Source organism: Lucilia sericata, unplaced genomic scaffold (genome assembly GCF_015586225.1).
Source record: "Lucilia sericata isolate MDLA Ls3-8-SP2 unplaced genomic scaffold, ASM1558622v1 Contig000932F_arrow, whole genome shotgun sequence".
Lineage (NCBI taxonomy): Eukaryota > Metazoa > Arthropoda > Insecta > Diptera > Calliphoridae > Lucilia > Lucilia sericata.
Window position 1 is genome coordinate 106,030 of NW_023994919.1, and position 72,089 is coordinate 178,118.

At 30.5% G+C, this 72,089-nt stretch overlaps 5 protein-coding genes across 9 annotated transcripts in view; 4 read left to right on the forward strand and 1 right to left on the reverse strand.

Moving 5' to 3' along the window:
• Nucleotides 1–13,046, forward strand: part of LOC119609127 (leucine-rich repeat protein SHOC-2) — a 17,982-nt gene extending 4,936 nt beyond the window's left edge. The window contains exons 2-4 of the mRNA XM_037963830.1: nt 9,854–10,868; nt 11,372–11,570; nt 11,639–13,046. Coding sequence (XP_037819758.1) covers nt 9,854–10,868; nt 11,372–11,570; nt 11,639–12,492 — 2,068 coding nt within the window. The 3' untranslated portion in view covers nt 12,493–13,046. The remainder of the gene's footprint in view (nt 1–9,853; nt 10,869–11,371; nt 11,571–11,638) is intronic.
• A 3,358-nt stretch (nt 13,047–16,404) lies between these two features.
• LOC119609125 (epsin-1) lies at nt 16,405–38,394 on the forward strand. Of its 5 annotated transcripts, XM_037963823.1 has the most exons (10): nt 16,405–17,380; nt 26,377–26,551; nt 29,762–29,850; nt 29,919–30,586; nt 30,647–31,319; nt 32,237–32,342; nt 32,411–32,661; nt 32,730–32,828; nt 33,283–34,113; nt 38,111–38,394. In XM_037963823.1, coding segments are annotated over exons 2-10 (2,781 nt in total). In that variant the 5' UTR covers nt 16,405–17,380; nt 26,377–26,550; the 3' UTR covers nt 38,174–38,394. The 5 variants fall into 5 exon arrangements, with proteins under 5 accessions (XP_037819751.1, XP_037819752.1, XP_037819754.1 ...); XM_037963824.1 differs by lacking the exon at nt 26,377–26,551; XM_037963826.1 differs by lacking the exon at nt 33,283–34,113 and having other exon boundaries at nt 16,406–17,380.
• A 3,682-nt stretch (nt 38,395–42,076) lies between these two features.
• On the reverse strand, nt 42,077–43,774 carry LOC119609129. The gene is made up of 4 exons (XM_037963832.1): nt 43,637–43,774; nt 43,458–43,523; nt 43,209–43,382; nt 42,077–42,265 (listed from the first exon to the last, which is right to left on the reverse strand). The coding sequence occupies exons 1-4, from the start codon at nt 43,638–43,640 to the stop codon at nt 42,165–42,167; spliced, it is 345 nt and encodes a 114-aa protein (XP_037819760.1). The 5' UTR covers nt 43,641–43,774; the 3' UTR covers nt 42,077–42,164.
• A 16,094-nt stretch (nt 43,775–59,868) lies between these two features.
• Nucleotides 59,869–60,739, forward strand: LOC119609130 (pupal cuticle protein C1B-like). The gene has a single exon (XM_037963833.1). The coding sequence runs from the start codon at nt 59,980–59,982 to the stop codon at nt 60,625–60,627; it is 648 nt and encodes a 215-aa protein (XP_037819761.1). The 5' UTR covers nt 59,869–59,979; the 3' UTR covers nt 60,628–60,739.
• Nucleotides 60,740–64,587: 3,848 nt separating this feature from the next.
• On the forward strand, nt 64,588–65,485 carry LOC119609128. Its single transcript, XM_037963831.1, has 4 exons — nt 64,588–64,773; nt 64,873–64,944; nt 65,003–65,176; nt 65,273–65,485. Exons 1-4 carry the CDS (start codon nt 64,770–64,772, stop codon nt 65,371–65,373), a joined length of 351 nt encoding a protein of 116 aa, XP_037819759.1. The 5' UTR covers nt 64,588–64,769; the 3' UTR covers nt 65,374–65,485.
• The last annotated feature ends 6,604 nt before the right edge of the window (nt 65,486–72,089 follow it).

Consider the following 72,089-nt stretch of genomic DNA (forward strand, 5'->3'; position numbering starts at 1 on the left):
TTCTTTATGGGTTAAATATTAGGTGCTATTTCAGCTTTTATTTGAGATGAATCAAAGCAATTTATAGGTTTCTTAGCCAGACAATTTTAAAGCAAAAATACAACATAAATCAAAGTTTTCAAATTTTTTTCTATCTAATTTGAAAACATAAAAATGTTTAATGCTTCATAAATAAAAATAGTAATCAAAACAAAATATCAACTCAAAACAAAATAAAATAAACTGTTTTTCAGAACAAAATATTCTCATCGTAATTGATTTTGCGGCACTTGTTTTATTTGCATATATTACTAAATAAATGTTTGTATGAATGATAATTTCAAAATTTCTTATCAATCTTTCGTGGGATACGAAGTCTACGTAAAGAAATTATAAAAAGAAAAACATTTGATTTATTTAAATGAAATGCAAATAAATGAATTTATATATTATATGTATTTATTTATATTTTAAGTAACGACTTTGAATATTGAAATTTTATTTTAAACTCTAGTAATGACCACATGTTCGGTTTCCGTAAATGTGATGAAAAACCAAATAAAACTGCCTTAATTTAGTTAATACCAAATTTATGTGGTATTGGATATTTCTTAATGAATGTATATTGAAATTTAATTTGAGACAAAATACATTTTCTATCAATATTTCTATAACTAATCTAATATTCATTTGTACTTACTTACATACTTACATGATATATTTATTAATAGTAATTCAATATTTCATTTCTTTTTTATCAGTACAGGACATAAACAAACAAATAATTCAATTGAATAATTGTTTATAAGTAATGCTGATATTGAAACACATGTGAATAACTCTTTAGTACATTGAATTTTATAAAAAAAAATATATATAATAAAAAACAAAATGAAAAGAAATATTCCACAGTATATTTGTTTTTTCTTTCATCGTCATTAAGTCTTGTATTCGAAAAGGCGATTTGCCGATATAACAATGTTTATATGCATAAATGCCTACGAACTCGTACTTGCAAAAAATGTTTAAACCCAGCAAAATGTTTTCGTTTTAAAAATGAGCGACTTAATAATTTCATAAAAATGGAAAGAAAATTAATAAAGTCAAAACCCAAGATCAGGTTACTCCAAAAAGTCGCCTTTTGTAGGTATTCATTCAATTTTTAGAGGTCTCGGATTTTGAGTTCACATCTCCGTTACTTACACACCGATTTTGTTAATTTTAAATAGGAAACTTCTTGCATGCATATCTGACAGAATTGTTGAAAACTTGGGTCGCGAAAATTGATTTCACGAAACATACAGGCAGACAGATAGACGGACATAGCTTAATCGATTCCGCTATTTATAAGAACTTCGGAATATATGTATATACTTTATAAGGTAAGAAAATTATATTATAAAAATTAAAAACGGATACATACATAATATGTATGTATCCGTTTTTAATTTTATGTATATCTCACAAGATGAAGGTCCTTTTTGAGACACGAAGCTCTAATTCCTATACATTGGCTTCAATACAGAGGTATCATATCTAATGCACCAAGGACTTCCGATTAGAAAAGCAGCACGTAAAGTTAAATGCTCTGATTCTTTTGTACGCAGTGCCAAAGCTAAAACTGTGTTGCAGTTGTATAATATTCAAAACGGCCCAGATCAATTCGGTTATATATTAGAAGCAAAAAAGGGACCGAATAAATTTAGATCAAATTTTACAAAAAATACACTTTATGTTTGATGAATGATACAACTTATGTAGTGGAAGACTTTTCACACCTCCGGGTCAAGATTTTTAAGCGGCTGATGGACGAAGTATGTTCAACAATGACACCGAACAAAAAACAAGTAAAATTCCCCAAGATATTTCTTTCGCGGCAAGCCATTTACAGGGGGTTTACCTATTTTTAAACAGCTTAGAGTGTGTTCATATTCTGGACCGATTTGGCATCATGCCACTATGCAAAAAGGCTCTAAAGTTGTAATGTAGCAATAAAAACATTTTTATACCACGAGAGGCAAGGAAAGTAACCCTTAAATGGAAGGATTTCCGGAAAAAGTTGATAAATTTATAAATACCATGATAAAGTCGCCTTTAGAAGGTGATTTAAATGCTCATACAAGCATTAAAAATAAAAACCTTTATAAGGATTGGTCAATAATTGACCCACTCCCCACATAACCCCTACTCATATTAATATCAATACAAACGTAATGAATATATAGTAAATAACCAACTACTACAGGGAGTTCAACGTACTTGCTGCTTGGGTATAAATGGCGCCATGAGCACTACGTCAACCAAGGCTCTAGAAACGTTGCTATATATTCCACGCATTGTAACCTATGTACAAGATATGAGGCATTACTTGCAGACGAACGGTTCATAACTGTACCAAAAGAGGTTATAGGGCACGTCATCAACGTATACTGGACACATTGAAAGGCTATACACAATCGCACGTTCGCATACCGGACACATAATATGTCGGGAACTTTGAGACACTTATCCCAGATAGAATATCGTGGTCAAGTAGAACAATATAGCACATATCCGTAGGTATCGACGGACGTATCAAAATTGGGAAACAAGGCGGGGGAAACAGGCAGGGGTTCCATGAGGTAGTTAACCTAATGAACCATTCGACGCAACGAGGGTTGTTTTTAAAATATGGATGAGAGAATCCCAAAAGGCCTCATGGAATAATGAATATCCTATGAGATGATCCCAACGAGAGCAGGACGAAAAGCCTTCTCAATATGAGCAAGTCTAAGGTAGTATGATGTTACGTATTCTGAGTGGACTCACATTACGGGCACAGCTACACAAAATTGGACGTACGAATTCAGAGGAATGTAAAGCATGTATAGAGGATTGTGAAACTCTGGAGCACTTTCTTAGCCATTGTCAGTCTTTTGTACAACATTTATATTAACAGACAGAGGAATAGGCGGAAGGATAAGAAGCTATTTGTAATAATGTCTTAATAATAGCCATAAAAAGTACCAAAAGGTAATTCTCAAATAATTATAATTTATCAATACCATCCGTTGTCAAAGTATATGCATACGTGCGACAACAATATGTAATGTTGACAACATTGCAACAATTGTCTAAATGTTAACAAACGTGGTAAGCTCACTATTGACAAAAAATCCGTTACCAATAGTGAGCTTACCACGTTTGCTAACATTTAGACAACGGATGTGTATAAAATTTAGATTTCGATAAGGAATTGTTGCAATGTTGACAAGGTTGCGTTGTCAACATTACATAGTGTTGTCGCACGTATATATACTTTGACAACGGATGTTACTGAAAAATTATAAACTCTTTGGTGTCAATTTGGTACCAGGCGTGTATATTTCCTTTTCCCTCTATGTAGAAATTTGCTTCTGCGTCTTTTCGTCCGATTTTCAAATACAGAATACCTATTGATTTCGTTTTGAAAATTCTCATCTTCAAAACATTATCCGTTTGCGTATTGAAATATATTTTTTAAGTAATTCTTATCATACAAAATTTGTTTATGTTTAATTTTAACGACTTGACGCCACAATATTAAATTATAATATGTATATTCAAAATTATAATCTAGTCATAAAACCGAACGTAAAATAAAACATTGTATTTTACTCTGGCGCCAAAATACGTTTATGTTGCGGTTATCACAATTTCTGATTTCTAAATAAGAGGAAAATTATACTAAAAATAACTACAACTTTCAAAATGTATGGAGTATGAAAATAAACGTAAATTTATTTTCTACGAAATTATAATTAAATTTCTATTGTATTTAAAATATTTGTATAATCATATTAATATTTAAATAATTAGTTGCGATTTCAAAAAAATGTTTAATTCCTAGAATTTATTTTATACGTATGTATTATAATAAAGAGTTCAACAGAAATCATTTTAAAATAATAAATAAAAGAAGTAAATCGTTTTAAAAATCAACTATTGTGATTATTAAGAAAATGTAAAACTTCTGAGAATCAATTTATCTATGCATGACATTAAAATAGTTTCCATGGTCAATTTTTTTTTAATAAATGTGTAAAGATGAATTGAGAACTATAATAAATTTAATTTAAAAACAAAGCTTAAAAAAATTACCACATAAATTTTCACTGGGAATCCCTAAAGCAATTCATTGCACCGGAAATATTAGGTGGGAATTACCAAAATTTTAAAGTTTAAAAAAGATGAACTTAATCCGATAAACTTGAGTCCCGGGGAACAGCCATTTTAAGAATCTTATGTAGGAATACCTCTCAATCAATATTTTTTTGAAAGGGACCTCTGTTCCCTACTAGCTATTGAAAATCTGGATTGTTGTTGTTGTTTATGTGTCGGAGAGTCGAATCGAAATGCAGAATACCGAAGTTGCCAAACGGAGAAAATTTCCATTCGAATTGAAATGCAGAATTGGGGTGAATAACTTCTAATCATCTGGTTGACCCAAATTTATATAGATTGGGTTATTCGGGCCAAATGTTCTCTTAGTAATAGAGTACGAAGACAGTTTTGCTCAATTATGGAACGAACTATGTAGAACAAATTATTTATATCCAGCTTTGTTGGAATACAAAATGATTTAAATATTTTATAATCAATTATTTCTTGGTCCTAAAAAAGGATTTAGTAACAATTTTCCAAAAAAAATTATTTCAATAATGTCTAATTGTAGTTTGAGTACGAACGGCCGTACATCTGAACCGATTTATATTTTCATTCTATCCAAAAACCCATAACTTCCTTCCCACTATAGTGATAAAATATAACATATCTTATTATAAGATCCTGTTGTCAAACATTTCTTCTTCTTTTTTTTTCACTTCCAATCGAATCGTTTTTCTATTTAATTAAACATGTGTCTAAAAATGTACAAATAACTAATTTTAAACCAATGCCTATAAGAAAATGTTTAAAAATAGAATTAGAAATAATAATAACTTACTATAAATGGAAATGCTGCAGGAATTTTCCAAAGACTAACTAAATTCTAACACGTCTATGTCAGTGAGTGACGATAAAAGAAAACATCACATTGATTTATTGGCACACTTGAAATTCGTTAAACGCGGCTATTTATATGTAAAATGTATAAAAAATAATCAGCTAGAGGAGACAAAATATTTATTTATTTATTTGAATCAAACATTTCTAGAGGTTCAACCTGAAGAGAAAACCAATTAAGAATGTATAGTGGGGCACGGCCGACTATATGATACCCAGCACTTGTGAATTGTATGTTAAAAATGGGTCAATGTTAAAAATGGACCTTATATATGTTGGTAGAGGGACTTACGTTTATATTCAAGTCATTTTTGCAGGAAATCATCGTGATACTAGTGTTTACAAGTGAATTATTGACCTTCAAGGCATTTTCTGAATTTTCTATGGGGTCTAGAGTGCTAAGGCTCTAACATTAAGACTTATACATACATAATTAAGTTGTGCCGATTTTTGTAGAGATACTAGAACATTTAACATAATTATGAGCTCAAGAGCAATTTTCGGAAGGTACGATTATATGGGGATTGGTTAGATGGATTTCAAATATTTTCAATAGGATTCGTCTCCTTGGGCCATGAGAACAAGATTTACATGGACTCACAGACACAAACGCATAACACCCTCCACACTATAGTAATGTAGGGTATAAAAACGAAAGCCATAAGGATCTCATAGCTTAGAATTACAGGATAATTAAAAACAAATATCAGACTTACCCAATCGGATATCACAGACAGAAATTATTCAAAAATTGTGAGACATTGATGCTGCTATACCAGGCCGCTCGGAGATTATTCGTTACAAAAGAACTAATACATTTTCTATTTATATTAAGAGAACTTGAAAAAAATAAATGGTAAACCGTTTAAGGCAACGAGAACGGATTTAAAAGCAAAGCTGATAAATCCAATCAGCCAATGCTGACCTAAACGAAGCGAGAAAGAGAACTCTCTTCAATGAGAGAAAATCAGAAATTACTTTAACAATGACTCTGCCATTGCCAAGCTTTTGTCGAAATCAGATCTAATTGCTTTTGAGAGCGATGTTACTTCGGATATAACATACCTAAATTTGATAAGTTGGGGTTGAGTTCTGAATCATCGAACGATAATTAAACTTTAAAGGTGATTCACTCACTAAAGAAATTACATGTAAAGAATTGCACAAATAGTCCGGTAGGGGCCTTCATGGTGATAGCGTCCTCCACTTCAACCTAAACTAGCTTTTTAGGTACTTAAGCCTAAGATCTAACGTCCCTTCAGTAAGTTCTTAATTGAGTACAAGAAACATAAATCTTCATGATATGATGTTAATATCATTCTCTTACCCCCTTAGGTCCTAAAGTTTAGGATCCAACATTCCTTCAAAAAACAAAACTATCCTGATATTGATTCATTAAAATCTAAAATCTCTATCGTTAAAATAGTCTCAGGAGCATTACGTTAGAGATTGATGTTAAATAAAAAAAATGATATAAAATAACTCATAAAATGATCAACTTTATTCATGTAATTTTGTGGCGCCTGGTCAATAAACAATTAAAAGGCGTCTGGTGTACACAATTTTAACAAGGATGCTTGCTAAATTATTTGTGGATAGATACAAAAAAAAAATAACATACTGCCACTTAATATTGCTACTGGTTGTTACAACATGTCACTTTTCACCATCAATATACATTATTCATATGGGAAACCAGACGACAATATAAATCTCTAGAATGTGTTAAAATCATCTATAATGGGATAAACATCACTTGTTCACTGCGTTCATAGTAATGAGGAAGATGATGACTATGATCGTGTTAAAAGAAATGAAAGAAACAAAAGAGAAACAAATGCCTAGAATGTGTCTGCAACAACTTGTTATTAAATTGATGTTGGTTGTGGAATAATTGAATAGACTGGTGCTGCCTGCCCGTTCTTCCTATGTAGTAGTAATAGTTGTAGAATTTGTTATAGTCTGCAGAAACTTGACGTCCTTTAGATGGTGTTCTTGACATTTTTTTTCTTGTAAAACATTCCTTGAATGCCGTTAAAGTTATTTTTAGATTTGCACTTGGGTTTAAAAAACCCCTTTAGGCAGTTGTCTAGCATGGAATTCCTGGTGCATTTTTTTCTTTCTTAATATGCTTCCTTTTAGTTTTATAGCTCTAAACATGATGTAATAAATTAAGCACCCAACAAGGAAAAATACAGCATTTTATCATATTTTGTTTTAATAAAAATCTAGCATTTATTATGAACTTGATCACTAAATACTTTTTACTCATACATTTACTCTTTATCACTCATTCTTGTTGTGCATGATGATGATGATGAGTATCTATAATATAACCAAACACTTGTTGGATTGATCGATCTACGAGTATATGCAAAATAATATTGTTTATGTGTGCGTAAAGTATATGTACGATGTGTATCAACACAACATTTATATCAACAACAGATACGAAATTTAATTGTCGCACGACCCAATTGGCCTCCTGATCATTGATTGAATGTAATAATAAAATTCAATTAAATTACTTCGTCATATTTTGTAGTATTCCACACAAACAATGACCCCAAACACCACCGATGATGGTAAATGCCATATTTGTTGCTGTATTTATTTTGTATTTCTGTTTCATTCGAATTTTACACTGTTCTACAAGTTGTTACCAATGCTGAATGCAATGGTAATGGTTATATATATCGGAACAAGGATGAATTACATCATTATCCAGTGGTTCTGCCATGAATAGTGATTGTTTCAATCATTGGAAACCGAACTGAACTGGTTGAGGAAACATTTTTTCTTAGACCAGTGCTTAGGGAATGTCAATTACTTTTTCAAGCGGTTACAAGGAGTAGTGTTTATGGATATTTGATTTAAATCTTCTTACATCGAAAGTGGCAGGAAGTATGTTCCATATACGAACACTAGAGCCGAAAAGTATGGAAGAGTATGTCTTCCATACAAGTTCGCTAATTTCAGAGGAACATATACTATTATACAAGTTCCCTATTTTCAGTGAAATTATTTCCATTGTAATATCTATAGAAAAGTGAAATATACCCCACGTCGCAACAGTGCTCTAGGGAATCAATAGAATTGAATTCCCTATGGTCTCCGATAAGTACCTTTGTCCTCTCCTGTACGCGGTTGAGTAGCTCCAAAATTGACTTTCAAGCGTCGGCCCATACATAAGATTTGTCGGTCATATACATAAGTAATACAAATAGTGAGGAGATCAAATGGAGTGAAATATGTTTTACACCGTTTTAAAAAACCGAGACAATGTTTCTTTCAACACTTAAAAAATATGCTTAATTCCTTCATGTCCATAACATCGCGAGTTCTTGATCCATTATTACTTACGCCGCCCATAAATATAGATGAATCAACATTATCTGGCATGAGTTTATGTGTTAGAAAACAACGTTGAGTCTTGCGGGCATTAAAATCTACTATATTAAGACTACTACCCCATTCAGAGATTGTTATCAAGTTCGTGGCTGAGCGGTCCATTCATATTATGCCTCATTGCCTCAATCTCTGAATGCCTTGGCCTATAATTCGTTTGGTGAGGTATCAACACTCGTATAGAAGTCGAAGTGCTTTACGTGAACACCTGCCGTGTTGGCCTTACTTCACGGTGGTGAGCTGATTAGATGACTCGCCACCGCCCCTTTGTGCTTCTTATACGCCGGTGTCAATTTTCGTACATGGTTCTGCCAGTCCATGTACAAGCACTTTGGTCAAGTGCACGAGCTATCTAATCTCTGGCCCATTGCTTAACGGGTCAACCACGCAGATGAGATGGCCTCTTATGAGTCAGCAACAGCATCTACAGGCGTATTCGATAGATCGAAACACGAATCCATCAAATAAGCCGAGGACTTGTTCTTAATCGCAGAGAAAACACTGTGGAAAATCTGCTATGAACAGAGTAAACTCTGAACATACCCGGACAAGGAAGGAAAATTCAATGGTATCACTTGTATAAGATATCTTTCATACCTCGCCATTCAACCCAGCAAACTTGTCATTCATTCGACACAATATCCGATACACTCACTCTAGGCATACGGGTAGGTAAGATCCGCATAACCCTATATCCATCCCGTATCATATTCATTTAACACTAACTTACTCCAACTCTTAGTCACACAGACATTCCTCTGCGGGATATCTGTTGTCTCGGCAAAAGCACCGAACTTATCCCGAAATATAGACTTTACCATCAGTCTTTTAACCGACATTCTCTTCCCGCGAGTTTGGGTTTAACTCATAGCCACCAAGAGCACCCCGAACGGTCCTCTCCAATAACCAGGACAAGACAAAGCCGAAACTCTGCCCTGCGGGCTATCAGTTCCCATGGTACCAGATATTGTGGTGCTCTGGTTCGACCACATCTTCAAGTTGAATAGCATTACAATGGTCATCCTTAGATGATCTTACATAAAATCTTTTTTAAAATTTCGATCTATACATAGTTTGTAATAATGAAATAGTTTGTAATAATGAAATAAGTTTTGGTCTGATTAGTATACTCCTATTGTAGTAATGTGCAAAATAAAGAAAAATATGTCTAAAATATGCACGTCTTTCTGCAATTTATTTATAACTTTATATTAATTTAGCATCTTTCAATCCATATTTTACCAGACAATATAATAATTTTCTGACGAAGCTTTTTTTTTTTTCTTTTTATTGTCTTTTTTGAAATGATATTGACGAAATATTTAGCAAGTATTAAAAATATTATATTTCTATTTCGTTTAAATAAATGCATATAAAAATACTTTTTTCTAAAAAAAAACATACATGCACTAATTTATTCTCTATTTATTTAATTTAATTTTAGATCTGTGCCAGAATTACCATTTCGAGGGTTATCAAATGTTGAGTATTTAGGTCTCGGTGACAACGAACTTGAAGAAATTCCAAAGCACATGCTTAATCATATGCCAGTTGTTAAGACGCTCGATATAGGAAGATGTCGCATACGATCTGCGCTGCAAGATGATTTCAAGGGCACACAAATGCTAACTAATCTCTTTATGCCGACAAACAATTTGACGCGTCTTGATCGTGCTACATTTCCGCCCGGTTTAGTTACTCTACATTTGGGTCGCAACAATATAGAAAATCTAAATGGCACTCTGAGACATCTTAACAAACTGGAATCTTTGTTTATTAATAAAAATCGTATAACCACTTTGGAAGATGAATTGCCCGAATCAAATTTGCTGAAATTGATAATGGCCCAAAATAATATGTTGGTACATTTACCTGAACGTATGAGACAAATGGATAAATTGGAGACATTGCATGTACAGCACAATCATCTTGTATCATTGGATCGAGTGTTAAAGAATGCCAAGAATTTAAATGAATTTTATGTCTTTAACAATCGCATCGAATCATTGGCACGCGATGAATTCCAAATGGCAACAAAATTGGAAGAGTTATATATAGCCAGCAATAATATTAAATCGTTAAATGGTTCATTGCTGCCATTGCAAAGACTTTGTAAGGCGAATTTTTCATTTAATTTAATTGATGAATTCTCTATGGACGAAATTCGGGGTCTAAGGAGTTTAAAACAATTGGATTTATCAAATAATCGCATACGCAAGTTATCTGGCCGCCAAGAGAATAATATCGATAAGAATTCATATTTGGTAGAATTATATTTGGATTTCAATGAGTTAACATCTTTAGATGGAGCACTTATGGGCTTAAATAGTTTGCGCATTCTGGGTTTAACACACAATCAGATTGAACGTATTCTGCCAGAGGACTTTATCGGTTTGGAAAAATTGGAAATCCTAGAATTATCGCATAATAAGCTGTTGACCTTAAGGGAAATGCAAACGGTGAGTAACCAAAGTTAAATACTTAAATATCGGTTGAATTCTGGTTTAGTTCTGGTTCGGTTCTAGTTCAGTTCTAGTTCAGTTCTAGTTCAGTTCTAGTTCAGTTCTAGTTCAGTTCTAGTTCAGTTCTAGTTCAGTTCTAGTTCAGTTCTAGTTCAGTTCTAGTTCAGTTCTAGTTCAGTTCTAGTTCAGTTCTAGTTCAGTTCTAGTTCAGTTCTAGTTCAGTTCTAGTTCAGTTCTAGTTCAGTTCTAGTTCAGTTCTAGTTCAGTTCTAGTTCAGTTCTAGTTCAGTTCTAGTTCAGTTGTAGTTCAGTTCTAGTTCAGTTCTAGTTCAGTTCTAGTTCAGTTCTAGTTCAGTTTTAGTTCAGTTCTAGTTCTAGTTCAGTTCTAGTTTAGTTCTAGTTCAGTTCTAGTTCAGTTCTAGTTTTAGTCTTAGTTCACACGAATTTATTGACATTTGTTTAGTCACAATACTTATTCAACTTCTTTCTAAATTTTTGCAGACAGTGCTTCCCAGTTTGAAGATTCTTAAAGTTGACTACAACAATTTAACCATACTCGATAAAGATTTCCATGGTTTGCCTGTTTTGTGTCAAGCTCATATGACCCATAATCAAATAATAAGCATTTCGCATGAATTGGTTGCTAAAACTAATTGTATGAATCATAATGTACCCGGTAAATTGGAATTGTACTTGGAAGGTAATAAAACTACACAATTTTAATGTAAACAAATTGAAATTCATTAAATTTTCTCTTAATTTCCATAGATAATCCCTTCCACTGTAAAATGCTTTTGGATGAATATTGCCCTTTAATGGCCAATACCGAAAAACGTATACGTTTGCGTACGAAATGTTTTGAGGCCTATGAGGATGTATGCAAAAATCGTCAATTTGTGTTAATGGTACCCACTAATGATCTGACTCAACAAGTAATACCGGTAATATTACCCTCTACGGATCTATTGAAGAAAGCAGATAATTTATTGCCACCATTGTTTGCTCCGTTGGGCGGTCAGGGAAATATTAAGCCTTTGATTCTAGCACCAGCTATACAAATTTTGGAGCCTACAACAACCACTACTACGACCACCACAACGACGACTACAACTACAGAACCCCCGACTACAACTACCACTGTAGCACCTACTACGGCCTCCATTCAACTAAATGATATGATTGAAAATGTTAACGAAACCACTAACAACGAAACGTTTAGTGTAAGCAATGAAACAGAATTAACAACTTTAATGCCACGCCTAAACACTACTCAAGAAACTCTAAGCATTCAATTGCCCAAAACCGAATTAAACGATCAATCCACTACTACAACCCAAAAACCTTCAATTTTGGTTTTAAACATGGATGATTCGCCACCTTCTGTTATGCCACCCGATGCAAAAAATAATAATGTGCCTAAAACGGAATATTCTACTATGGAGTATATACCAAACATTGGGAATCATGCTAATCACGAATTAGTACCACCTCCCGATGTTCTCATCGACGATGACTCCAAGTCAAATTCAATACACGAGGAGTATCATACAAAAGTCATCACCGACTATGATAATGCTCCCCAAAATCTACTACAACCGGATGAACCGCCTGAAAATCCTTAAAAATTATATAAATTATTCTCTTTTATTAATTAATTTTCAATTTAGGTCTACATTCAAATTGGCTTGAGCCCCCTCTGTGTAACGGAAGAATGTTTAAAGAAAGTATCTTTTGTATTTGTTTACACAGAACGTAAAGAAAGTGTCAAATTAAATCAAGTTATTAAATACGATATCAATACCTATGTATACCAGATATAATTTAGATTATTATTACGAATATAACGATATTTAAATATGAGAAGAAGAAGAATTGAGAGAACCTTAATTTGTATGTGGTTTTTTGTTTTTAAGTTATTTTTAGTAGATTTTTTTTTACAAATATATTTTTTTTGTTCTGTATAGTTTTGTAAGATTAACTTTTATTATTTTTTGAGTTGTATTTTTTCGATATACCTACTATTATTATCACTACTACTTCTACTAAATACTATTGTTGCCAGAAAAGGTAAATTATACATCATAATATTTGTAACTAAGATTTTAGTATTTGTTTTTTGGATATATAATTGTATGTACTCGTAATATGTATGAAGATAATAAATAGTTATTTAATTCAAAATATTGAACGACTTTAAAATTGTATTTTTATATAGTTTTTATTAAAATATGTATGTATGTGTTGTTGTTGTTGTTGTAACTGTTCGACTGTGGCCGATAGTTCATTCCTGGGGAAAAAACTTTCGGTTGATACAGCTGTCGCTGGGTTGACAATCTTTGGCCGAGTATGACTCGGGTCGTTCCGGAGCGAAGATCCAATTGTCGTGGGAACGGTATGTTCAGTTGTATGTATGGGTGTATATCGCTGGTTTACTTTAATTGGTTCTGAAGTAGCTCATTTCATGTTTTCTTATTTCACATACCCAAAACTCTAGTACGCCCTATGTTGGTTTTAAGAACATTTTCCAGTATACCTATATCATCATATAGAAACTTCGACCGTTTAAAATAAAGTGAACTTTTAACGGTCTTCCACTAGTTAATGTTAACGGTGTTCACCAGGACCGTGACCCTAGGTTACAGTCTAAACAGCGTTCATCAATATATCAAAATTGTGTAGGACATGTATATACTCCGGAGTAAAGACCAGTCTATAGTCCAGACAAGAGACAAGTATATAGTTCGGAATAAAGACCAGTATATAGTCCAGACTAGAGACTAGCGTGTCTGTAGTTCAGACAAGAGTCAAACCTTTAGTTCAGAATATAATCCAGACTAGAGACTAGAGATATGTAATACACTCTCTGTATATCTGACCAGCGACTATGTTCAAGACTATACACTTGTTTATGTTCCAGAAAAGAGGACTACAGTATATACTCGAGACTTTTCTATATTCCATTCTAGAGACTAGTCTATATTCACGACAAGAAGCTATTATAGAGAGTAGTTTTTTCTATTGGTAACAATTATACATTGTTACGAGGCACTTTTCTAAACTCCCTTTTCTAAAAACTCCTCATATAATCCTTATGGAAAAATAATTTAGTGTCAATGAATCATTAAAAAATTATGATAAAATTCGACAAAAATGATGTGGTTCAGAAATTAATCACTCTTTTAAATTCTTTAGAGCTGGGCCCATATTTAACCAAAATCCTCATTAAAGGCACTATTCCAATAAATTAAATGCAATTCAACATTAATCTAATAATTAAAAAGCTATATATAGGATATCTTCATAAGCTTTCTCTTAATTTTATACACATGCTTTGATAGTTACAAAATTGAAGACTCAAAAATACTGCTCATTCTCCCACCTTAAAGACATCCAATCGGATCAGAATCACTTTCTGATTCGATTAAGATATCTCCGTCTGTCCGTTTGTGTGTCCATGTGAATCTTGTGGTCGCAATTTTCAATATAATTTGTTGATATTTAGCGCATACACTTTTCTTGATCTAAAGATGAAAACTTTCGAAATTTTCGTAATGATCGGGCCTCATTTGATTCTAGATTCCACCCACCTTAAAGCATATCTTAAGAAAATTATGAAGGTCAATAATTAACTTACCTACCAATGAGTTAAATACATTTGTAATGCTACTTCAACTATCATGCACGTTGGAATCAATTAACTTTTCTCACTTTTGTGCAAATATTTCTATAAATTGGTAATCACTTATTTCCTAAATACAATTATGTTTTTATATTCACTTTTAATAGCTTTCCCACAAAGATCTCTCTTATCACAAAGTAACTTTTTATTAAAACTATTTGTTATAAACTTGTTAATAAATTATAACAAATGATTATTTAATTTAATGAGATATATAACACTTTTAATTTTTTGTATTAAAATCAGTTTTTCGTTGTCATAAATATAAGAAATATAACTGTAAAGAATAACAGACATGTCAAATATGCAATCAAAAGTTTCGGCATTGCCAGACAAAAAATATTACATTTTTAGTCTGGCAATGAAGACAATGAAAGTCAGTGAAATACACATGTAAAAATTACTTTGTTAAAAATATAGATAATTAGTGTATATTAGGGTTCTATAAATCGACTTTCGAATAATCGAACAATCGACTTTTTGACGAAAAAAGTCGAAAAGTCGAAGTCGACTATTTTGTTCCAAAAAAGTCGATAACTCGACTATCGTCTATGAAAAAAGTCGAAAAGTCGACTTTGTAAATAAAAGTCGAAAAAGTCGATAATTCGAAAAAAGTCGAAGAAAGTCGAAGAAAGTCGAAAAAAGTCGAAAAGTCGAAAAAAAGTCGAAAAGTCGGAAAAAGTCGAAAAGTCGAAAATTTTAAAAAAGTGGAAAAGAGGTCAAAAACTCTAAAATAGTCGGAAAAACTCGAAAAAAGTAAAAAATAGTCGAAAATAAGTCGAAAATAGTCAAAAAGTCGTAAAAAATCGAAAAGTCGGAAAAAGTCGAAAAGTTGAAAAAAGTCGAAAAAAGTCGAAAAGTCGAAAAAAGTCGAAAAGTCGAAAAAAGTCGGAAAAAGTCGAAAAGTCGGAAAAAGTCGACCATTTATAAAATACTAAAAGTCGAAAAGTCTAAAAGTCGACTTTTAAATAAATGAAAAAGGTCGAAAAGTCGAAAAATCGACTTTTCATAAAATGGAAAAAGTCGAAAGGTCGAAAAGTCGACTTTTAACTAAATGCAAAAAGTCGACTTTTCGTTTCAACTATAGAACCCTAGTGTATATCAAATATGATCGCTTAAAGCACGTACAATAGAGTGTTCTGAGGGACAGCTTTTTTAAGAATTTCATATGGGAATAGTTTTCAATAGATGGGCATTAATGTATTCAACATGAGAAAAACAAAAAATATTTTTTTGGAATGGTGCTCTACTCTACTACAAGCTGCAATGGCTAACGTGCATCTTGTAATTGTATGCATGTTTTTATATCCTACACCACTATATTTCGCGTTTGTGCTGCTGTTTGTAACACCTAAAAATATTGGTTCTTCTACCAATCAGACTCAGAATTGCTTTCTGAGTCTATTAAGCTATCCGTCCGATACATTTTTAAGATACTCACTGGCATAGGGAATCATATGGACGTCCATGCCCAACTATACTTTCATACTTATTTTTTTCCATATATAAAGTGTGTGATATTGGCATAAACTTTATATAGAGGCGTTACGAGCAAAACATATTTCTCTCTCTTTCGCACAAAATGCTTACAATGATTTTTTGGTTACATTTTATATGCCTCTACCACCAGACAATTTCAAAATCAAACAAAAGCTAACTTTTTTATATATCAAAGGAGAAATCTGTGAAAACTTTGTACCAATATCGTTGCTAGTGTAAAAACACTTTAACGCACAAACCCACAACGCATATGGCAACACTAATTTCATTGTACAAATATTTGGCAACTTTCCACACAATTTTTCTCTTCCCTTTTTCTATATTCGCTTTTCATACTATTTTTCTTGTTGCCTATTATATTTTATTATTGACATTCGTACTGCATAGAAGTGCAAATTCGCTGCGCCACGGAAAAAAAATATTTTTATTTTTTAAAATTTTATAACCAATACAAAAATCAAAACCAATAAATTTTTAAATACATCGTGGAATTTTTTACTCAAAGCTAAATTTTAACAAAATCATAAGTAATTTTTAAACCGACAAAAAGAGAAATTGTAATAAAGAAAATTTTTTGTAAAACGTCATTCATCATACAGTGCTGTGTCATCAAGTAAAAAGAATAAAAAAAAAATTATTGCAGCCATAAATTACGAAAAAAGTGAAAAAATATATTTTTTTAGAAATTTTATTTGAATAACGAAAAAGTAAAGAAACAAAATTCAAATTGTTAAAAAAAAAATTGGAAAACTAAATACGAGTTAATACTGCGTGGGGTGTGAAAGTAATAAATTGTAAATTGGAGCAGAATTGAAGGCAGAAGAACAACATATTGTGGAAGAGAAGACTACACCTATTTTCAGCATTTCTTCTACATCTAATATTTTTTGTTCGTTCATTATATTTTTCAAAGCAGTCAGTCTATCAGTCAGCCAGCGTACTACTCAGTCATCGTTTCTTTTTTTATGTTTTCCTAAATCTAACTGCTTTGGCTGCTAGTTACCATATCCAAAACACTTTACTATTTGTGTTATTTTAGTGGTGTTTTTTTTTAATAAACGACTCTACTACGGTCTTTTAATTTAGTTTTTTTTTTGTGGTACAATTGTGGTGTCTCGTGACGTTTGTTCGTTCGTTTTAGCAGTGTTGCACATTCCCAGTTAGATTTTATTAGATTGGGTTCACTAACTCTACTCGCCAAATAGCAAGAAATACAACAAAACTAATAACAACATCTGCAACATTCACCAACTAAAATATTACTAAAACAATATAATTCCATTTACATTTTTATTTGTTAAAATTTTTTTATTTGCTGTTTGTTAATTCAGGTGAGTTGAATTACAAATGTATTTTCTTAACAAAATAAAATTCTTTATTTTTTTTTTCTCTATTCATTTATTATTGTAATTTTCTTATTTATTTTGGTGTTAATTTATGTATACGAACTTTCGTCTTGTTTTTTTCGTCTTCCCTTTTTGTCTCCTGTTTCTTCTTGTTTTGTACTTATATCAGGTATGGAAAATGCAGTGCTATTGTAGTTTCAGGACTTTTTGACATTTCTGAATATTGCAATAACTTACAAGAAATATTTTTTCTATATTAAAAACCTTTCTATGAACTAGATTTGTCAATAAAAAAAAATCCATAGACTAGTCAATAGTATAATCCATACACTAGTCTATAGGCTACTTAACTGAATAGTAAGTAAACTAGGCTATAAACAAGTAAATTGATTAGCATGTGATATATATAACAGTCTTCACAATTGACTAATTAATAAACCAGTGAATAGACTAGTCAATAGACTTGTTTATATACTAGCCTTTATGCTAATCAATATTAAATAGACTAGCTTTGCACTAGTGTAGTATTATTTCTAACTGTCAGTTATCCATGCCTGATTTACAATAGTATTTTTTATATATTTTCTCCACTTTGTTTATTTGTGTGTTTGTTTTTTTACATTCGTTCGTTGAAAACCGGAAATTTTATAATTGTACGATTTACAATTTTTTCTTTTATTTTGATTGTTTTTAATTTTTTTTGCTTTCTTTGTGCCACAAAATAGAAAGTAGTAGTATTTATTTAGAAATTATTACTAAAAATAATAATAAAACTATATGTATGGTTTTAGTTTTTTTTGCTTAATAATTTTCCTATTATTTTTTACACTAGACTGTTAAGAAGTTTAGGTTTGAGTTTGCTAAATATACAGTTAGGAAAAAGTAATTAGCACAGAACTGAATTTCTAGATTTCTTTTGTGGAATATACCTATGAAAATCTCAGGCAAACTTAAAATTTCGTTAATTTTTATGGCCTACAACACTATAGTGTCAAGGATTACCAGTTGACCTAATGGTGATTCAATTAGTCCTTAACCCTGTGATCGGACTGAAAGATTTTTTTGTTGGTCTAGTTGTAAAAAAACTCTAGAATAATATAATACATCGAATCATTTCATTTAAATCCTATTTCGATAAACGTTATTTCACCTCTGTTACAGAAGGAGGCCTCTTTATGATGCGCTTTGGTAAATCTTACCTATAAGCATCATTACTAGACACCCATACAAGAACAATAGGTCTTGAATATAGTTACTACTGTAACTGACATTTACCAAGATACAAGAGTCTGAAATTGCTATAACTCTCTGCTCCCAGCATTATCTGATATGGTTGTTCTAATGAAACACATACCATTATAGGCACCAGTTGCAGCAGTTGATATTCGTCTAACCACCAGGGCATTTCAATGAGTTTAGCAATTAAATGGACTCAAGTGAACTGTTCACGGGGTGTCTGCCTTTGAGCTAACCAAGCATTTATCTTTGTAACATCCTAAAATATTGGTTCTTAAGCCTACTTTAAGCATTCCAATCGATTCAGATCATGTCTGTTCATCTGTGTACTTGACCGTTTATCTAAAGTCAGCTCGTATTGATACTGATTTTGTTTAAAATAGGTCAATGATTTCAAATAAACCTTCGTTACAAAAATTTGTGAAAAAAAAATGTCAAAAATTTAAAAAGATTGATAATAATTAAATTATTATCAAATATTGATATCTGGGAAAAATTAATTTCAATTCAATCTTAATTTTAAACTAAACCACCCTGATTTTGCATAAAAATTAATAAACAATTTTATTAAAATTACCTAAATACAAAACTTTGCTTGAATTTTTTAACTGTCAATTACTGTACGTTATTAAAATAGTACTTTCATTGACCAATTACCTACTGTATAAAGCTAAAGATAATGATTTGCATTAAGCTTTATATAAAAAACTTTCTCATAAATTTAGCATTCATATTAGAACATACAAAGGATGATGAATCATCTTTCCACAGTTAGCAAACATATAGTTTGCAAAAGGGGATTTCCTTTATTCTATCGAATTTGAATAATCTCAATAAATTTGTATTTATGTATATGTTTGTTTTTAAAAAGAAAACAAAACTACAAAATTATTATACAATTTTATTTTTAACTTTGTTATCTAGTAAAATTTGTTTATATACTTTTATCTGTTTATTGTTAATTTAAATGTTTCACTTGAACAGTAAAGTACATTCTCCAAAACGCTTTGTTTTTTATGATATTGAAATATGTTTTTTTTTTTCTACATCTAAATTTTAAATTATTTTATTGTGTTTTTTGATCATTGAAAAACGACCAATATAAATGAAACAAAAGAAAAAGTCATAAATTAATAAATTAAGTTTTTTTTATGAATATTTTTAAAGTGCAATGACTTTATGACAGACACAAGAAGTTTTAGGTTTAAATTACTTAAACATAAATTCACTAATGATGAGTTAAATCTTAAAATATTAAAGTAAATGGGGTTAAAAACAAGTCAAGAAATTTGATTACAACAAATATATTCCGAAACTATTGTATAATTCAGCTGGAAAAACATTTCAAAAACTCTAATTAAAGACTATTTTATAATTTGAAATATTTTTTCTAAAATTCTCCATTGTGTAATCATATTTACTTTAATATCTTTTATAAAGACTACTAAATATTTTCGTATTAAATTTGTTTATCCTCTAAAAGTCATAATACAAATATTACTAAAGTTATTTTCTTTAGAAATATGATAACAATAATAACTGTTAATTAGCACATCTAACAATATTTTCTTAACGACCGCATGCCCTTTGCTGTCTCTGTTGTGACAAAGTTCTTTTAAATATTTGAATTCAAAACGTTAAAATGTTTGCCTTGAGACACTAACTGGTCATTGATCTTGAATTTTTACAAAATTTTTTTTTTCAAAATAAACACTTTCTTTTGCGTTTATTTTTTCATTTTACCTCAAATTTGTGTCTCTCTTTCAGTTATTATTATTTTTTATTCGTTATGTTCTGTTTTTATTTACAGTTTATATCAAGCTTTTTATTTTTTTCCAGTTTACTTCTTGATAAGATAAATAAAAGCGCTTCAACTGTATAGCTTTTTAAATGAGATTTGTATTTTACTTTTGAAATTGAGTCATACATACATTCGAAACTGTAGTTTCTCGAAATATACATACAAATCATGAGTAATTTGTCTAGGTTTCAATGGCAATAATGTTTTTATAACATTAATATTTTCGTTTTTATAGTTTTTAAATTAATAATTTTGCTGTGGTTTTGAGAAATAATTTAAATGTTATCATTTTTAATATAATTTTATAGAACTTTTTAATTGAAGGTAAATTTAAATCAATTATTGTTTTAATATATATTTCTATTTTAATAGAACTGAACTAGAACTGAACTAGAACTGAACTGGAACTGAACTAGAACTGAACTAGAACTGAACTAGAACTGAACTAGAACTAACTAGAACTGAACTAGAACTGAACTAGAACTAGAACTGAACTAGAACTGAACTAGAACTAGAACTGAACTAGAACTGAACTAGAACTGAACTAGAACTGAACTAACTGAACTAGAACTGAACTAGAACTGAACTAGAACTGAACTAGAACTGAACTAGAACTGAACTAGAACTGAACTAGAACTGAACTAGAACTGAACTAGAACTGAACTAGAACTGAACTAGAATGAACTGAACTGAACAGAACTGAACTAGAACTGAACTAGAACTGAACTAGAACTGAACTAGAACTGAACTAGAACTGAACTAGAACTGAACTAGAACTGAACTAGAACTGAACTAGAACTGAAGCTAGAACTGAACTAAGAACTGAACTAGAACTGAACTAGAACTGAACTAGAACTGAACTAGAACTGAACTAGAACTGAACTAGAACTGAACTAGAACTGAACTAGGAACTGAACTAGAACTGAACTAGAACTGATACTAGAACTGAACTAGAACTGAACTAGAACTGAACTAGAACTGAACTACTGAACTAGAAACTAGAACTAGAACTAGAACTGAACTAGAAACTGAACTAGAACTGAACTAGAACTGAACTAGAACTGAACTAGAACTGAACTAGAACTGAACTAGAACTGAACTAGAACTGAACTAGAACTGAACTAGAACTGAACTAGAACTGAACTAGAACTGAACTAGAACTGAACTAGAACTGAACTAGAAACTGAACTAGAACTGAACTAGAACCTGAACTAGAACTGAACTAGAACTGAACTAGAACTGAACTAGAACTGAACTAGAACTGAACTAGATCTGAACTAGAACTGAACTAGAACTGAACTAGAACTGAACTAAAACTGAACTAGAACTGAACTAGAAACTGAACTAGAACTGAACTAGAACTGAACTAGAACTGAACTAGAACTGACTAGAACTGAACTAGAACTGAACTAGAACTGAACTAGAACTGAACTAGAACTGAACTAGAGCTGAACAAGATCTTGGAATATATTCTGTGCATTTCCATATTTACTGGACAAATACACAACTGAACTAGAACTGAACTAGAACTGAACTAGAACTGTACTAGAGCTGAACAAGATCTTGGAATATATTCTGTGCATTTCCATATTTACTGGACAAATACACAATTGAATTGAAAAATTAACGTAAGATTTTTTGGTCGAAGTTTTGGTTTAAAGCCCCGTTTTCGGTTGTACTCTAAAACATTTTCTCTTATTTTTTAATCTCAAAAATTTAAAAGAAAAATTAGATTAGATATGTAAATATATAAAGATAAATAAGATATTGATAAGATATATTATAATCTGAAAAACTGAGATAATTTAATTATCTTAATATCAACTTTTTTGGCTAGTGGTATTGCTTTTTTTATTTTCTTTTAGTTATTAAAACTTTAGTAATTTTCATTTAAATTTTATTGTGTCTAGATGTTAATTTGTTTAATAACAGTTTTATTAATTTTTTTATTTAAAAATTTGTCTGTTTTTTTTGTGCTACTTATTCACTCTATTAACTTAAATAACCCCCTTATTTTCGACCTTGATATCAATCTATAAAATACTTAAGTAAATAGTACATGTAGACAAATAATAATTGATAAAAGCATTTTAATTTTTTTCTATTTTTGTTTTTGCCATTATCTCGACATTATGATAATGAAGAGTGATTAAAAAAAAGCTTTTAATACCTTTTATTTTTATAATTATTTCTTTTAAATTATTAAATTTACAAAAATTGATGCAATATCAACAAACATAATACACTGTTTACAATTGTATATGAAAAATTACTAACTAAAAATTGTATTAAATTATTTAGTTGAAATTTATAAACTATAGTTACCCAGCAAAAAATCTGAAATTTTTGGTAATAGCCAGTAGTTATTTCATACATTACTTGGTAATGAGTGTTCATTATCATCCACATTATTTCATTTAGCTGAATAGGTTATTACTGGTAAAGAACAAAACAATTTGGATTTGTTATGGCTCAATTGTCTAGGTCGTTTATTTAACAAACAGGGGGTTCGTGGTTCGAGCCCTGCTGGATACTGTTTATTTTTTTCAAAATGACATTCATTTATATATTTTTGTAAAATGCCGTTCTCAAAATTACAAAAAGCAACATGTTAATAGAGCATCGAGTAAGCGGCTGGAGTGAGAAACATAGAAAACAACTGAATGCCTGGGTTCAAATCCCGGCCGAGAATTTTTTTATTTTTTGTTTTCTACATACAAAGTCGGCCCAAAATAACTAGCTATCACATAACATATTTGTAGGTTTATTTGTAACTAGTTATTTCGCAAAGTTTTTGTAATCAAATTAGTAACCATTTATTAATTTGTTTAAGGTAGGTACATATTATTTGAACCTCGTCGAACAAAAATAATTAGTTATTCACCCCAAAAGTAATTAGTTTCCACGTGATTCCAATATTACTTTCTAGATTACTAGGTAATGAAAATTTTTGCTGGGTAGAAATAAAATTATTTTGAAAATTTTTGAAATTATAGTCCAACTTTTAGAAATACAAGTGGAAATGTTGTACATAAATAGTTTTGTGTGTGCGTACATAACAAGTATATAACTTTGTATATAAAATAAAAACTTACATTCTGAACACGTGACTTTAGTACGATTATAAACATTATTGAAATTCATTTGCAAATGAACTCGGGACGTGTACAATAAAATAATTTATAATTATTTTATTAAATTTCTAAAGGCAAACATGTCGTTGTTGTGCTTCAATGAGTAGAATTTATAATAAATAATATTATAAAGAAATATTAATTGAAATGTTTGGTTTCATTTTACAATAGGTGTATAATGTTTGTTGAGTCATTTGAAACATTTTATAGTATCATAAGTTTTGGATATTTACAGAAATGTTTGTAGATTTTAAATGATCTAGAACTGAACCAGAAATAAACTAAACCAGAATAAGAACTAAACTATCCTGACATGTTTCTATAGTGTAGGGCTAACATAAAGTCGTCGATATTAATAAAAATAATTGCTCAATGTTTTTCTTACCTTTTACACGATTAACTACCTATTGTTTGTCTGCTTAGTTATCGACAACATATTGGTTTTTATTTTGTTTGTTTAAATTTGTATGGTTTCATTTAAATTGTATATTGATTTAATTCTTTCTTATTATTTTTCTTTATTTTCACTTTCCAGACATTTTTTTGCTTTATTGCAAATTTAATTATTTCCGCTTTTGTTTATATATTGGTTATTTTAATTTAATTGTGTTTTTTTTTGGCATTTGCTTTTGGCCTGCAATGAACTTGTATCTTATATATTTGTTCATTTAAAGACTCTGCTTTGTATTCAAAAACATTTTTAAATAATGTATTGTTTTTCAAGTAACAATGACCTTAAGCAAACTCTTTCGCATATATACATACTAATAATGTATAGATTTTGTTGCATTTCGAAATAATTATTGTATCGTTTAGTGAATGAAGAGAGAAAAAAATATTTGTGAAAATATTTTGCAACTTGACCCTTTTGTATATTTAGATGAGTGCTGCTCTCTCGTCACGTTTCAAGGAGCAAATGCACTCACAATAAATATTTCAAATATGTGTTTAAAATCTTTGGTAAATGTGGAAAGGTTTTCATTGTAAACAAGTTACAAAATTTGTGTACATATTTATAAATATTTTGGTTGGATGAATATAATTAAAAAGCCAATCAAGTGAAATAAAAAGAGTTTATTGCAACAATTTGATAAACCATATAGGGAAATTTTGGAAAAATTTATTAAAATGTTTCAAAAAGGTTTAAAAATTTGTAAATTTTTATGTATAATAAAATAATGATGATATCATTAGTTCTAGTTCAGTTAGTTCAGTCCTAGTTCAGTCCTAGTTAGTTCCTAGTTGTCAGTTCTAGTTCAGTTCTAGTTCAGTTCTAGTTCGTTCTAGTTCAGTCTAGTTCAGTTTCTAGTTCAGTTCTAGTTCAGTTCTAGTTCAGTTCTAGTTCAGTTCTCAGTTCAAGTATCTAGTTCAGTTCTAGTTCAGTTCTAGTTCAGTTCTAGTTCAGTTCTAGTTCAGTTCTAGTTCAGTTCTAGTTCAGTTCTAGTTCAGTTCTAGTTCAGTTCTAGTTCAGTTCTAGTTCAGTTCTAGTTCAGTTCTAGTTCAGTTCTAGTTCAGTTCTAGTTCAGTTCTAGTTCAGTTCTAGTTCAGTTCTGTCAGTTCTAGTTCAGTTCTAGTTTCAGTTCTAGTTCAGTTCTAGTTCAGTTCTAGTTCAGTTCTAGTTTCAGTTCTAGTTCAGTTCTAGTTCAGTTCTAGTTCAGTTCTAGTTCAGTTCTAGTTTCAGTTCTAGTTCAGTTCTAGTTCAGTTCTAGTTCAGTTCTAGTTCAGTTCTAGTTCAGTTCTAGTTCAGTTCTAGTTCAGTTCTCGTTCAGTTCAGTTCTAGTTCAGTTCTAGTTCAGTTCTAGTTCAGTTCTAGTTCAGTTCTAGTTCAGTTCTAGTTCAGTTCTAGTTCAGTTCTAGTTCAGTTCTAGTTCAGTTCTAGTTCAGTTCTAGTTCAGTTCTAGTTCAGTTCTAGTTCAGTTCTAGTTCAGTTCTAGTTCAGTTCTAGTTCAGTTCTAGTTCAGTTCTAGTTCAGTTCTAGTTCAGTTCTAGTTCAGTTCTAGTTCAGTTCTAGTTCAGTTCTAGTTCAGTTCTAGTTCAGTTCTAGTTCAGTTCTAGTTCAGTTCTAGTTCAGTTCTAGTTCAGTTCTAGTTCAGTTCTAGTTCAGTTCTAGTTCAGTTCTAGTTCAGTTCTAGTTCAGTTCTAGTTCAGTTCTAGTTCAGTTCTAGTTCAGTTCTAGTTCAGTTCTAGTTCAGTTCTAGTTCAGTTCTAGTTCAGTTCTAGTTCAGTTCTAGTTCAGTTCTAGTTCAGTTCTAGTTCAGTTCTAGTTCAGTTCTAGTTCAGTTCTAGTTCAGTTCTAGTTCAGTTCTAGTTCAGTTCTAGTTCAGTTCTAGTTCAGTTCTAGTTCAGTTCTAGTTCAGTTCTAGTTCAGTTCTAGTTCAGTTCTAGTTCAGTTCTAGTTCAGTTCTAGTTCAGTTCTGGATCAGTTCTAGTTCAGTTCTAGTTCAGTCCTTTTCTTTTTTAGAATTGTTGCCTTGACAATTATTGATTCTTGTATTCGACATATAAATTTGCATGTAGATAATTCCTATTTTTTAATGTTTGTTAAAACCCCTGAGATTATTTAAACAAAACCATTTTGTCTCAACAATTTCACAATTATTATTTTATATAGAACACACTTAAATACTTTTAATTTTTCTCCCAATTTTTTTATCTCTAGAATTGTTTTATTTTATTACGATTTTATTAAAACCTAATTATTTCATTATCATATAATTTTCACCTTTATATTAAATCATATTAAATAATACAAAAATGCTTTAAATTATTTACATATATTTCAATTTTTTTAATCTTGTTGTATCTCTTAGCTTGCTTTGGAGCACTAAACAAAATAAACTTAAATAAAACGCCAAAATAAAATAAAGTTTAAACAAACAAATAATAAATCACTTTAAACTTAATTTGCAAATAATAATAATACGTATAAAAAAAAAAAGAAAACAAATCAAACAAAGCCTTAAATACAAAACAAGGTTCGGAAAAGTAAGTTCTAATGAAATTGAGTGTGTGTTTGTGTTTTAATTTTTCACCAAAGATAACTGAACTTGTGGTTACTTTTTTGTTTACTATTTTTATTTTCACCTTAGAATGAAAAACATAAATAAAAACAGAAAAAGCTTCAAATACGATTCTAATTTTTTGAAATAACTTTTCGTACAAAAAACACTTCAACACTCCATCAATCCCACTCCACAACTCCCTCTACCACAAAAAAATCTCAAATATATTTTTATTAAACAAAATTTATAACTAAAATAAACACTTATTTTTTTGTTATTAATTTCAGACACTTGTTATAATTGTTTTTTTTTCTTTATAATAGCTGTTCGGTTAATTTCTTTATACTGTTTTGTATTTTTCCAAAAATATATATTTAATTTTTCTTAAATTTGTTTTTCAAAGATTTCTTTTTTGTTGTTTTTATCTTAATATTTCATTCATAAGTATTTCAGTTTTATTTAAAAGATGCTTTATTGTTAGTGTAATTACTATCTTTTCTATTAACTGTTTGGTTTTTAGACCAAATTGAAACATTTCTAATTATTTGGTTGTTATACTAATTAATCATTTCAACATTATTTTGTACAGTGGAGAACATAATAAGGGCAATCAAAATTATTAGCTTATGTTAGCAGAGTATAGATAGATAGATAATAGATAGATAGATAGATAGATAGATATAGATAGATAGATAGATAGATAGATAGATAGATAGATATCATAGATAGATAGATAGCTAGATAGATCGATCGATGCTCGATGATCGATAGATACTCGATCGATCGCTAGATAGATCTCGCTCGCTCGCTCGCTCGCTCGCTCGCTCGCTCGCTCGCTCGCTCGATCGCTCGCTCGCTCGCTCGCGCTAGCTCGCTCGCTCGCTCGTCGCTCGCTCGCTCGCTCGCTCGCTCGCTCGTCCTGCTCGCTCGCTCGCTCGCTCGCTCCTCCTCGCTCGCTCTCGCTCGCTCGCTCGCTCGCTCGCTCGCTCGCTCGCTCTCGCTCTCTCGCTCGCTCGCTCGCTCGCTCTCGCTCGCTCGCTCGCTCTCTCGCTCGCTCGTCGCTCGCTCGCTCGCTCGCTCGCTCGCTCGCTCGCTCCCTCTCTCCTCGCTCGCTCGCTCGCTCGCTCGCTCGCTCGCTCGCTCGCTCGCTCGCTCGCTCGCTCGCTCGCTCGCTCCTCGCTCGCTCGCTCGCTCGCTCGCTCGCTGCTCGCTCGCTCTCTCGCTCGCTCGGTCCTCTCTCGCTCGCTAGCTCGCTCGCTCGCTCGCTCGCTCGCTCGCTCGCTCGCTCGCTCGCTCGCTCGCTCTCTCTTCTCTGCGTCGCTCGCTCGGCTCGCTCGCTCGCTCGCTCCTCGCTCGCTCGATCGCTTCGCTCGCTCGCTCGCTCGCTCGCTCGCTTCGCTCCTCGCTCCTCGCTCGCTTCGCTCCTCCTCGCTCGCTTCTCGCTCGCTCGCTCGCTCGCTACGCGCTCGCTCGCTCCGCTCGCTCGCTCGCTCGCTCGCGCGCTCCCGGTCTGTCGCTCGCTCGCTCGCTCGCTCGGCTCGGCTCCGCTCGCTCTCGACTCGCTCGCTCGCTCGCTCGCTCGCTCGCTCGCTCGTCGCTCGGCTCGCTCCGCTCGCTCGGCGCTCGCTCGCTCGCTGCATCGCTCGCTCCTAGCTCGCTCGCTCGCTCGCTCCTCGCTCCTCTCGCGCTACGCTCGCTCGCTCTCTCGCTCGCTCGCTCGCTCGCCTCGACTCGCTCGCTCGCTCGCTCGCTCGCTCGCTCGCTCCTCGCCTCTCTCGCTCGCTCGCTCGCGCGCTGCTCGCGCGCTCGCTCGCTCGCTCGCTCGCTCGCTCGCTCGCTCGCTCGCTCGCTCGCTCGCTCGCTCGCTCGCTCGCTCGCTCGCTCGCTCGCTCTCGCTCTCTCGCTCTCTCGCTCTCGCTCGCTCTCGCTCGCTCGCTCTCGCTCGCTCGCTCGCTCGCTCTCGATCGCTCGTCGCTCGCTCGATAGCTCTCTCGCTCGCTGGATGGATCTCTCCCGATTGCCGCCACAGTACTTGGTTTTTTTTTGGGCTTTTGGGTGTCATATCTGGATGTGAAGCTCGCATTCTTTTAACTAAATAAATTTCCTATTTGTTGCCAAAATATATAAATTTCGAATAACGCACAAATAAAACTATGTTAAAGTCTTTAGAACGACGCATATTTCGTAGTACGCAGAGTTGAAAAAGAAACAAATTAAAATTGTCGAAATAATATTAGCTCAAAACTTTTTTTGTTGTCCACAAATTTATTTTTCATTTTACAACACACAATCAATTAAATATTAAATACACTTTAGCACACAACAAGAAGAACAACACGAAAAAAGAAACAAACCACCTTAAATGTTCTCCACTGTACACACACCAACTTAAATATTCTACTTTATTTTTAGCTGATATAAAAGTTATGTTTTAATTGAAATAATAGTAATAATAAAAGGAAAACAAAGAAACTAACGAAACAGTTTAATTTTCCATTTAAATCTTTATTTTCGTGTAACTTTTTCTAGGATTGGTTGTTATTATATTTAGGCACTATATTCAATAAGTGTTAACTCAAAAAAGCTAAGTAAAGTGTAAAATTTGTTTAAATTTGCATAATGTTGCACTTCTTGAGTTAGATTCAAAATGTAGATTCAAATTAAGATATCGAAAATGCATTGAGGTATCATTTGCCATTAAAAGTTAATTTTAGTCTAAGTTTGAGTTAGCACTTTTTGAATATAGGGTATCGTTATTTTATTTTTGCAATTATGAAATAGTTTCTTTTATTCTTCTTCTACGGTACACACAGAATGTGCAAATACAAATGACGTAAACATACACGAAAGACAAGTAAAAGTCTTCAGTGTCAGATTAGAAACTTGTAAGGCTTGTGTTGCTCCTCTTCTTCCTGTGTAAGCTTTCCAATATTCTACCAACTGTCTGTTGCCGCTAGACTTAGATACTTCTGAATAATAATTCTCTAATGTGGTTATAGTTTTTTTAGACATTTGCTAGGCGAGTACTATAACACAGCTGAATAATATTATTTTTTACTTTTAACTGTAAAAAAACATAACTTTTATAAAAGTTTTTATAACGAAATAAAAAATGTAAAAGATTATTTTTTTATTATTTTGTTAATTAAAGTAATTAATTTAAAATGTTTATTTTTTCTAATTTACTTTAAAGTGCGAAAACATAAAGACGATATGCAAGTCAATGTGGCAGGTTTACGTCGCAATATTAAAAATTTAGCCCACAATTACTCTGATGCCCAGGTAATTATTTCGAATATGAGTATTAAAAATTTCTTTTAATTACCTTATCTTTTCTTTTCTTCATAAAGGTTAAAGTACGTGAGGCTACTTCAAATGATCCATGGGGTCCCTCAGCCACTATAATGGCAGAAATTGCCGAACTAACCAACAATGTGGTGGCCTTTTCCGAAATAATGCAAATGATTTGGAAAAGGCTTAATGATCATGGCAAAAATTGGCGTCATGTCTATAAGGCTCTCATACTGCTGGAATATCTAATTAAAACTGGCAATGAAAAAGTGTCTCAACAGTGCAAAGAAAATATATTTGCTATACAAACACTACGTGAATTTACGTATTTTGAGGAGGGCAAAGATCAAGGTACTCATGTTAGGGAAAAGGCTAAACAATTGGTTAATCTTCTGAAGGACGATGAACGCCTGAAGAATGAACGTGTTAAAGCCTTAAAGGCTAAGGAACGTTTTGCTCAATATCCAAGTGGTTTTGGTAGTGATGGCTATATTGATGGTCCTTTGCAACGTGATTTACGTGATATGCCACCCGGTTGGCAGGAGGAGCCAGCCAAACCTGTATCCGAGCTGGAAATGGTACGTCCTCAAACTGCGGGCGAAGAAGAATTACAACTACAATTGGCCATGGCCATGTCACGTGAGGAAGCTGAACAGGAAGAGGCTAAACGCCGCAGTGATGATGTTCGCCTACAATTGGCTTTGAGTCAAAGCGAACAAGATTTTAAGTAAGTTGTTTATTAAATCCCCAAGGTCCTACTCAAACTAATTAATTATCAAAATTCTAGGGTGCAAAAACAACACGACGAAGAGCCACAATCACATTTATTGGATCTTTTGGATATACAACTGGGAGCCACCAGCATTTCCAGTCCACCTTTAGGTTTAGCCGCTGGCGGCTTAACCAACAACCCTTCAGATCCTTGGGGCACACCAGCACGAGCGGCTAGTCAAATGTCTGATCCTTGGACTGGTACAGCTTCACCACCGGTTGATCCCTGGCAACCAACTGCAGCATCACGTTCCACTCCTTTGGCACAAATGGGAGCCGTAGGCGGTTTAGGCGCTCTCACGATGGCTACCAATGGCACTAATGGCGGTGAGGCTTGGGGTGGTTTGCGTACACAATCTCCATCTGTTACATCGGGTTCCTCCGCCGAAGGCTGGCTACAAACTAATGGTAATACTCAAAATTCCACAAATTTAGCGGGCGCTGTTGGAGGTGCTGGCGCAACAGCGATCGATCCTTGGCTTTCAAAACAATCAGTTAGTGCACTGGCAGCGCCTGTCTCTAATGCAGCACCCTTAGATCCATGGTTAACAGAAAATGCTAAACCAACTACTGCAGCTGCTGTTCCTCCAACAACTAAACCATTGATTGATGATCCTTGGGCACCAAAGACATTAACAGCTAGCAATGATGATCCCTGGAAGAATATCGAGAATACAACAGTAGCTAAGGTGAGTTTAAGGAGATTTGAAAAAGAAAATTTTCGATCATTTCTTTTTTTTTTTAAGAAATTTTAGAAAATTTAAGATAAATTTACTTTTTATAGAAAATTTTTCGAAATTTTTCAATTTTTTCTAAAAAAATTTCGAATAATTTCTCTTTTAGAGGGAATTTTTGAAAATTTCACTTTCTATAGAAAATTTTCGAAAAATTTCACTTTTTATTGGAAATTTTTTTTGAAAATTTCACTTTTTATTGGAAAATTTTTCGAAAATTTTCACTTTTTATATAAAATTTTCGCTTTTTATAGTTTTTTTTTGAAAAATTTATATTTTTTTCTAAAATTTCACATTTTATTGGAAATTTTTTTTGAAATATTTTTCGAAATTTTTCAATTTTTCTAAAAAATTTCGAATAATTTCACTTTTAGAGGGAATTTTCGAAAATTTCACTTTCTATAGAAAATTTTCGAAAAATTTCACTTTTTATTGGAAATTTTTTTTGAAAATTTCACTTTTTATTGGAAAATTTTTCGAAAATTTTCACTTTTTATAGTTTTTTTTTGAAAAATTTATATTTTTTTTTTCGAAAATTTCACATTTTATTGGAATTTTTTTTTGAAATATTTTTGAAAATTTTCACTTTTAATACAAAAATTTTCGAAAAATTTTACTTTTTATGAAAAAATTTAGAAAAATTTTACTTTTTAAATTTTTATAGAAAATTTTAATTTTCTCTTATTCATAGAAAATGTTCACTTTTTATAGAAAATTTTTTAAATTTCTATTTTTATAGAAAATTTTTTAAATTTCTATTTTTATAGAAAATTTTTTAAATTTCTATTTTTTCATATAAAATTTATCTTCTAATAGAAATCTCATTTATTTCAATATTATTAATCTTTCACATATTTCTAAAATTTTTCCAGAAACCTTCACCTGATATGGACGAATTTGATATAATAACGAATCGTAATAAGACTGGTGATTTATTAACAACAAATGATTCCACAACAAATATCAGTAATAATAATGGTAAGGTCTTATTTTATACTAAAATTTTCTAACATTTTATTAAAATTTTCAAAAAATTTTCCTTGCAGCACTTCTACTTGATGATTTAGATCCTCTATCGTCAACGACTACCACAACAAATTCGACTGGAGCAACAGCTAAGAAACCGCTTAAAGATCCACAATCATTTTTGGGTGAAAATTCGGGTTTGGTTAATTTAGATAATTTAATAAAGCCTGCCGTACCACAAACTACAGCAGCAAATGCCGCAGCTTATAATCCATTTAGTGATACAGTTATACCACCAAAAACAAATCTATTCCAACAACAGCAACCAGCAGTATGTTTTAATAAATAAAAATCTTTTTAAATTATTACAATATTTTATTTATTGTTTTCTCTTTTTAGGTGCCGTCCATAAATCAATTAAAACAACAAAGTTTTCAAATGACCATCAATCAAGATCCTTGGGCACCTGTTAATAATACAAATGTAGCAGCTTCTCAGGTAAGCTTTAGTTTTTAACATTCAACTAAGTTAACACAACAAAATGTAATAGGGAAATGGTCAACTTAAATAAGAACTATAACAGTTATGAACAGGATTGTTTTATAATGTTGTTTAGGCAATTGTCTGTTATACTATTTTATTTATTTCTTATTTTCTTTATTTTTTTTCGTATACTATATACATTTCTTATTTCTTTTAAAACTTATTTATTTGTTATTTTATAATGATTTATTTTTTAATTTATTTTCCCCCTTTTTTACAAAACTCTACAAAACTTATTGCGAAACATTACTCTGCCTTTCTCTCTCTCTCTCTATCTTTCAATCTCTATAAATTTCTACATAATAATTCATTTTTCCTCTATGCATTTTATTATTTATTTAATTTTATTATGCATGTTGTTTTATTTTATTTTGTGGTCTGTTTTGTCTACATATGAAATGTTAAAAAGTTCTTAAACTTGAATACCTCTACTGCTCCTGCTCCTCCTCCTCCCGTACCTCTAAGACCTACTACTTTAAATCTCAATCTAAGCAATAGTTTTTTAAGTCAACCACCAACCTTTAGTGGTTACAATTTCCCAAATAATCCCACTTATGCCACGACAATGAAACATTCAAAAAGTGATAATGATGCTTTTAATACAATTTTTCAAATTGACAACGAGGATATTACGTCAAAGGTTCCCAAAAATTCTCTATATAATTTTACAACATCTCATACCATGGACAATTTACGTAGCGATTCTTTCAATGATGACAATAGTTTTTTTGAGGCTATTGATGCGTTTAATACACAAAATACCAAAACTATATCCTATCCCTCTTTATATCCTCATGTGGAAATTGTTAATAACAATCAAATGAATACCAAATCACCACCTTCTTCTCCCCTACAACAACAAGATTTATTATCGCCTTCATTGGACTCATTCGCTCCATATGCACCCTTAACTCCCTTAACTCCTCAAGAAACACAATTCGATATCAATAATATTTACAATAACAACTACAACAATAATCAATACAACAACCAAACCAACAACAATAACAATTCATCAAACATGACATCATGGTCTTCGAATTTAGGCAATGCGAACGCAGCCACCAAATCTTCTGGTCCCAACTATAGTCATGCCCTATCGGCATCCTTGGCTTCCACTCCTGGAGTAACTATAATGCCATTGAATAACAAATCAAGTTCAGCTTCAAATCTATTCAATTATGGTTTTTATGATTCCAATAATGAATTCAATACTACTACTAATCAGTGCCAATTGGAAGTGAGTACAACTCTACTACTACAACTATTACTTGCAACATTTTATAGTTTGTTGTTATTCTTTTGTTTTCTAATTATTTTAATTCTTATTCTTTTTTCCTTTTTTCCACTATATTTTTCTTCTTTGTTTTTATTGTTGTTGAGTTAATGTTTGCTAGTGAAATTTGTTATTTTTTTATATAAGTTGTTATTTGTTTTTTTTCTTATTCTTTTCTTTGTATTTAAATTTGTAATTGATTTATTATTGCTAATTTGTTTTTAAACAAATATATGTTTTAAAATTGCAAAACAAATTTGTTTGTGAACTTTATCAATTAGATAAGTGTTTATTACCAAAAATTATTGTGACGTTAGTTCTGTGTAGATTTAAAAAGGTGCAGTGAGTGCCACCAAAGTTGTTAATTTGCTCTAATTGACTTGCCCAATTTTCATGTGTTTTATTGTCGATACTTTAGCAAACATTTTACAATTTGTAAAAATTCTGATTAAAAACTTATCTTTGGATTGATCTTCCCCCTTATTGGGATTAATTAGTGAGAATATTGAGACTATTATCAAACAAGGGGCATCGTAACGAAATGATTTGGACAAATTGATAAAACAACCCAGCATGCGTTCTATGTTATAGATTTATTATTATTTAGCCGATTAATCAGCTGTTTAGGTTTAGATTACAAAGTGTTATACACCATAAGGTCCATTGTGATTCCCTTCAAAGAGTGAACTTTCTTCATAACGCATCGTAACAAAATGAAAGTGATTTGGACAAATTGTTAAACTCCCAGCATGCGATCCATTTTATAGATTTACTGCTCCTATTTAAGATTCATAGTTAGTAATCCTTATTTAGCCGATTAACCAGCTGTTTAGGCTTAGCTTAAGAAGGGTTGAAAACGGTGCATATCCACTCGGAGACCATAAGGTCCATTGTGATTCCCTTCAGAGAGTTAAGATTCAAAAACAGAGAAACAAAAAGCACCACAAGAAAACCGTAAAGAAAGAAGAAGACAGTTAAAAAAGGATAGATATAAAGCCCAGTCGAAGAAGTGATTAATGCCCTTGGCAAAATCCTATAAACGGCGAGGGTCAAGACCCGCAATATCCCACATTTCATCATGGAATCTGCTCCCCAGCCATTTCAGCCTGAGATTCTGTATCCTAGGACAGTAGCAAATTATGTGTTCGATCGACACTATTTCCTCCTCATCCTCGCATACCCTACAATAGTCCGGTGTATTGCTGTCCCACTTATTGACAAAGGCCCTAAATGAGCAATGCCCTGTTAGCATCCCTATCTGAAGTCATTGACTGCGTCTATCTAGTCTAATAAGTATTTTGGTAGTGCCCATACCAAGTTTTGGCCATAGGGCCTTTGATACTTCGCAATTCAATTCACTAATCAAGGACTGGATTATGATGTCACGGATTCTTTCGAATACCAGCCTATAATAGTAACAAATGCGATGTTTTACTGTCCTTTCTCTGTCATCTATGTATATCAAGGTTTGAACCTATTCTAGCCAGTTCGTCCGCAACCTCATTACCATGCACATTACAGTGCCCCGGTACCCAACAGGGAGTCTGAAGCACCGTTTTATGTTGATATCAGCGATATAGACACCGGCACCCGTGTCGGTATCCATCTTGAACCCATTAGTGAAAACTGCACACCCACCAAACAGTCTATCGGATACAAGCCAATCATCCCTAGTCGGAAGTTCTATCAACTGACCCCAGATCGATATGATTCCGTATTAGTTCCGTCGCTTTCTAGATCGCTAGGATCTCTGCTTGGAAGACACTACATTCGTCAGGGAGTCTGAAGAACCGTTTTATGTTGATATCAGCGATATAGACACCGGCACCCGTTTCGGTATCCATCTTAGACCCGTCAGTGAAAACTATACACCCACCAAACAATATATCGGATACAAGGCAATCATCCCTAGTCGAAAATTCGATCAGATGTGTTTCCCCGAATTCTAGAGTCGTAATATCATAATCCGTAATTCCTCGAAGGGAATTACCCTGATCAAGTAGACCTGCTTCGTACAGAATTTTTGTATGGTCGTCAAGCGAAGGTTTGACTAACGAAGTCTCGTAGAGTCTTAGCAGATTCCTAGCCACCACTCCCGCTAGAAAATGTTCTATGGGTGACAGGTATATGGAATGATGTCCAAGGCCGCTTGTGGAGTGCTTGTAATGGCACTCATAATGCCAATAGAGGCACACCTTTGAGCTTTATTGATCATTTTTCTATAACCGTACTTTCTCAAGGCCTCCCAACCAGACAATGCAAAACCATAAGTTAGAAAAGGTCTAACAACCGATGTGTAAATCCAATTTACCATATCTGGTTGCAGACCCCAATTCTTTTTGCATGTGTAATAGGCAGTTGTTAATTCTTCAGAATTACAGTTATAAAGGAAGACTTTTTTTAAATAACTGAATGATTTATTGTCCTTATTTTGAAAAATTCCCATTTTTGTAGCATATTTTAGAAAAAATCCCTTTTTAAAAGAAATTATTGCAAAATTGCATTTTTGTAGGAACTTTCCGAAAAATTTCTGTTTTTTATTAAATTCTGAAAAATTCCTTTTTAGGAAATTTCCGAAAAATTCCCTTTTTCATAGGAAATTTTCGAAAAAATTACTTTTTAAAGGATATTTTCGAAAATATTCCCTTCTCTATAAGAAATTTTCGAAAAATTCCCTTCTCTATAAGAAATTTTCGCAAAATTCCCTTTTTTATAGGAAATTTTCGCAAAATTCCTTTTTCTATAGCAAGTTTTCGCAAAATGCCCTTTTCTATAGGAAATTTTCGCAAAATTCCTTTTTCTATAGGAAATTTTCTCAAAATCTCTTTTTGTGTTCTTTAAAAAAGGAATTTTTCGAAAATTTCCTACAGAAAAGGAAATTTTCCCAAAATTCCCTTTTTAAAGGAAATTTTCCCAAAATTCTCTTTTTAAAGGAAATTTTCGAAAAAAATCCTTTCTGTAGGAAATTTTCGAAAAATTCCTTTTTCAAAGAAAATTTTCAAAAAATTCCCTTTAAAAGGAAATTTTCGAAAAATTCCTTTAAAAGGAAATTTTTGAATTCCCTTTTTACGTGAAATTTTGAAATTCTCTTTATATAGGAATAGTTATGAAAATATTTCTTTTTTATGGGAAATTTAAAAAAAAAATTCCCTTTTATTAGAATTTGTTCCCGCTTTTAAAGGAAGACTTTTGTAAAATTATGTTTTAATAGGAAATTTTTTATAAAATTACCTTTTATTATGAAATTTGTTTTAAAAATTCTTTTGTGTAGGAAATTTTATGGGAAATTATTAAAAAAAAATTTCGTTATGGTAAATTTTAAAAGCAAAATTTTGAAAAAATTCTCCGTATTTAGAAAACGTTCGAAAAATTTTCTTTTTAAGATTATTTTTCGAATTGTATTGCTAAGTGAATTTATATATTTGTAAAGTGATTGGTTTTAAATTTTCCAAAATTGTTTGCTTGTATGTAAAGTGATATTGATAAGTTTTTATTGTTAATGACGCCAAAACAAAATAAATTTTAATTAAAACAAAAATTATGCCATATTTAATACAACTAATGCTGACCTTTATGAATGTAATGCTAATAATATTTAATATTCAATTGCAATTTTATATCTTGTAGCCAACAATGGAAGCTTGGACGCTTAAATAAACTGGGTAAAAATAATAAAAAAATCTTAACTATTAACTATAACTCTACTAGTTTGTATATATTCTGCTCTTAATATGATTTTTTTTTTCTAACCTAATACTAACCAAAATGTAGTTTAGTAGAACTAAAAGACTTAGTAGATATAATTAGTATTTTTGTAAATGATTGGTGTAGATATATTTTATTCTATTTCTCTACAAAATTTGTCACCAAATTTGCATGCTATAAACATATTTTTTATTTCTTTTTTTAATTTAAAAATTTGTTTATTTAATTTTCATTTTTTAATTAATTTTCTTTACAGAACAACAATAACATGCCTTGGATGAAACCGGAAGCAACAGCATCGAATCCATTTTTGTCATAAACAAAATAACAAAAAAAGCGTTAAATTCAAAAATATTTATATAATTTTGTTTATTATTTTTTTATATAAATTAAGTCGATAAATTATATATAATTTTTCCTAGTTGAACAAATTAATTACAAAAACAACAAGAAATCAATATGTTTTAAATTTTTTGGAAAATAATTTATACACACTTATACACACACATAAATGCCTATAAATAAATTATTAAAAAAAAACGAGAAAAGATAAAAAAGAAACACAAAAAATTAATTCAATAATATTTTTTATGTAAATGTAGATTAAAACAAGGATGATGATGATGATGATGATAAAAAAACGATTATAAATTAATTCATTTTTTTAATCTTTAAGTATTATAATTGTAATAAATATGAGAAAAAAATGCTTTCAAAAAAGTAAATTTGAAATACAAATTATTTAAAAGGGAGTCTGGCATAATCAATTAATTGTGATAGCGGATCCTATTAAAGGTTAACCCAATGGACTCTGAACTGTAATAGGACTGAAAAGGCTGTATATTTAACTTTCTCTCTTGTAACACAAAACTAAATGTATAATTTTCATGACCTTATTTAGGTCAGTTTTACAAAGTTTACATTTTAAATAAGTTTTTCTTCTATAAGTAAAACCTGGAAAAGTTATTCCCTTCTGGCCAATTTAAATTATCTCATTTTATGTTTTGCTGAACCCAAGAAGAGTCACTCTAACATTTTCATCAGCTTGATGATGTTTGTGTTGTGCATTTGATATTTTTCTTTTAATTTAAAATACCAAATAGGTGCTGAAATAATCCATATACTCACTCGTACTCACAGCAACTCTAACACCATAGAGCCTTTAGAAAAAAAAAAATAGAAAGAAAAAATATATCGGCACGATTATGCTAATTATTTCGTTTCATTTTTCCTTTTTTTTATATATATGTATGAACGATGTATGTGATTTTTTTTTCTTTTAATTTGTTATGAATGGTTTGTCAGCAGAGAAAGTGTTCACATATCCATGCATTCACTCATGCTTTGGCAAAGTAAGTTTTTCCTTTTGCCAAAAAGGAAAAAAAAAAACATAAAATACGAAAATGTTAAAGAAACATGAAGAAAAACGGCGGCCCGCCCACACTTCAAATTTACGGTATGAATTTTGTTAGAGGATATCAAACAGACAGCTAAGCCAAGCAGGCTTGTTTAAACAATTTTATAATTTGCACAAAACGATAAACAATTGAAGCAACATCAACATGAAAATGTCTTTAAAACAATAGCAAATTGTTATAAAGTGCAGTAAGTAAAATATTTATGTGATTATGTATATCTACATACACTTAAGCCTAGTAATGCCAGACATAATTACCTTTGACATGCTTGTTAGCAAAGATCCAGAAGAACTGATGTATTCGTCATTAGGCTTTTAAAAGGTAGGCATCAAACTTGTTCGGATTTATATATTGACAAATTTCGATAAAAGCTCTTTTTATTGACAAATTTCGATAAAAGCTCTATTCTAGAAAATCTTAGATAAAAGCTTTTTTTGTAGAAAATATTCGTTAAATGTTCTTTTTCATAGAAAACTTTCGACAAAAGCTCTTTTTAGAGAAAATTTACGATAAAAGCTCTTTTTCATAGAAAACATATGACAAAAGCTCATTTTATAGAAAATATTCAATAAAAGCTCTTTTTTATAGAAAATATTCAATAAAAGCTCTTTTTTATAGAAAATATTTTATAACCCCTTTTTTTATAGAACATTTTCGATAAAGCTTTTTTTATAGAAAATTTTCTATATAAGCTCTTTTTTATAAAGAAAAATTTTGATAAAGCTTTTTATAGAAAATATTCTATTTTATATATCTTTATATAGAAAATATTCTATAAAAGCTTTTTATATAGAAAATATTCCATAAAAGCTCTTTTTATTGAATTTTTTCGATAAAAGCTCATTTTTATACAAACTTTACGATAAAGCCTTTTTATGTACAATTTTCGATAAAGAGAACAATTTTGATAAAGCTCTTCATAGAAAATTTTTGACAAAAGCTCTTTTTTACAAATAAATTTTCAAAAAAAAAAAACACTTTTTCTATAGATACATTTTCGATAGAAGCTCTTTTTATATAAACAAATTTTGAAGAAAGCTCTTTTTATAGAAAAATTTCCATTAAAATTCTTTTTTTGGAAAATATTCGATAAAAGCTCTTTTTTATAGAAAATTTTCGATAGAAACCTTTTTTATATAAATTTTTCTATAAAAGTACTTTTTTATAAAGAACATTTTTAATAAAGCTCTATATAGAAAATTCTAATTAAAAGTACTTTATATAGAAAATATTCTAAAAAAAGCTTTTTTTTATAGAAATAATCTATAAAAGCTCTTTTTATAAAAAATATTCGATAAAAGCCTTTTTTATAGAAAATATTCAATAAAAGCTCTTTTTACAGAAATATTTGATAAAAGCTCTTTTTATAGGGAAAAATTTTGATAAAGCTCTTTATAGAAAATGTTTTATAAAAGCTCTTTTTATAGAAAATATTCGATGAAAGCTCTTTTTTATAGAAAATTTAAAGCCTTTTTTATATAAACTATTTAATAAAGCTCTATATAGAAAATTCTAATTAAAAGCTCTTTATATAGAAAATATTCTAAAAAAGCTCTTTGGTATAGAAGTAATCTATAAAAGCTCTTTTATAGAAAATATTTGATAAAAGGTCTTTTTATAGAAATAATCTATAAAAGCTCTTTTTATAGAAAATTTAAAGCCTTTTTTATATACAATATTCGAAAAAAGCTCATTTTTATAGGGGACAATTTTGATAAAACTCTTTATAGAAAATGTTCGATAAAATCTCTTAATAGAAAATATTCGATAAAAGCTCTTTTTTTATTGAAAATTAGAGCCTTTTTTATATATAATTTTCGATAAAAGCTCATTTTAATAGGGAACAATTTTGATAACGCTACAAAATTTTTACAAAAGTTCTTTTTGTGGCAAATATTCGATAAAAGCTCTTTTTATAGAAAATTTTAATTAAAAGCTTTTTACATAGAAAGAAATATGTAAAAGTTCTTTTTATAGAAAATATTCTATAAAAACTTATAAAAATTTTTTTTCGATAAATCCTTATTTTTTAAAGAAAATTTTCGATAAAAGCACTTTTTTTATAGAAAATTTTCGATTAAAGCTGTTTTTTATATATAAATTTTCGATAGAAGCTCTTTTTTTGAAGAAAACTTTTTTTATAGAAAATTTTCGATAAAAGCTTTTTATTGAAAAGTATTTGATAAAAGCTCTTTGTATGGAATCCTTCGTTCATGATAGTAGCTTCTCATAGATTGCATTTTATTTAGAAAATGTTGAACTTTTTGAAAAGAAAATCAAACATGACATTCTAGGGATAGATGTGGGTAAGTATACAGTTTCCAAAAGTACCTGAAACATGTATCAATTGTATGTAAGGATGTGTTTTTTTATTGTTTGTAGTTGCATATATAATATTGCATAATTGAAAGATTGTCTTGCTGTTGTGTTTTTCATCAAACACCTTAACCGTTTTTTATTGTTGTCTGCAGGTTATCAGGAATATTCAATTAAGATATACATACATAAATAACGTTTATTTTGTAAATATTTAAAAATACACAATTACATATACTACAGGTATGTCAGCTAATAAATATTGAAATCATATTATGATTTAATATGTTTCATAATATTATTTGGAAAAAAGTCTAATATTAAACATATACATAAAAAGAAAGGAAATGACATTTTCCCTTATCCAATTTAAACTACAAATTAAACAAAATTTTGGGTATAAAATTATCATATGTTAGCGTACGACGTCATCGTGGGTGCTACTACTTACCATTAACTTTAGACTAATTCTATGAAAACAATTTAAATTAAAATACAAAACTGGTTTTAAACTTTATTAACAAATAATAAGCAAGTCTATAGCGGATTTTATTTTGTTTCTTAAACGTTTATAACTTAAGCACGTACACATTTTGGTCTCTTGGTAGAACGATCGCTTTCGCACTTTTCAAAAGCGCTGCACTTGACATTACCGCAATAAGAACCACTGGAACCAGCTGTAACACGAGAAATACAAAGTACTCATTAAATTTTATTTTATAAAAAAATGTTGTATATCAATTTTGTAAAATTTTCCATTATATTTAGAGAAAAAGTTTTGAAAGAGCTTTCATTGAAGTTTTACTTATAAATTATCAATGAAAGCTCTTTTTATTGTTTATTCTTTATAAAAGGTATTTTTATACAACATTATCGATAAAAGCTCTTCTTATCGATAATAGAACACTTTCGATGGAAAAAAATATTCAAAAAAAGCTTTTTTAAATTTTGGATAAAAGCTCTTTTTTTCGATAAAAGCTATATATAAAATATTTGATAAAAGATATTTTTATAGAAAATATTCTATAAAAGCTCTTTTCATGCAAAAGTTTTCAATAAAAAATTTCCATGATAGACAAAAGCTTTTTTCAAAAATATTCGAAAACTTTCTCTTTTCATGCAAAAGTTTTCAACAAAAGATTTCCAATGATAGAAAAAAGCTTTTTTCGAAAATATTCGAAAACTTTCTTTTTATGCAAAAATTTTCAGTTGAAGCTCTTTTTAAAGGAAATTTCCAATAATATATAATTTACAATAAATACTCTTCATAGAAAACTTTTGATAAAAGCTATTTTTATAGAATATCTTTACAAAGAAATTCAATACAGCTTTCTTTATAGAATATTAGCAATAAAAGCTCCTTTTATAGAAAATTGTCTGTTAAAACTTTTTCTTTATAGAAAAATTTCGATAAAAGCTATTATAGAATATATCAAATAAAATTTTGTTTATTAAACTTTTTTGATAAAAGCTCTTTTTATGGAAAATTTTCCTTGAAAGCTCTTTTTACTGGAATATATATAGAAAATGTTCGATAAAAGCTCTCTTTATATGAATTAATTTTTATGTGCAGAAAATTTTCAAATAAAAGCTTACTAAAAGCTTTCATTTAATACTTACAATTTTTACTGAAAGGAGAAGTATCACGACTGCCAGCATTAGACAAAAGATTAGGTTGGACACATGAGCGTCCATTGCATAAATTAGAACAACATTTACCACCTATGGCACTACATTCGCTGTCATGTAAACATTTCGGAGTACATGTTTGAACTTTAGTCGATGAAGGACAATCTAAACAGAAGAAAAAAAAAAACAAAATTATGTAAAAAATTTATTTAAAAAATCACAACACTAAAATTTATTTACCACCAGCTGCCAAGGTCAACGCAATCAGGCTTAAGGCGCACAATGTAATAAAAATTGTTTTATTTGCTAAAATCAAATCAAGGTAAAAAATAGTTTTTTGTTTTATTAATTTTCAAACATGCAGACACTTTAAATTATATTTAAATAAAAAATTACAAACATAAACAAGAAATACCAACCCATTTTGTTTAAACAATGTAAAAAATAATACAAATTTGTTATTAGTATTTAACGGGCACGTTTTGTTGTTTACACTTTGAGAATTGAGCTCAGACTGAATACAGAATTTATTCACTTTTAACAAGTGAACCCTGATGTTTTTGAGTTTGTGTTATTTAAGTCGCAAATTAAGATGAGCAGAATTTGAGATTTTAGATTGAGAATATCACGGTATGACATGTACAACAGGCTCGACCTTTAAATTAATTATTGTTTTTTTTTTACTGTTATTGTTGTTTATTATACTTGTGTTTATTAATAAATTAAATATTGTTAAATTGTAATAGATTAAAGTGATTAATATATACACACTTTGCCTTTTTAAATTTTCTTTAATTAAGTCTATATTTTTTGTTCGTTCTTACTTATCTTTTGTTTACGATTTGTAAATTGTATGTATTCTATTGGTCCAGAAGATGAATCTCTATTTGCAATCATTAATCGCGGAAGAGTTCTAGATAGATTTTAGCGATCAATCAAATGTTTGCTCAAAAACAATTTTTTATTAAACTTTGAATAAGTAAATTTTGAGTATAAACTTTTGCTTTTCAATATTGAAATGACTCCCATTGTCATTCGATTTGTACTACATCGATATTCTGGACCCTTGAAAGGTTCAAAAACGAAAGATTTTAAGTTTTAATGAGAATGAAAAAAGGTGCTCTTTTTATAAAACATTTTAGATAATTTTTGTGTGATAAATGCATTTTCTATAGCAAATTTTCAATAAAAGCTCTTTTTATAAAAAGTTTTTTTTTGTTATGTTAAATTACCGATAATAGTTTTTTATATAAAAAATTTTTCAATAAAAACTCTTTTTATATATGTATAATATTACATAAAAGCTCTTTTTATATATAATTTTCTATAAAAGCTCTTTTTTACAGAAAATTTTCGATAAAAGCTCTTTTTTACAGAAAATTTTCGATAAAAGCTCTTTTTTATAGAAAATTTTCCATAAAAGATCTTTTTTATAGAAAATTGTCGATAAAGATCTTTTTTATAGAAATGTTTAATAACAGCTCTCCTTATAGGAAATTTTAGATGAAAGCTCTTTCTTTAGATAATTTTCGATAAAAGCTCCTTTTTTTATAGAAAAATTTCTGCATTTCATAAAAACTCTTTTTATATATAATATTACATAAAAGCTCTTTTCATATATAATTTTCTATAAAAGCTCTTTTTTATTTATTTATAGAATATTTTCGAAAAAAGCTATTTTTTATAGAAAATGTTCTATAAAAGCTCTTTTTTATAGAAATTTTTCGATAAAAGTTCTCCTTTATAGAAAATTTTCGATAAAAGCTCTTTTTTTATAGAAAATTTTCGATAAAAGCTCTTTTTTTATAGAAAATTTTCTATAAAAGCTCATTTTATAGAAAATTTTCGATAAAAGCTCTTTTTATAGAAAATTTTCGATAAAAGCTCTTTTTTATAGAAAATTTTCGATAAAAGCTCTTTTTTATAGAAAATTTTCGATAAAAGCTCTTTTTTATATAAAATTTTCGATAAAATCTCTGTATTATATATGAAATTTTCGATAAAATCTCTGTATTATATAAAATTTTCGATAAAAGCTCTTTTTTATAGAAATGTTTAATAACAGCTCTCTTTATAGGGAATTTTAGATGAAAGCTCTTTCTTTAGATAATTTTCGATAAAAGCTCTTTTTTTATAGAAAAATTTCTGCATTTCAATTCGAATTGAAATTTTCTCCGTTTGGCAACTTTGGTATTCTGCATTTCGATTCGAACCTCCGTCACTAAAGTAACAACTTACAAAAACGTAGTACGATCGTAATGCAGAATACACACAATCGTAAAGCATTGAAATAAAATGGAATCTCTTCTTCTTATTCTTACGTTTCCGTTTTTTGTAGGAATACCAATTTTCGATAGTAGCGTAACTGAATGCAGAACGTAATCGGAATAAGAAAAGCTCTTTGTTATAGAAAAATTTCGATAAAATATATTTTTTTTTTCAGCAAATTTTCGAAAAAACCTCTTTTTATAGAACATTTTTTATAAAAGCTCATTTTACAAAAAAAATTCTATAAAAGCTCTTATTATAGAACATTTTTAATAAATACACTTTTATAAGCAATAAGCAAATTTGAGATTTTATCGAGATAAAAGTTTTTTATATAAAAATTTCCATAACTCTTTTCTACGAAATTTTCGATAAAAGCTTTCTTTATAAAACTATAATCGGAAATTTTCTTTAAACAGAAATTTCGATAAAAGTCCTTTTTGTATAAAGTTTTCGATAAAAGTCTTATTTATTTATAGAACATTTTTGATGAAAGCCTTTTAATAGAAAACTTTCCATAAAATCTTGTTTATACAAAGATTTCTAAAAAATGTTTTTTAAAGATAATGTCCAATAAAAGCTTTTTTATTGGAAGTTTTCTATAAAAGCTCTTTTTGTAAGAAAATTTTCAATAAAATCACTTTTTATTTGAAAATCTCTTTTTAGAAAAATGTCGATAAAAGCTGTTTTCGAAAAAAGCTTTTTCTAAGAATTTTTTTTTTCGAAAATCTCTACTTATAGAACATTTTCGATAAATTTTCAACAGAAGCTGTTTGCATAGAAAATTTTCGAATAAAAAAACTTTTGAAATTTCTGAAAAATGCTTTTTTATAGATAATGTTCAATAAAAGCTCTTTTTATATACAATTTCGACAGAAGCTGTTTTTATAGAAAATTTTCGATTTAAGCATTTTTATAGACATTTTTCTAATAGTTTCTATGAAGTAACTTTTTATAGAAAATTTTCGACAAAAGCTGTGGAAACTGTGTAATATTTTTCAGTAAGAAGGATGAATAACATTTAGTAAACAATATTCTTAGAATTGACACAATTAATTAATTATTTAAAAAACAGAAAGTTAACAATGTGAATACTACTACACCCTACATGAATTATACACATATTTTTGATATTTTTTCGATAAACTTTAGATAAACTAAAGATATGAGTAATTGTACCCAGCAAAAGCGTATTCACCAAACCATTTGCTTTGCGAGGATTATAACTAATGAATAAGAAGGTACATATATAAGGTTGCGGATAAGTAATTATTAAATAACTTCTAGGTAATGAATACCATGTGCAGTTATTACTGAATACTATGCTATTGAGTGTGTAAAAAACTCAGTGCAAAGTTTTTAATGGACTGACTGACAATGAATCCAAAATATGAATAGCTTTAAAAGTAGCGTGCACAAATTTAATAGTATTTGTAAAATTTATTAATTTTAGTGCAGCATTGTTTTATAAATTAGCATACTATAAACAAAACTTAAATACTGCAATAATATGTTATAAACTTATATGTTAACCGTAAATCGCCGCTACTTGTCCCCTCAATCTCGTGCTGTTATTAGGTGAATTACTCCATTACATAAAGTAAACCATTGAGAAGTATGTATTTATGTATCAATTGCATTACAACTTTGTTTTAATAATTATTTTATAGAGGGTGTGCTAATTACGTGAACAGCATTGTTTATTTATAAAGAGTTCCCCAATATAACAAAAATCGATTTGTTATTGCTTAAAAACTAGTTTGTTGTTTGTTCAATGGTTTAAACATTATGCAAATGAGATGCTCTTGAGAATAGACGATATATTCGTCGAGTAATTTATGAAAACAAACAAATAATAAACTTCTCGTTTACTAACGAAAATCATAAAAATATTTTCTTTACCCTAACCTATTTTAAGCGATATAAATACTCTGAATTCTTGTAGAAGTTTAGGTTTCGGAAACACACAACTTTCTAAAAATACAAATCTTTAAGGACAAATCCCCTAGTTTTGAAAAATAGCTTTGAATTCTGTGACATAAATCACAGATTAGGTTCGAAACATAATGGGTTTGATTTTTTCATAAAATTCGTCATAACCGAACATCAAATTCTTACTTGTTTTTAATCAATATTTTATGAAAGAACATACGCTTCAACGAAACTCTCATACAACTTTTCTACAGCTAATAAATTACTTCTAACTTGATTTATACATTTATCTCAAAAAAAAAAAAACTTCAAATATTAATAATTTCTTTATATCGATGAAAAATATTTTTGGGCGATACCAGATTTACACCCATTTATATGTTTTCTTTGCACTTGATATTGCAACAATTATTGTGTATTTGAAAGATACGAAGAAAAAAAAAACACACTTGAAAACGAATGACAGGTGGGTTATGCTTTCTTTATTTTAATTAAATCTACATAAATGTAACCCAATTTGCAGGCTTACAGTCTGGAGTGTTTAGACTTGAATTTAGTTTTGTAATTCTTTTTGTATTAAACTGTCAAAATTCATTTTGAACGCACAACACAATATTCAAATAATATGAAAACAAAATATCGCTAGAGGCATATAGGTGTGTGAATATTGTTTAAGCTTTAAAACTAAAGGTTGATCTATCTACTTGCTTACTATATCCATTCGACATGGATTCGTGTGTGTATATAGTAATATTGGAGTATTAAACTGTCATTGTAACACCTCCATAATTAGGGTTGCCAGGCATTTGAAAATTAAATCTTTAAGGTATTTAAAGAAACTAAAGTCCAATTTTATCTACCTTTAATTATGGTTTCCTGGATCAAGTACACATTGAATAGTCTTGTCCAGAGACTGAAAATAGCTCGGTCACATAATCAAAGGTTGGTTTTTGTATTCCTTTTTTTCTCTTGCTTATATGAGAGTACTCTCCCACTTGTTAGTCTAGTCTATAGTCTAGTCTATAGTCTAGTCTATAGTCTAGTCTATAGTCTAGTCTATAGTCTAGTCTATAGTCTAGTCTATAGTCTAGTCTATAGTCTAGTCTATAGTCTAGTCTATAGTCTAGTCTATAGTCTAGTCTATAGTCTAGTCTATAGTCTAGTCTATAGTCTATAGTCTAGTCTATAGTCTAGTCTATAGTCTAGTCTAGTCTATAGTCTAGTCTATAGTCTAGTCTATAGTCTAGTCTATAGTCTAGTCTATAGTCTAGTCTATAGTCTAGTCTATAGTCTAGTCTATAGTCTAGTCTATAGTCTAGTCTATAGTCTAGTCTATAGTCTAGTCTATAGTCTAGTCTATAGTCTAGTCTATAGTCTAGTCTATAGTCTAGTCTATAGTCTAGTCTATAGTCTAGTCTATAGTCTAGTCTATAGTCTAGTCTATAGTCTAGTCTATAGTCTAGTCTATAGTCTAGTCTATAGTCTAGTCTATAGTCTAGTCTATAGTCTAGTCTATAGTCTAGTCTATAGTCTAGTCTATAGTCTAGTCTATAGTCTAGTCTATAGTCTAGTCTATAGTCTAGTCTATAGTCTAGTCTATAGTCTAGTCTATAGTCTAGTCTATAGTCTAGTCTATAGTCTAGTCTATAGTCTAGTCTATAGTCTAGTCTATAGTCTAGTCTATAGTCTAGTCTATAGTCTAGTCTATAGTCTAGTCTATAGTCTAGTCTATAGTCTAGTCTATAGTCTAGTCTATAGTCTAGTCTATAGTCTAGTCTATAGTCTAGTCTATAGTCTAGTCTATAGTCTAGTCTATAGTCTAGTCTATAGTCTAGTCTATAGTCTAGTCTATAGTCTAGTCTATAGTCTAGTCTATAGTCTAGTCTATAGTCTAGTCTATAGTCTAGTCTATAGTCTAGTCTATAGTCTAGTCTATAGTCTAGTCTATAGTCTAGTCTATAGTCTAGTCTATCTAGTCTATAGTCTAGTCTATAGTCTAGTCTATAGTCTAGTCTATAGTCTAGTCTATAGTCTAGTCTATAGTCTAGTCTATAGTCTAGTCTATAGTCTAGTCTATAGTCTAGTCTATAGTCTAGTCTATAGTCTAGTCTATAGTCTAGTCTATAGTCTAGTCTATAGTCTAGTCTATAGTCTAGTCTATAGTCTAGTCTATAGTCTAGTCTATAGTCTAGTCTATAGTCTAGTCTATAGTCTAGTCTATAGTCTAGTCTATAGTCTAGTCTATAGTCTAGTCTATAGTCTAGTCTATAGTCTAGTCTATAGTCTAGTCTATAGTCTAGTCTATAGTCTAGTCTATAGTCTAGTCTATAGTCTAGTCTATAGTCTAGTCTATAGTCTAGTCTATAGTCTAGTCTATAGTCTAGTCTATAGTCTAGTCTACAGTCTAGTCTATAGTCTAGTCTATAGTCTAGTCTATAGTCTAGTCTATAGTCTAGTCTACAGTCTAGTCTATAGTCTAGTCTATAGTCTAGTCTATAGTCTAGTCTATAGTCTAGTCTATAGTCTAGTCTATAGTCTAGTCTATAGTCTAGTCTATAGTCTAGTCTATAGTCTAGTCTATAGTCTAGTCTATAGTCTAGTCTATAGTCTAGTCTATAGTCTAGTCTATAGTCTAGTCTATAGTCTAGTCTATAGTCTAGTCTATAGTCTAGTCTAGTCTAGTCTATAGTCTAGTCTATAGTCCTAGTCTATAGTCTAGTCTATAGTCTAGTCTATAGTCTAGTCTATAGTCTAGTCTATAGTCTAGTCTATAGTCTAGTCTATAGTCTAGTCTATAGTCTAGTCTATAGTCTAGTCTATAGTCTAGTCTATAGTCTAGTCTATAGTCTAGTCTATAGTCTAGTCTATAGTCTAGTCTATAGTCTAGTCTATAGTCTAGTCTATAGTCTAGTCTATAGTCTAGTCTATAGTCTAGTCTATAGTCTAGTCTATAGTCTAGTCTATAGTCTAGTCTATAGTCTAGTCTAGTCTAGTCTATAGTCTAGTCTATAGTCTAGTCTATAGTCTAGTCTATAGTCTAGTCTATAGTCTAGTCTATAGTCTAGTCTATAGTCTAGTCTATAGTCTATAGTCTAGTCTATAGTCTAGTCTATAGTCTAGTCTATAGTCTAGTCTATAGTCTAGTCTATAGTCTAGTCTATAGTCTAGTCTATAGTCTAGTCTATAGTCTAGTCTATAGTCTAGCTATAGTCTAGTCTACAGTCTAGTCTAGTCTATAGTCTAGTCTATAGTCTAGTCTATAGTCTAGTCTATAGTCTAGTCTATAGTCTAGTCTAGTCTAATCTATAGTCTAGTCTATAGTCTAGTTTATAGTCTAGTCTATAGTCTAGTCTGTAGTCTAGCCTGTAGTCTATAGTCTACTCTAAAATGTTAAATGACTTGTATTATTCACTAGATTATTACAATGATCTATTAATGATCTTACGATCGTTTTAACTGATCAACTCTTTCCCCATCTAAGTGTCGCAAAATTCCAATTTAAAATTGTTAACAGTTAGTAAAACCCTGCTACTGAAATTTGCCTAACACAAAATTTATTTAAACGTTTTGCATTACATGATACTCTCATACTAGTAGAGCTTGGCTGTTCTCTTAGTTGGTTTGACCATAATCTTGGTCACTAAATAAGCAGAGGCGTTTTACTTGTCACCGATCGTCACACTTTTATTTTTCATAATTTCAACACTACAACCAAAATTCATGTTCAGGCACGAATGAAAAATAATTTCTGCCGTTTATGTTGACTTTCATGTAAGGCTTTATTAACGTTTTTTTTTGTTTTGTTTAGATTGCATTATTTAGATGCAATTTAAGCGGCATGTTTATGTTAATCGAGTGAAATGGAAAGTGTTAAAATAATGAAAAAATTAATTGTTACAAAAAGGCGGTAAACTATTAAAATTATACAAATCTATATGGATGATACGCCACCTCATGTGTGTTTAGAGGATGTTTACTTTTCTTTTGTTGCTTTTTGCAAAAAAATAATTTAAGTGAAATTATTTTTAATAGCAAATCCATTGGAGAAGATTCGAACACTCTAAGAAGGAACTACTTAACTACGTGATTTTCCATTGAAAACTTTATGTTAAACATTCTTTAGGTATCGTTGAAAGGTGTGATCTCTTCTCAAGCCATTCAGATCCTTATTTGAAGACTTTTAAAATTCTTTTAGACTTACAAGTAAAAACTCTTACAGTAGAGATGTCGTACGAATGAATAAGAAAAACAACTAATGAGTGGTTCATTTTACCAATTTTTTAATTTATATGAGTCCATGATAACTATAAGATACATACATAGACAAATTCATGAGGTCATGAAGAGATATACAATCTGAATATTCTCACCGACATCTCAGCGTTTACCTTCCGGAAACTATAATTTAAAAAACATTCAAGTCACAAATCGGCAGAAGTCCGCATAACACGTTCTTTCTATTTCCCATTACACACTCTAATAAGTATAAAATTGATGTTTTGCATTTATCGATAATTGGGACCTCTTCATCATTTCCGCTTTTTTTTTTGTTCTCCGAACTTCGAAAAGATTCGTGAGCATCCACATAACATTTAACTTGTATCTTAAAAAACGACCATTGAGCTGAGCTAGACGATATTAAGATCTTGATCTACGGACAGTAAAAGCTTTCGGCCATCCCTAAAAAGGTAGATCTTCAATTCCGACACTTTTTTTTGAGATAACAATACATCCACTGACCTGGTCGATAATGCTAATGTTCTTTCTGAAGTTTGAGAATAATATGAATCTTTAGAACCCAAGTTTTGAGGATCTCAACATGAATAATTCTAGTAGACTACATGTCATTCTAGAACTGATCTTGAAGTGGTAGTATTCGTAGTAGGCTCGTCTATAAACTAATCTTTTCAGCATTTATGTCATGTTGATGAACTTCTGCCTAATGGAAGGTCAATTCCTAAAATGAGTCATTTGTATATTACGATATTTTTGTTTTCTAATATGAGGCTCACTTCTAAAAGTTGTTCTTTTCCTATTCGCTTAGTTTATAAATACTCAGATGTCCGTATAAAACCTAATATGAACACATTGATAATGTATTGAGAGTTTGGGTGTTAAAAGAACCCCGTAACTTTTTGCCTTAAGTGGTTTTGTCCATTTGTCGCTAAACTGTTCCGATTTTGTTTAGTTGCTCTGATACTATTCATTCCTGGTTTATTTCAAACTGATTGGGAGGGTAGATAAGTGATTAAAATATTCCCATCGTAGGACCTTGTAAATATATATAATATGCAGTATTCCGCTAAGTAATCCTAATTTTCGGTTTTTGCTAAATCTTTAGCATTTAATATTTTCAAGTATATAATGACATAATACCAAACTATCTTATAAATTAATTTTTGCAATTCAAAGCAATTTCAAATCAAATAGCGCCCATTTTTCTTGTGTAATTTGATTTTAATTGAATTTCTCACAGTACTTAAATAAAAAGTACACAGACTCCTTCCTATTACTATATACATATGTATGCATGTAGTAGGTATAACAATGGCACATAACTTACCAACTAATTTGAATATAGTGTTTAGTTGTAAATATCTTATCAGTTTAAATATAATTTTTTGAATTAACAGAAAAATGTGTGTTTGGTTTATGCCATAATACTTCAATTCAAAAAGTGCTAAAAACACACCAGCTAAGTACTTACATTCATACATACATAGTAAGTAAGGAGTGTGTAAATATTTGATTACATACTTTAGTTAGTTTTTCGAGTCAGTGTAATACGGAAGCAATATTTTCAAGCTGTTTAATTCAATAGGCGTTTGTTGGTTGGATGGTTGTTGTTTGATTGCGGTTGTTTAGCTGATTGTTTGCGAGAGAGAAAAAACAACATTAATAAAATAAAAATTTAAATATTGTACTATTACTTTTTTTTTTCGTCCCTTTTATCGGCGCCGAACTCTTATCTCGTCGCATTGCTTTAACAGTTTTTGCCTGAATAAGGTATTGAAATAAATTTCCTTTTTTTTTCTTATATACTCCTGGGTTAGTAGTGGTATAATTTTAGTAACTAAGTTAGTGAGCGACTGCCACCAAATAGCTAACTTACTACTGCTATTAAATAGTAACGCTAACAACTGACAAAATTTCAAATAAAAATCTAGTTACAATAAGTTGTAGAGAAAGATTTTTATTGGTAGTTATTGGATAGACAGGGTTTGGGATGGAATTTGTAACAAAGAATTTAAAAAGAGAGTATTAAGAAAAATTTATGAAAAAGTTCATAATATGTAGGAAATTATTGCTATATGTATGTATAGCATTAATTTTAGATAATAGTAGTCATGAATTAACTATTACATAATACTTAGGACCTCTTTCCAATAAAATAGTTAATGGACAATAGAGTAGTTAATGGACTACTTCGTAGCCTAGGCTTCTGGCTAGACTACTGTCTAGTCTATTGATTATCCTATGGTCTGCTATACTGACTTATCTATAGACTAGTATATCTGTGGACAGTCTATTGACTAGTCTATTAATTTGTTTCTTGACTACTCTATTGATTAATCTACGGATTAGCCTATTGACTTGTCTATTGACTAATCTAAGGTCAAACCTATGTACTAGCCTATGGACTAGTCTATAGACTAGCCTATGAACTAGTCTATGGACTAGCCTATGGACTAGCCTATGGACTAGCCTATGGACTAGTGTATGGACTAGCCTATGGACTAGCCTATGGACTAGTCTATGGACTAGCCTATGGACTAGCCTATGGACTAGCCTATGGACTAGTGTATGGACTAGCCTATGGACTAGCCTATGGACTAGTCTATGGACTAGTCTATGGACTAGTCTACGGACTAGCCTATGGACTAGTCTCTGGACTAGCCTATGGACTAGTCTATGGACTAGCCTATGGACTAGTCTATGGACTAGCCTATGGACTCGTCCATATTCTAGCCTATGGACTAGTCTATTGACGAGCCTATGGACTAGTCTATGGACTAGCCTATGAACTCGTCCATATTCTAGCCTATGGACTAGTCTATTGACGAGCCTATTGACTAATCTACGATCTATGGACTAGTCTATGGAAGAGCCTATAGACTATTTTATGGACTAGTCTATTGACTAATATGTGGACTAGTCTACAGGCTAGCTTATGGACTAGTCTACGGGCCAGCTTATGGATTAGTCTAGGGGCTAGCCTATTCACTAGTCTTCAATGGAGTAGTCTACGGACTAGCCTGTGGACTAGTCTAAGATTAATCTACTGACTAGTCTATTGACTTGTCTATCGACTGGTCTATTGACTAATCTATGAAGTAGCCTATGGACTAGCATGTAGACTAGTCTATGGACTAATTTAAGGATTTACTCTATTATTAACTATTTTATATGGAAGACTATTGTCAAATCATCTGTGAATTAGACCATGGACTAGACTATTAATTAATCGAACTTTCCTATGGACTAGTCTACGGTCTAGCCTATAGACATGTCTACGGACTAGCCTATGGGCTAGTCTACGGACTAGCCTATGGGCTAGTCTACGGACTAGACTATGGACTAATCTATAAGTCTATAGTCTGTGGACTAGCCTATTGATTAGTCCATAGTCTATGAACTTTCCTATGGACTAGTCTACGGACTAGCCTATAGACATGTCTACGGACTAGCCTATGGGCTAATCTACGGACTAGACTATGGACTTATCTATATACTAGTCTATGAACTAGTCAAATGATTAGTCCATTGACTTTCCTATTGACTAATCTACGGTCTATGGAATAGCCTTTGGATTTGTCTGTGGAATGGCCCATAGACTATTTTATGGGCAAGTCTGTGAACAAGCCTATTTATTAGTCTATTGACTTTTCTATAGACTCGTCTACGGACTAGCCTATGAACTAATCTATGTACTGGCCTATGAACTAGCCTGTGGACTAGTCTGTGGATTAGCCTATGGACTAGTTTATGGACTAGCCTGTTAATTAGTCTATTGACTTGTCTATTTACTAATATATGGACTAGTCTATGTACTAGTCTAAGGACTAGCCTATGAACTAGTCTAAGATTAATCTACTGACTAGTCTATTGACTTGTCTATGGACTGGTCTATTAACTAATCTATGATGTAGCCTATGGACTAGCATGTAGACTAGCCTATGGACTAATTTATGGATTTACTCTATTATTAACTATTTTGTATAGAAGACTATTGTCAAATCATCTGTGAATTAGACCATGGACTAGACTATTAATTAGTCGATGGATAAGTCTATAGCCTGGTCGGTTTATTAGTCCTATGTGTCCTATATGACCTAGGGTATATCTAGAACGATATTGCCTGAACAAACATTTTTCCAACTTGTTTTCTTGAATTTTTAGCTTAACTTTGGCAGCGCAAAAGTTGATAGTGCAACGTTAAGTGGCAAGTATCATAAAATATTCAGGTACATAATAAATAGTTAAACTCATTGTCAGTGGCAGCAATTACTTACTCTTTGTGTTGTTAGAGTTCCTAACAACATATTCATATATCTAACTATACATAACCATATACTACATACTACTAAGTAGTACAAGAAACGGATTTTCTTATAAAAACTCCGTCTATATACTCTATTATCTAATCATTTAAACCAGTGGTGAAACTGATTGATTATGTGGGTAATTTGGTCTAAAGCCTTAATGTGTTTGTTATTTGTTACATTCAAGCAACAAGGCAGGCAGACAGACAGTCAGCACACAAACACCAAATTGCCCAACAACTGGACCATAAGTTTGAAGGTGTTGATGGTGACACATGCAAATGAAGATAAATTTACTGGATTACGTGCATAGTGACAACGATGATGGTGGTAGTGGTGTCGCTGGTACAAGTCTGATCTTTCTTTCTCTCCAATGAATAAAAATTTTAGCAAAAAATACTTTTACTTGTTGGGAGGTAAAATTTATGGTTTAATTTATTTCATTGTTAACTAATAGTGTTCATTAGGATCATTTGTAGGTGAATAATGGACGCTACTCTAAGTGATTTGACTGTTATAAAATTTAAATTAAATTCATATAATAAAGTGACACTAAAAATGTCATTGGTATTTTATTTTATTTATTTTTCTTTGGGATGATGGGGGTGAACTTTTTACTAAATAAATGTGCAAGTTTAAAGGTTAGATTAATAGTTGGAATGTTCCTAGTACGCTTTAGTGGATCAAGTAGAAGAAAAGCTTTCGTAAATTTTAAAGGAATAGCAAAAATCACTACCTAAATGCTATTTTAATGGAACTGAGTTTGCTATTTATTTTTCAAGTAGACTTCCCTTTTTATCCGTTTCTAATCTTAAGTCATAAATATCAATATTATTTTGAACGAAGGCAACAAAAAAATCAATTACAGAAAATTACAATATTCTATTGTTTTCGAACAAAATAGAAGTTCCGCCCTTAAATTGTCTGTAGATACCGATAATTGAGAATATTCCAGGTGCGGATTTAACAATGGCATCACGAAGCGTTATTCAGCTATTGTTTCTTAAATACAAAAAACAAGTGTTTATTAAATAAAAAGATCAAAGCTGAACAAGGGCGCCTAAAAAATGTCGGTAAAGCAAGATCAAATGACACGCTAAAGCACAAATGTGTTTTGACGAAGTTATAAGCGATTTTAGGATTTCGACAAAAAATCGATTTTTGAGTGAAATGATGGATGATTACAAAATAAGCTTATTTTTCAATTTAAACGTGTTTTAACGAAGTTATAAGCAATTTAAGTTTTTGACCAAAAAATCGATTTTTGAAGGTAAATATGGGTGATCACAAAATAAGCTTATTTTTCAATTTATACGTGTTTTAACGAAGTTATAAGCGATTTTCAGTTTTTGATCAAAAAATCGATTTTTTAATTAAAATATGGGTGATCACAAAATAAGCTTATTTTTCAATTTAAACGTGTTTTAACGAAGTTATAAGTTTAGTTTAAATTTTTGACCAAAAAATCAATTTTTGAAGGAAAATATGAGTGATCATAAAATAAGCTTATTTTTCAATTTAAACGTGTTTTAACGAAGTTATAAGCAATTTAAGTTTTTGACCAAAAAATCGATTTTTGAAGGAAAATATGGGTGATCACAAAATAAGTTTATTTTTCAATTTAAACGTGTTTTAACGAAGTTATAAGCGATTTTAAGTTTTTGACCAAAAAATCGATTTTTGAATGAAAGTATGGGTGATCACAAAATAAGCTTATTTTTCAATTTAAACGTGTTTTAACGAAGTTATAAGCAATTTAAGTTTTTGACCAAAAAATCGATTTTTGAAGGTAAATATGAGTGATCACAAAATAAGCTTATTTTTCAATTTAAACGTGTTTTAACGAAGTTATAAGCAATTTAAGTTTTTGACCAAAAAATCGATTTTTGAAGGAAAATATGGGTGATCACAAAATAAGTTTATTTTTCAATTTAAACGTGTTTTAACGAAGTTATAAGCGATTTTAAGTTTTTGACCAAAAAATCGATTTTTTAATGAAAGTATGGGTGATCACAAAATAAGCTTATTTTTTCATTTAAACGTGTTTTAACGAAGTTATAAGCAATTTAAGTTTTTGGCCAAAAATCGGTAAATATGGGTGATCACCAAATAAGTTTTCATTTTAAACGTGTTTCAACAAAGTTATATGCGATTTTAAGTTTTTGACCAAAAAATTGTTTTTTGAGTGAAAATATGGGTGATCACAAAATAAGCTTATTTTTCAATTTAAACGTGTTTTAACAAAGTTATAAGCGATTTTAAGTTTTTGACCAAAAAATCGATTTTTGAAGGAAAATATGGGTGATCACAAAATAAGTTTATTTTTCAATTTAAACGTGTTTTAACGAAGTTATAAGCAATTTTAAGTTTTTCACAAAATAAGCTTATTTTTCTATTTAAACGTGTTTTAACGAAGTTATAAGCGATTTTAGGTTTTTGACCAAAAAAATCGATTTTTGAGTGAAAATATGGATGATCACAAAATGAGCTTATTTTTCTATTTAAACGTGTTTTAACGAAGTTATAAGCGATTTTAAGTTTTTGACAAAAAAATCGATTATTTAATGAAAATATGGGTGATCACAAAATAAGCTTATTTTTCTATTTAAATGTGTTTTAACGAAGTTATAAGCGATTTTAGGTTTTTGACCAAAAAATCGATTTTTGTATGAAAACGAAGTTATAAGCAATTTAGATTTTTGATTAAAAAAATCAATTTTTGAAGGAAAATATGGATGATCACAAAATAAGCTTATTTTGCTATTTAAAAGTGTTTTAACGAAGTTATAAGCGATTTTAGGTTTTTGACCAAAAAATCGATTTTTGTATGAAAACGAAGTTATAAGCAATTTAGATTTTTGATTAAAAAAATCAATTTTTGAAGGAAAATATGGGTGATCACAAAATAAGCTTATTTTTCTATTTAAATGTGTTTTAACGAAGTTATAAGCGATTTTAGGTTTTTGACCAAAAAATCGATTTTTGTATGAAAACGAAGTTATAAGCAATTTAGATTTTTGATTAAAAAAATCAATTTTTGAAGGAAAATATGGATGATCACAAAATAAGCTTATTTTTCAATTTAAACGTGTTTTAACGAAGTTATAAGCAATTTAAGTTTTTGACCAACAAATCGATTTTTGAAGAAAAATATGGGTGACACTAAATAAGCTTATTTTTCAATTTAAACGTGTTTTAACGAAGTTATAAGCGATTTTAAGTTTTTAAATCGATTTTTGAAGATAAATATGGGTGACCACGCGATTCGGGATTTTTAAAATTACAAACCCGTGTCACTTCCTAATAAAAAGTTTATAGTCCTATTGAGAAAATTTAGAAATGATGAATTGGATCTTCAGTATCCTAAAAAGCTGTAGTTCTTTAAATAGTAGTTTAAATGATAATGATCGTTATATGAGACTACTGAAAATAATTTTGTATAATTTATGTAGTATACAGTTTTTTAATTAACCATTACTGATTGAATTAAAATTAACAAGAGTCGTACCTGACCATAGACAACCAAAACATGTGCTGGCTAAAAACAACAATAACAATAAGAAACAATTAAATCATGACATACACAAAAATATGGACCAAAATAGATAACAGTGTAAAAATAACGGTAAAGCTATAGATCATAAGAAATAATAAGTCATGGGTGCGTACGGCATGCGCTGGACTTGCACGAAATTTTCATTCATTCATAGATTTCGAATGGTAAATATTATACAAACAAAATATGTGTATCAAAAGTTAATTATAGATCTCCTAAAATATCTTAAAGTAACATTGAAATGGATTAATAATGTTTGTTGTTGTTTTTTGGGATTTACATCTATTGATTGATATTATTTTGATATTGTTAAGTAATTATAATAAACAAATTTAATTTCAAATTTGTATAAAACTCGTTGAATTTGAATAATTCGATATCAGTTAGTTACTGGAGTTACAATTGTACACATTTGGATAAAAAATTAATTACCGACCTAAAACATTTCCAAACATTTCTAAAAATGGCTTTTAAATTTGTTGTCTTATCTGCTCTTTTGGCTGTTGCTAGCGCTGGTTATTTGGCTCCTGTTCCTACCCATTATGCTGCTGCTCCCGCTGTTATAACTAAAGTTGCTAATCCAGCTGTGGATGCTGTTGCTTCTACTCATCAAAATGTTGTACGTTCCTTCGGCGGTACTGTGTCCCAATACTCGAAATCGGTTCATACTCCTTACTCCAGTGTCCATAAGGAAGATACCCGTGTAAATAACAATGTCTATACACCAGCTGTTGCCAAGACTGTTACTTATGCTGCTCCTGTTGTTGCCAAGACTGTAGCTTATGCTCCCGCTCCCACCGCTGTGTATGCTCATCAGGAACCAACTCATGCCGTTTATGCTTCATCTGCTCCTCATACAGTTTATACTCATGAACAACCTGCCCATGCAGTTTATGCTTCACCTGCTCCCACTGCTGCTGTTTACACCCACCAACATGAAGTACCTTCCACTGCTACTACTACATACAATCATGGACCTGCTGCCACCACTTACACTCACAATTCTCCTTCCGTTTCTGCTTATGGTTCAAGCCAAACTGTTCACTACTCCCCAGCTGAGATGGTTTCTCATATGAGTTTTGATGGTTTCGGTACCCACTGGGGTTTTTAAATCATTATAAAAATAATTTGTTATTGTTGTAATTGTTGTTCTATAATTTTGCATTATAAATATTCATCTGAAATTTTTTAAAAGAACGATTTATTTAATAAAAAATTCATTTGAACATTAAATTATAAAAGATGTTTAATATCGGCATAATAATGCACATTAATTCGAGAAGTCAAAATGTTGTTCATCCATATCGAAATATATGTCATATTTAACACTAAATATTGAAAATTTAGTACTTCCATCTATTGTAGAGTGAATTCCACGATTTATTAACAAAATCATATATTTGGTCATAAGTGGTCTTATAAGAAGTGTACTGGAGTTAGGACAAATATGACCTGGTAATCGCTATACTTTACAATAGAATTTCAGATCGAATAACAGCATTATTTCAGAGTGTTTTTGAACAATTTAAGTCTCATCGAGCTAAAGCAGGTAAACCGAGGGACGGACATATTAAGATTGTTCAAAAAAGTTTGGAAACCGAAAATTGGAGGTATTACTCCATGAAGATTCGTCAAAAGGTACTCAAATGGCAATATCAAAATGTTACGAGGAACCGCATTAATTCCGAAGAGACCTTGATCAGTTAAAACTATATGTTGCTAAATTGAGAAATTTTGTTGGCCTATCTTGCACTGTCCGACTACTATTTGTTTCGACCAATGCAAAAAAACTCTAAACAAAACAGGTTATATACGCGAATTTCGGAAGGATTATATCGATTGATACATAACACATTTGAAGATATCTATCTATCTATCTATCTATCTATCTATCTATCTATCTATCTATCTATCTATCTATCTATCTATCTATCTATCTATCTATCTATCTATCTATCTATCTATCTATCTATCTATCTATCTATCTATCTATCTATCTATCTATCTATCTATCTATCTATCTATCTATCTATTCTATCTATCTATCTATCTATCTATCTATCTATCTATCTATCTATCTATCTATCTATCTATCTATCTATCTATCTATCTATCTATCTATCTATCTATCTATCTATCTATCTATCTATCTATCTATCTATCTATCTATCTATCTATCTATCTATCTATCTATCTATCTATCTATCTATCTATCTATCTATCTATCTATCTATCTATCTATCTATCTATCTATCTATCTATCTATCTATCTATCTATCTATCTATCTATCTATCTATCTATCTATCTATCTATCTATCTATCGATCTATCTATCTATCTATCTATCTATCTATCTATCTATCTATCTATCTATCTATCTATCTATCTATCTATCTATCTTATCTATCTATCTATCTATCTATCTATCTATCTATCTATTCTATCTATCTATCTATCTATCTATCTATCTATCTATCTATCTATCTATCTTCTATCTATCTATCTATCTATCTATCTATCTATCTATCTATCTATCTATCTATCTATCTATCTATCTATCTATCTATCTATCTATCTATCTATCAATCTATCGATTATTTTAATATTTGAGAGGTATATAGGTCTTTACGTGTAAAATCTGCATGTCTAATCAGTGGTCTGCAAGCGGACCGGGCACTACTAGTAATAAATAAATAGCTTGTTTTCTATTAGTCATGTAATTATTTATTATTAAGTATTTGTTTAATTACTCAGTGAAATCCATTTAAATAACATATAAACAATATTAAAATTAAATCCATTCATACTAAGAATATCTTAAAAAATTACAGATGGAAATTACACTGAGCTAATAGAAATTTTCCACAAGTCTTGAATGATTTCTCACAAGTGCAATTATTTTTATATATTTCCTTAAAAATTACAGTGCTTTAGTCCAAAATTAAAATGTTAAAGTGATATTTATTTGTAGAACAGTGTAACTAAGTATTTCATTTAAGGCAAACACACTTGATATAACAAAAAAACAAACATGCATACGATATGAACTTAAATAGCGTTTTCATAAATAAATAGTATTTAATTATCAGAAGCGTAGTAAAAAGGTTAAAAAAAACTATTTTTAGTTAGAATTGAAAATTTGTTAAATTATATTTGCACTTTTACTTTGTATCATAAAAGTATTGTAAATATCTATAAATGTGGCTATAATTTTCCGTTATTTAATATACATATATTGAGTAATTCGTGTTAGTTTTTAAATTTTTGTACGTCCATGATTTTTAATTAATTCTAAAAAAAATCAGGAATTACGAAATGTAGTAACAATAATATTTTAGTTTGTAATTATATTTATTTTTTTCTTAAAAATATTTAATTCATAAAATTTTATCATTGGCGAAGATCGACCGATATGTTGCCATACAAATCAGAATTAAATGTTATGTAGTACTTGGGCGACTTTGGGCTTTCCGCATGGACGATTTGTTCCTACCAGATTTTACATGTAAAATTTTCTGAAATCGTTTACAAATTTGTAATGTAAAACCATTGGCGACATAAATACGGCTATAACCACTACGACAACCATGACTCTGGAAAAGTTGCTGGATATCCCCTCGATTCACCGGTACTTACAATTGAACGGTTTTTAATTTTAGATGAATTGGCCAAATTCGGTTATAGGACAAGCATCAATGTATAAATATTGGCCGCACTGGAAGGCTATATACAAACATCGAACGTTCAATGGTATGCGATCACCACACAAACTGTCCATGTAAAGGTGAGCAGAATAAGCCCGATATCATGTGTTTTTCTGATCTCAATTTATAATTGCAATCGCGACAATATTCATTGAATATGTATATCCCGTCTATAATGGGTTGAATGAGGACCTATTAACACGGCCACTCAATATGTGACAATATTGTTTAATCCGTTCTCAGATTTTGAAGGAAGAATGCCACTTTTAATAGACCCCAGCGTTTGAGATATTTAAAGCAGCTCTCGTTTAAAACGTTATATGTTTATTACCGTAGTAATCTTCCTACGCAGGGACCCCAACTAAATAATATTAGATAGACCATCCTACATTGTAAGAATTTAATCAGGGGAGCGCTACCTGCTTATAGAAAAAATTCCAATATTATCATTAATATTGAAGTCATATAAGTACATAGTTCCTTATGGACTGAAAATGTTACATTAATTCGAAAGATGTTGAAAAATTTTCATTCAAAGTTCTTTGCAGAAGACACTTGATTTTGGTAAAAACTCTAACTTTGAACACAATATCATGTTTGGTTGGTTCATAACACGTTTGGTTAGTCTATGGGACGAATGGGACTCAGACTAATATTTTCGTTTCGCAGAGTGAAAAAGTCTATATAACTCCATATAAAAGTTTAATCTTTGCTAAAAGTTTAATACAGATCTTGTTTATTGTCAATCGTATAAAAATCCCAGCAAAAACTCGGTAATGGCTTGTATTTCCATAATAACTTACTTTTCAATGACAACTACATACTGCACGCATTTCTTTTAAGTATATTTATAATAACTTACAGGTAATCAACTGGTAAGTACTTAATGTTGATCCCAGCAAAAAGTAGGTAATGACTTGTACTTCCAAAACAACTTACTTTTTAGCTCCCTATTTTTAAGTACCTATATAAGTAATTATTTTTAAGCGATCATGTTAAGCTTGGAGTTAAAATTCTAATGGAGAAGTTGTAAAAACCGGCGTTTTTAGCTTTTTAACTCTTTACTTTTCAATTTACAAAAGTTTTTGCTGGGTACATATTAAACATACAAAATCGCGTGCTATAAAATGCAAAACTAGTTTCTCACATAATATGTGCAAAAAAGAAAGAAAACTTCATTTATATCTGGTTTCTTATCACTGAATGTTGTGCATTAACCGGTTTTAGGGTATTCATTGCAAAAGTACCAAGTTTCTAAGAAAGAAACAAATTAAAATACAATAAAAACCATAAAGACAGAAAAAATAAAAATCAAATAAAAATACACAGCTTGTCAACTTATAAAAAAAAAGAGAGGAGGTACGTATCTATAAACAAAAGTATTGTATCTTCAGTCTAGCTATAGTTCTCGTTCGAAACGTAAACACAATCTTTGTGTTCAGCTGATATTCAATTGAAGTGGGTTTTTTACCATTCTATATTATTTATTTTTTTACGAAACACTTGCTTTTTTGAAGCTGTTAGATAAAGGAAATTATATTTAACAACAATGGGTAAGATTTTGTTAAATAATAATTAATACTGTTACGTTTTGTTGTCTTAAATAAGTATTAAGAAAACAAATTGTGTTGTTTTTGTTGACTAATTGACAGCTAAATTTCTATTAATTAATTTGACTGGTTTACTAATGCTGTTGAGTTTTGTATGGACCATCCAGGCAAGAGGTAAGGATTCTTAAATAAAAAAAATTAAAATTTTATACCTATTTAATTACAAATTTAGATTGTCCCACCGCCTCTAAAAATTACGTTTGCACTCCTCGCTGTTACAAGGACAGTGATTGTGCTTCCATAGCTGGAAAATGTTGTCCCAATTTGTGTAATCAAAATTCTTGTGTTGCTCCTCACATGCTAACAAATAGTGGTGATAAATATGGCACCAAACCAGATAAATATGGTAAATATTTAAAAAAGCTAAATTTAAATTTTGGCACACTTTTATTCAATATAATACATATTTAAATTTGTTTACTTTTCAAACATGTTTTTATAGGTGGTTCTGGTTCGGTTCATTGCGGCAACGTTAAATGTGGCCCATTCGAAAAATGTGAAGTGGATCGTATTACCAAACGTGAGAAATGTGTTAGAGCTTAAGTGTTTTAAAAAAAATGTAAAGTAATTTGCACAGTGTAATTTTGTTTAAAACTAAATATAGCCTATCACATACATACATATACAGTTGATAACTGTTAATAAAAAATATGAACTCGAATTAACCAGTTTTTGAAAAATTACGATCCGTAAGTTTGTAGATAACTCAATCTAAATTCTAGTACATAGTCTAGTCTATAGTCTAGTATATAGTCTAGTCTATAGTCTAGTCTATAGTCTAGTCTATAGTCTAGTCTATAGTCTGGTCTATAGTCTGGTCTATAGTCTGGTCTATAGTCTAGTCTATAGTCTAGTCTATAGTCTAGTCTATAGTCTAGTCTATAGTCTAGTATATAGTATAGTCTATAGTCTAGTCTATAGTCTAGTCTATAGTCTAGTCTATAGTCTAGTCTATAGTCTAGTCTATAGTCTAGTCTATAGTCTAGTCTATAGTCTAGTCTATAGTCTAGTCTATAGTCTAGTCTATAGTCTAGTCTATAGTCTAGTCTATAGTCTAGTCTATAGTCTAGTCTAGTCTAGTCTATAGTCTCGTCTATAGTCTAGGTCTATAGTCTAGTCTATAGTCTAGTCTATAGTCTAGTCCTAGAGTCTAGTCTATAGTCTAGTCTATAGTCTAGTCTATAGTCTAGTCTATAGTCTAGTCTATAGTCTAGTCTATAGTCTAGTCTATAGTCTAGTCTATAGTGTAGTCTATAGTCTAGTCTATAGTCTAGTGTATAGTCTAGTCTATAGTGTAGTCTATAGTGTAGTCTATAGGTCTAGTCTATAGTCTAGTCTATAGTCTAGTCTATAGTCTAGTCTATAGTGTAGTCTATAGTGTAGTCTATAGTCTAGTCTATAGTCTAGTCTATAGTCTAGTCTATAGTCTAGTCTATAGTCTAGTCTATAGTCTAGTCTATAGTCTAGTCTATAGTCTAGTCTATAGTCTAGTCTATAGTCTAGTCTATAGTCTAGTCTATAGTCTAGTCTATAGTCTAGTCTATAGTCTAGTCTATAGTCTAGTCAATAGTCTAGTCTATAGTCTAGTCTATAGTCTATAGTCTAGTTTATAGTCTAGTCTATATTCTAGTCTATAGTCTAGTCTATAGTCTAGTCAATAGTCTAGTCTATAGTCTAGTCTATAGTCTATAGTCTAGTTTATAGTCTAGTCTATATTCTAGTCTATAGTCTAGTCTATAGTCTAGTCTATAGTCTGGTCTATAGTCTGGTCTATAGTCTGGTCTATAGTCTAGTCTATAGTCTAGTCTATAGTCTAGTCTATAGTCTAGTCTATAGTCTAGTATATAGTCTAGTATATAGTATAGTCTATAGTCTAGTCTATAGTCTAGTCTATAGTCTAGTCTATAGTCTAGTCTATAGTCTAGTCTATAGTGTAGTCTATAGTCTAGTCTATAGTCTAGTGTATAGTCTAGTCTATAGTGTAGTCTATAGTGTAGTCTATAGTCTAGTCTATAGTCTAGTCTATAGTCTAGTCTATAGTCTAGTCTATAGTGTAGTCTATAGTGTAGTCTATAGTCTAGTCTATAGTCTAGTCTATAGTCTAGTCTATAGTCTAGTCTATAGTCTAGTCTATAGTCTAGTCTATAGTCTAGTCTATAGTCTAGTCTATAGTCTAGTCTATAGTCTAGTCTATAGTCTAGTCTATAGTCTAGTCTATAGTCTAGTCTATAGTCTAGTCTATAGTCTAGTCTAGTCTAGTCTAGTCTAGTCTATAGTCTAGTCAATAGTCTAGTCTATAGTCTAGTCTAGTCTATAGTCTAGTTTATAGTCTAGTCTATATTCTAGTCTATAGTCTAGTCTATAGTCTAGTCTATAGTCTAGTCTATAGTCTAGTCAATAGTCTAGCAGTTCTCAGATCTGCTTTGTCTACCTGTAGAGATGCCTATTTAACAACAGATTTCTAGAAAAGGGCTGTAACCATATAGTAGGTGCTATATGGCAGTAACGCTCATTAGACTATAGTCTAGACTATAGTCTAGACTATAGTCTAGTCTATAGTATAGTCTATAGTCTAGTCTATAGTCTAGTCTATAGTCTAGTCTATAGTCTAGTCTATAGTATCTAGTATATACTAGTATATACTATAGACTAGACTATAGACTAGACTATAGACTAGACTATAGACTAGACTATAGTCTAGACTATAGTCTAGTCTATAGTCTAGTCTATAGTCTAGTCTATATATAGTCTAGTCTATAGTCTAGTCTATAGCCTAGTCTATAGTCTAGTCTATAGTCTAGTCTATAGTCTAGTCTATAGTATAGTCAATAGTCCAGTCTATAGTCTAGTCTATAGTCTAGCCTATAGTCTAGTCTATAGTCTAGTCTATAGTCTAGTCTATAGTCTAGTCTATAGTCTAGTCTATAGTCTAGTCTATAGTCTAGTCTATAGTCTAGTCTATAGTCTAGTCTATAGTCTAGTCTATAGTCTAGTCTATAGTCTAGTCTTTAGTCTAGTCTTTAGTCTAGTCTATAGTCTAGTCTATAGTCTAGTCTGTAGTCTAGTCTAAAGTCTAGTCTATAGTCTAGTCTATAGTCTAGTCTATAGTCTAGTCTATAGTCTAGTCAATAGTCTAGCAGTTCTCAGATCTGCTTTGTCTACCTGTAGAGACGCCTATTTAACAACAGATTTCTAGAAAAGGGCTGTAACCATATAGTAGGTGCTATATGGCAGTAACGCTCATTACTGGCTTCATAATTTTGATATAGTGATGAAATTCGAAACAATTTATATAGAAACCGAAACATAGTTAATATTGTGAGGTCAGGGACCCCAATATAACGCATCTTACTAAAAAACGTTCCAAAAGTTTAGAGTTATGATAAAATACAACAAAAATCATTTGCTTTTAAAAAGTAATCACTTTTTAAATTCGAAAGAGCTGGTCCATAGTTATCCAAAGTTCTTATTGAAGGTCAAATTCCAAAAACCACTCTTAAATTAATACGAATCTAATAATCTAAGTCCATGTACATGGTTAACTTCCGAAAATCACTTCATTTTTACACATGATTGCTTATGATTTAATAGTGGGTATACAAAATTCGGCATAGACGAATATAACACTTTTTCTTGTTCCTTCTCAAAACACGGGCTAACATCAGTTACCATCAGTTTATGTATTGTTAAACGTTATTTATTCTAATATTAAATTTTAATTATATTTTTTTTTAATAGATTTATATAAAAACACGCCTTAGGCCATCAAGCCAAATCTGGCCGCAGAAAATACAAGACTAAACAATCTCACAGACAAGTAATTAAGCTGGTATTAGTTTTGGGAGGAGTCTTGCTGATGGACACAATTAATGGTTCATCAATAATAACAATTAAATACTGTGCTCACACTGTAATTTTGGCCACTTTAGAGAATGTTAGCCAAAAAAATTAAATTTATAATATTTTATATTTTTTTAATTGTTTATGTCCTTTTTATGAAAATAAATTATTTTGTTGTGGCAAATTATTCTCTGCATGGAGGGGCAAACGTTTTTATATTGCAAAACTTAATGAGACATTTGTTAAAATTGCTAAACAAAAAACTAAATTAACATTAAAATAAATTAGTAACTAACATTGTTAACTTGTATTTGGCAATAGACGCAACAACAACAGTAACTGTGTCTTTGGAAACCAAACAAAAAAGAGAAACTCCCTTTTTGTTTGTTTTAGAGAAGAAAAACTTTAAATGTTTTAAACAAATAAACAAAATAAAATCTATTAAAGTGGGTTACTGGCGCCTGGTTTGGGCCAAAAGATCGTGTCACAAGATTTTATCGTAAGTTGTTAAAATAGTAACAACAAACTACAATAATAACAACAACAGCAGCAACAACAACAACAATTCAAAAACTATAAACAAAAAAAAAGTAAAACCGACTTTAAAACAGCAACCAACCGCCACCAAAACAAAAAACAATAACAAACATCACATACTCAATACTCGGCTTACGATATATAAAATATAGGATTTTGGACTTGAGAGCTGGTAACCCATTAAGAAAAGGGTTTTATGATGCAGTGTTGGAAAAAAAACATTTGTGTTGTTTTATTATTGCTAACGTAGTTATAATCCCTGTTTATTGTCTACTATGTTTGTCGAAAAGGTACGGGTGAGTATGTGGCATGAATTGTACTTGTATGTTGTGGCATGCTCCAAAATATCTAAACTTAATTTCTATCTTCTACTCTTCATATATGCAGTAATGTTGTTTTAGCGATTTTTAAATTCAATAAATTTCTTTACTATTAAATTTTCAATAAATTTCCTTTTTATAGGAAATTTTCGATAAATTTCCTTTTTATAGGAAATTTTCGATAAATTTCCTTTTTGCAGGAAATTTTCGATAAATATCCTTTTTACAGGAAATTTTCGATAAATTTCCTTTTTACAGGAAATTTTCTATAAATTTCCTTTTTACAGGAAGTTTTTGATAAATTTCCTTTTTACAGGAAATTTTCGATAAATTTCCTTTTTACAGGATATTTTCGATAAATTTCCTTTTTACAGGATATTTTCGATAAATTTCCTTTTTATAGTAAATTTTCGATAAATTTCCTATTTATAGTAAATTTTTTATAAATTTCCTATTTATAGTAAATTTTCGATAAATTTCCTATTTATAGTAAATTTTCGATAAATTTCCTATTTATAGTAAATTTTCGATAAATTTCCTTTTTATAGAAAATCATCGATAGATTTTTTTTATATGAAATTTTCAATAAATTTCCTTTTTATAGGAAATTTTCAATAAATTCCCGTTTTTATAGGAAATTTTCAACAAATTCCCTTTTTATGACTTTCAATAAATTCCATTTTTATAGGAAATTTTAAATAAATTCGCTTTTTATAGGAAATTTTTTATAAATTCGATAAATTTCCCTTTTATAGAAAATTTTCCATAAATTTCCTTTTTATAGGAACTTTTCGATAAATTTCCTTTTATAGGAACTTTTCCATAAATTTGCTTTTTATAGGAAATTTTCGATAAATTTCCTTTTTATAGGAGCATTTCGATAAATTTCCTTTTTATAGGAACATTTCGATAAATTTCCTTTTTATAGGAATTTTTCGATAAATTTCCGTTTTATAGGAAATTTTCGATAAATTTTCTTTTATAGGAAATTTTCGATAAATTTTCTTTTTATAGGAAATTTTCGATAAATTTTCTTTTTATAGGAAATTTTCGATAAATTTTCTTTTTATAGGAAATTTTCGATAAATTTTCTTTTTATAGGAAATTTTCGATAAATTTTCTTTTTATAGGAAATTTTCAATAAATTTCCTTTTTATAGGAAATTTTTAATAAATTTCTTTTTTATAGGAAATTTTTAATAAATTTCTTTTTTATAGGAAATTTTCAATAAATTTCATTTCTATAGGAAATTTTCGATAAATTTCCTTTCTATAGGAAATTTTCGATAAATTCCTTTCTGTCCGTCACAAATATTCCTTATAGGTAAGGTTTGTTTGGTAGTGAAAATGGGCAATATCGGTCCACGTTTTCTCTTAGCCCCCATACAAGTGGCCACCCGAAATACAGCTTTAACAATCATAAATGCTTTAAAATGAGGACTATAGCAATGAAATCTCTCCACCAAAATTAATCAGAATCGGACCCTATCCCCATATAAGGTCCCCTTATACGTTAACGCCCATTACAGGCGTAAAAATACCAGTATATCGATTAAATTCGACATAAGTAAGTTTTCTACGAGCCAAAATCTCTGTACCAAATTTTATCAGGGCCGGTCTATAATTCACCCTACCCCTCATATAAGGTTCCCCTCAGAATATTACATTGATTACTTTAACTGGCTAAAAAAATCAAATATATCGATGTAATTCGACATAAAGATGTTTCATGTGAGCCAAAATTTCTCCACAAAAATTTAGGAGGATCGCTTTATAATTGACCCTACCCCATATAAGGCCCCCTCAAAAAACTACTTTAGCGATCATTACTGGCTAGAAAACACGAGTATAGATATGGAACTCGATATAAGTAAGTTTCCTATTAGCCAAAATATCTCAAAAAAATTTTTTGAGGATAGGTCCATAATTGACCCTACCCTATAGGTGCCCCATAAAATGATTTTTCGTGCATTATTGGCTTAAAAATACGAGTATAGTGATGAAACTCAACACTAATAAATTTAAACAAGCCAAAATCTGTCTACCAAATTTTATGAGGATCGGTCCCTAATTGACTCTCCATATAAGGCCCCCTTCAGAGAGTTACTGTAACGCTAATTACTGGTATAAAAGTGCGAGACTGAATTAAAAATACGAGTACAGCGATGAAAATCGATACAGATAAGTGCTATACAAACCGAAATCGTTGCGTATTAATGTACTGAACCCGATAAAAATATAAAATAATTTTTTGGAATGTTGACCAGTTCCCTACTAGCGATTGAAAATCTTTACCTCAGTATAATTTCTGAAAATAAAATATCTTCGATTTTTTCGAAATGGGTCTCAAAAATTCCGTAATTTTGAGCTGATTACGGGAAAAATAATCTTAATTTTTTTCTAGAGTATTTTTGGTCCATTCCAAATATCACCCTTATATGTATTTATAGGTTAACATTCCATTTACAGCATACGATTTGATGGTGAGTATATAAGATTCGGTACAGCCGAATATAACACTCTTACTTGTTATGGAACATTTTTCAATAAGTTTAATTTTTAA

Excerpts from the sequence above, each read along its gene's own strand:
- LOC119609125 (XM_037963823.1), top strand. Across the intron at positions 32,343-32,410 it reads AAATATCAGTAATAATAATG|CACTTCTACTTGATGATTTA; the intron begins GTAAGGTCTTAT and ends TTTTCCTTGCAG. Across the intron at positions 34,114-38,110 it reads CTAATCAGTGCCAATTGGAA|AACAACAATAACATGCCTTG; the intron begins GTGAGTACAACT and ends TTTTCTTTACAG.
- LOC119609129 (XM_037963832.1), bottom strand. Across the intron at positions 43,383-43,457 it reads GTTGACCTTGGCAGCTGGTG|ATTGTCCTTCATCGACTAAA; the intron begins GTAAATAAATTT and ends TCTTCTGTTTAG. Across the intron at positions 42,266-43,208 it reads TTCTCCTTTCAGTAAAAATT|CTGGTTCCAGTGGTTCTTAT; the intron begins GTAAGTATTAAA and ends CTCGTGTTACAG.
- LOC119609130 (XM_037963833.1), top strand. The coding sequence starts at position 59,980 with ATGGCTTTTAAATTTGTTGTCTTATCTGCTCTTTTGGCTGTTGCTAGC.
- LOC119609128 (XM_037963831.1), top strand. Across the intron at positions 64,945-65,002 it reads ATGGACCATCCAGGCAAGAG|ATTGTCCCACCGCCTCTAAA; the intron begins GTAAGGATTCTT and ends TTACAAATTTAG. Across the intron at positions 65,177-65,272 it reads CACCAAACCAGATAAATATG|GTGGTTCTGGTTCGGTTCAT; the intron begins GTAAATATTTAA and ends ATGTTTTTATAG.